General features: G+C 38.6%; 2 protein-coding genes and 1 long non-coding RNA gene across 6 annotated transcripts; 1 reads left to right on the top strand and 2 right to left on the bottom strand.

Annotated features, from left to right (window-relative positions):
- Window positions 1–22530: 22530 nt before the first annotated feature.
- On the bottom strand, window positions 22531–25900 carry LOC121968540. Of its 3 annotated transcripts, XR_006108206.1 has the most exons (7): window positions 25506–25900; window positions 24980–25120; window positions 24784–24891; window positions 24146–24401; window positions 23526–23597; window positions 23364–23439; window positions 22531–22795 (listed from the first exon to the last, which is right to left on the bottom strand). It is a non-coding gene; the product is annotated as an uncharacterized LOC121968540 (long non-coding RNA). The 3 variants fall into 3 exon arrangements; XR_006108205.1 differs by lacking the exon at window positions 23364–23439 and having other exon boundaries at window positions 25506–25894; XR_006108204.1 differs by lacking the exons at window positions 23364–23439; window positions 23526–23597 and having other exon boundaries at window positions 25506–25890.
- Window positions 25901–36820: 10920 nt separating this feature from the next.
- On the bottom strand, window positions 36821–41483 carry LOC121967356 (RNA-directed DNA methylation 4-like). Of its 2 annotated transcripts, none has more exons than XM_042517513.1 (10): window positions 40883–41483; window positions 40715–40798; window positions 39446–39540; window positions 39238–39312; window positions 38664–38705; window positions 37947–38098; window positions 37758–37867; window positions 37504–37579; window positions 37345–37418; window positions 36821–37267 (listed from the first exon to the last, which is right to left on the bottom strand). In XM_042517513.1, the coding sequence occupies exons 1-10, from the start codon at window positions 41292–41294 to the stop codon at window positions 37149–37151; spliced, it is 1239 nt and encodes a 412-aa protein (XP_042373447.1). In that variant the 5' UTR covers window positions 41295–41483; the 3' UTR covers window positions 36821–37148. The 2 variants fall into 2 exon arrangements, with proteins under 2 accessions (XP_042373447.1, XP_042373448.1); XM_042517514.1 differs by having other exon boundaries at window positions 39238–39309.
- Window positions 41484–42040: 557 nt separating this feature from the next.
- LOC121968539 (protein DEHYDRATION-INDUCED 19 homolog 4-like) lies at window positions 42041–44972 on the top strand. The gene is made up of 4 exons (XM_042518865.1): window positions 42041–42298; window positions 42426–42562; window positions 43345–43888; window positions 44715–44972. Exons 1-3 carry the CDS (start codon window positions 42121–42123, stop codon window positions 43456–43458), a joined length of 429 nt encoding a protein of 142 aa, XP_042374799.1. The 5' UTR covers window positions 42041–42120; the 3' UTR covers window positions 43459–43888; window positions 44715–44972.
- The last annotated feature ends 27117 nt before the right edge of the window (window positions 44973–72089 follow it).

Raw genomic sequence — 72089 nt, 5'->3', positions numbered from 1 at the left:
CTCCTCTGTGGAGAGCATCACCGAGTGCGGTCGTCCAGCCTCGTCCATTGCTTCAGATCGGATGCAGGAGCGTTCCCACAGACGGCGCCAAATTGATCCTGTCCGAAAGCTGAATCAACGGACGCTGGGCACGTGGCGCTCTCCAAGCGGCTGACGTAGATCTCCTGACTGTTCGCACGGGCCTCCGGTGAACCTGCACAGAAGTCGGGCCGGGATGGGGTTCCCGGTGACGACCCTCCGACGATCAAGTCAGGTAAGCGAACATGAAAATGGCGTCGAATATGTGATATCGCGTACCTCTGGTGAAGTACGAGGCTCCTTATATAGAGCTGGGAAGGAGCTCATGCACACATGCTGAGGCAAATACGTGTCCTCAGCCCATACCTCAGTAAGGGCTTGTCAGAAGGCTTACCTGACACCATACTGCTACAGTCCAAGCATGTCTTCGATGGGACAGCGGAACCCCTTGTCGTAAGATTTGAAGTATGGCCGGATTATAAAGCATGCCCGCTATTAGAAGATGTCCCTTGTCCTTTTCTCCTTACTCCCTGCCGGTCGTCCGGCCGGCCAGCACTCGCCTTACATCCGGCCGGCCATATATAGTGATCTACTTGGGAGATTCTCGGTAATGTGCTCTGTGGAGACTGTTAGCAGTATGCTACCTTATGTCTTCGGCCGAGCGTGCCATCCGATCGGCCCTATGATCCTGTTCCACGAGCGCCGGAACCCCGACTCCCGCTGGGGCGCCTTTTGCCATCAGTTGGACACCGGTCGGCCGGCCGGGCGGTCGACCAACCCTTCTCCGGTCGGCCTATTGATCCAACCTTTTCTCGGGTGTCCGGTCGGTTCATCCTTCTCCTATCGACCACCTAGCCCTTTGACTTCCATGTGGCGTTGACTTCCCAGAACGGGGGTCTCCTGTTCTTACCGCCGGATCACCTATATATTTAAAATGCTCTCTATGCTAGTAAATCTAGTAGAAATTTACTTAGTTTTAAATAAAAAGAACATTGAATACTTTTGCATTATATCTATTATATTTGACTAGAAGCATATAAAAGAAAGATTGTGTGCACTCCCTTTTGGAATGCATTGTACAACAATGAAAGCAGTTGAGATAAACATAATAACAAACCAGAAGTTTGTTGACAAGTATAGTTTTATATTATGGCATGATCGACTAGGTCATCCTGGAGAAATAATAATGCGAAGAATAATAAATAATTTACTGTTAGGATGTATACTAAAAGCCTAGCTTTTGGTATAAACATTTATCTAGAAATAAGAATCACATTGATCAAATGTCTACATTTATGATAAATGTAGTTGTTCAATTAATTTATATTGTAGATAACATGGTGTGTGGTGTCACACACAGATGATCATGTTATCAGCACCTTATAAATTATAAACAGTTGCTCACGACTAAGATGGAAATGAACGAACCATTGGAATAGTCGTAGTGTAATTATGTATTAGTTTATCTTGACTAATAAATTACACTAGTACACTCTAAGTGTATTGAGTATGACCATTTTAGGTAAGTTCTTTTTATACTGACTTAATAAAAAAACTAGACCTTAGTTATTATGGAAGTGTGTGCTCTTAATCCTAATATAATAACAAGCACATATATTTGATATTTATTTCTTTAATTTATCAATGAGTGAGATTTAGTTCGATAAATCAATAAGCCCGATAAGTTGGGAAATGATATCACTTATAGTGTGTATTATTGATTATAGAAGGAAACTGTGTCCTAGTGATCTAGGTTGAGAATGACCCCAAGAGGAGCTCATAAGGATTGTCATGTTAAACCCTGCAAGTGAACTTAGTCCGACATGACGATGAGGTTGAGTGGTACTACTCTTGGATTAAGATATTAATTAAGTGAGTTGCCAGTAACTCATTTAATTAGTGGACATTCATTATCTTAAACACAAGGAGACTAACATACTCATAATAAGAAGGAGCCCAAAATATAATTTGAGATTGGTGCGGTAGTTCAATAATAGTTCTTTAGTGGAATGAATTGTTATTGACGAAATTAAGTTATGTGTTCGGGGCGAACACGGGATGCTTAATTTCATCGGGAGACCAAAACCATTTCCTCCTCTCGGTCCCTATCGTAGCCTCTTGTATATAGAGATTTATACCCACCACATACCCACCTTCTTACTCATCCTAATGGGGCCGGCCAAGCTAGCTTGGAACCCAAGCTAGGGCCGACCAAGACCAAGTGGATGAGCCAAGTTGGTGGCCGGCCAAAGCTTGGGCCCCAAGCTTAGGTGGCCGGCCACTAGAATATTAAAAAAGATTTTTATTAAAATTATTTCTTATGTGGATATCATGGTTTTAAAAGAGAGTTTAAAATTTAAATCTTTCCTTTTCTAGCTTTCTACAAAAGATTAAGAAAAGATTTAAAATCTTTCCTTATTTGTAGATTGAAAGGAGATTTTAATTTTGCGAAAACTTTTCTTTTTAACCATGATCATAATTTAAAAGAGAGTTTTAAAAATTAAATATTCTCTTTTATTAGTTTCTACAAAATATTAAGAAAGATTTGATATCTTTCCTTATTTGTAGATTGAAAAGAGATTTTAATTTTTAGAGATAACTTTCATTTTTAGAAATTATCCACATGTTTAAAAGAAAGATTTTAATTTATAAAATTTCCTTTTTATAACCCATCATGAAGGGAAAAATTATTGGAGAAATTTTTTATAAATTTCCGGAAACAAATTAGGAAGTTTTAATTTTTGTTTTAATTAAAACTCTCCTTGTTTTGGTGAAATAAGTGGCCGACCATGTAATAATGAAAAGGAAAATTTTAATTAAATAAAATTTTCCTTTTCATGGTAAAAGAATTAAGAAAGTTTTTAATTAAATTTCCTTATTTGCCAAGACCAAGGAATATAAAAGAGGAGGTAGAGGTGCCTTCATGGCTAACGACTCTATTATTTTTCTTCCTCTCTTTTCTTCCTTGGTGGTGGCCGGCCCTATTATTTTTCCCTCTTCCTTTTCTTTCTTCTTCATTGGCCAGACCTTGTAATCTCATGGAGCTTGAAGATGACCGGATTTTAGCATGGAGAAGAAGGAGAGAAAGGAAGTATCCCTTGGAACTTGGTGGTGGTGACCGAACCACATCTATTCATGGAATATTTGTGGTGGCCGAATCATACTTGGAGAAGAAGGTGGCTTAGGTGGATTCTCATCTCGGTAGATCGTTGCCCACACAACGTCCGGGATAAGAAGAGGAATATGGTAGAAGATCAAGAGGTCGTTGCATACAAAGGAAGGTATAATTAGTAATTAATTTCCGCATCATACTAGTTGTATTTCTTTTGTATGAATTCCAAACACAAGAGACATTAGATTCTAGATTTTCAGATTTGTTTTGAAGATGTGTTTCTTTTTGTTTTGTTTTTCGAATTTGTGATTCGATTGTTCTTTTTGGTTAACCTAGAGTTATTTAAGGAAATTAAATATTAGCTTTCCTTAAAAGGCTTTGTTTAGGCGGTGGTGGTTGCTCCCATATCCAAGAAGGCCATGTGCCTCGCCATGCAGTCTTGGAAGCCAATTTTGGAAATTAATATTCAATGGAATTAATAACATATGTGGATTTGAATCAATAGTGTTAAGTTCCGCTTACGATTCAAATCTAAACCATTAAGAATAGATAAGTTAAATTTAGAATCAATGATGTTAAGTTCCGTCTGCGATTTCTAATTTAATTTCTAAAGAACACAATAGGTTATTTAAGGAAATGTTCGACACTTGTACAAAAATTTTTTGTACAGTGGAATCGGTACATTTTCCTAGGACTAACCAATAATTGGTATCAGAGCTAGGGTTTGCCTCTGTGTGTTTGGTTTTCAAATTAGGTTATGCACATGTCATACATAATTTAGGCAGGATAATAGTAGGATGTGCTAACTTTGTGGTTGCCGGCTCCAACTATTATGGCTTAAAGATGTTGTGTGTGATTGGACCCTTGGACATGTCAAGGGTATTATTTTTATGTGTGCATGATTATATGTAACTAATACAATTGGAGCTGTATTAGCCTTAGGATTTTAGAATTTTATTTTCGATCTAGATTACATGCACATTCCCTCGTGGAATATAGGATCGATATATGTAAAATTCTATTTTTGTCGCGGATCGGATTCTTGCGAGGCATGGTACTTTTGGAGCATCAGAGGCGCAGCGGAATAAAAAGCAAGATGGATGCGACAACTCGACCCGATGGCGGTGGCTAAAGATGGCAGCAGCTAGGGTTGGAGCACATGGAAGACAGTAACAGGAAAAGACCATAATAGTTGGAAAATAATTTTTCATATTTATTGCTTTTATTTACTGTGATGTGTATGTATGCATGCGATGTATGCTAGGATAACTTAAAATTCCTCACTTTAAATAACTAAGTGGGAGAGGGATTTATTTTAATAAATTCCACGGTCTCCATTACTGGTTTGTAAGTGATGCAAACAAACTTGCGCGTTGGCTCTGAGTGCCTTCCTCCATATCAGATGAGTTTGTTTGCGGATCACCAGATCAAACTTCCATTTAGGATGACTATAGGAAATTAATTAAGAACGTGTGATCTTCCCCATCGGAAGGGGCATAATCTTATTAATGGACTTAGTGTCAAGTAATGGTATACACTTAGGCATGTCTAATAGTATCCTTCCCATCGGAGTCACTGCTATTATTTGTGTGACCAAAGGAAAACCAACTATTAATTTGTCAAAAAGATAAGTTGGCAAGAAAATAAAATTAAAACCCCCTCTTACAAATGTCGAGTTTTTGTATACGTCCACACTATCGTGACATACAAAAATCACGGTGTATGAGGAAATTTTATTTGTCAGGATTAGGGCTGCAAACGAATCGAGCCGGCTCGCGAGCTTTTCGAGCCGGCTCGAAAAATATTCGATTCGTATTCGAATTTATCGAATTCGAGCCGAACTCGAACATGTTCGAACTTTTTTTCGAGCCGAACTCGAACCCAAATTATATTGTTCGAGCCGCTCGCGAGCCGCTCGCGAGCCTTAATATTTATTAATATAAGTTAAATATATATTAAATAAATAAATTTCGAACCTTTCGAACATATTTTCGAGTAATAATTCGAATAGTTCGCGAACATGTTCGAATATTTCGAGCCGAATTCGAACCCGAACCCTATTTCGAACCGAACTCGAACCAAACATTTTAAAATTTTCGAGCTTCGAATCGAGCTCGAACTCGAATATACCTATTTCGAGCCGAATTCGAGCCTTAAAATTTTCAGCATATTCGGCTCGATTCGATTCGTTTACACCCCTAGTCAGGATGAAAAGAAAATAAAATTAATGGGAAAAACTCCTCTTACAAATATTTGGTTTTGTATACGTCCACACCATCGTGGCATACAAAATTCACGGTGTTTGAGGTAATTTTATTTGTCATAAAGACTTATTGACAAGATAATTAATGGGTAAAACCCTCCTCTTACAAATGTTTGAATTTGTATACGTCCACACTATCGTGGTATATAAAATTCACGGTGTTTGATGTGTTGGTGAATTTAAATGATATTGTTTTGAGGAATCAATATTATTTCAAATTCAAAGTTTTTGACCAAATATTTGATAGATCAAACTATTAATTTTATTTGTCATAAAGTTAGGATGATGAGATAATAAAATTAATGAATAAAATCTCCTCTTTGATTTTGTATACGCCCACACTATCGTGACATACAAAATTCATGTGGTTTTTAAGGTGTTGGTCTTGACCAAATATGTCACGCCCCCAAAGGAGTCTCTGCCAGACAAAAATCCGACAGCATCTCCCCTGTATCGGTGACAATCTGAAGCATCAATACAAACAAAATACATCAGCCACATGCGGCTGGAATATTTATATACACAACCACACAGTTATAATCACAGCCCACTCGGCTGGAATGGAACAATCACAACCACACAGTTATATGTAAAACAGCCCACACGGCTGTACTAAAAACACAGCGGAAAAACAAAGGAAAGCCCACACAAACCAAATAAATACAATGCATGCCGGCACGGCTTAAACACAAATACAACACCAAAACCATAAGATAGCCACATGGCTACACATAAATACAATGCCAAAAATAATAAAAAGATATACAAAAGAAAACAAGCACGGTCTTCAGATGTGACGTAGGACCCGGCAGACAGGATACTCCAAGTGACACCAACCATCTACAAGCTACCTGAAAACATAAATATATACATGCGGTGGTGAGTATAGATAACTCAGCGGGTAATAGAAAAGATAGTGCATGGTCCATAAATAAACATGGAGATCAAAGTATACAGTCTCAGTAAGGAATAAAGAACATGATCATACTATCATAATCAATGCACCTAAACATATCTGACATACAAACCGTACAAACCACATCTAACATAATGACAGATACATACCCAATCTGGAATCAACATATGGTACAATGATCAGTAAACTCACCAGATCTGCAACAGATATACTCGTGACACCTGTGCAATATAAGTACGACTGCATATACATGTAAAATAAATGACATGTATGCAGCATGACAACCAAATGCAACAACCATATTTCAAACAAGTGCAACAACGACAATCACATGCAACTAGTATCTACTAGGCATGTATGCAAATGCAGATGCACCGCGCATCAAATGCAAGAATAATAACTGCGTATGCATGCTCCATGGTCACCCCGACACCTCTCCAGACACCACGACCCCAGTATGGCCGAGAGGCTTGGGTCCGTGACAACCGTACAAGCCTCATACACCAAACTGCTATAAAGCAGCTGAGGCAGACGGAATGATAAGTAGTTATCTAACTACATAGCATCAGGGTCCCTGACTGCTCACAACGCCGGATCTCACTAAACCTCGTGACCGGGTGGCACGACAGGACGAGCGACAACTGCTCTAGATACCACTACCCATGAGCGGCATCAGGGTCTAGGATACCGTCATCGCTCACCAACTCCCGATCGACGACATCAACGTCGGTCGGATGGACAAAGAGAAGAAGAGAGATCGGCGGACGAGCAGCGCCATCGCCAGCCTTAGCAAAGGTGAAATGCAAGTCCTGCCCAACTTCGGCTGAGCAAACCAGATCCTCAGCTCAGGAGGAGGAAAACAGAAGCAACACCGCTCAGGGTGAAATCAGAATAATCGCTATGGGGCCAACCGGCGGTGATTCCAACTGAGCAAGGAAGTCGCATGCTCGGTGATTAGAGATACATGCTGTGGGATGCAGCAAGCAAAATGCTGAGAGACCGGAGATCAGCTTTGTTTCTCAGGACCTAGAGGGAGTGGAGATCTCTCATGATTACACCGTGATAATCTGGGCGGTAATAGCTAACTATACTATTCACTGAACTTTTGTTGATATAGGTGGCTCAGTGAATATAATCTTTAACAAGGCATTCGACTAGCTATAAATCGATCGGAGAGAACTGTAGCCCATGATGACCTCACTTTATGGGTTTACAGGCAATGAAGTTTTGCGGATCGGCCAGGCTCGGCTGACCATATTGCTCAGAGAGGATCCTCTCAAAAGGACCATGACCATAAATTTTATTGTGGTAGACGCGCCGTCCGCCTACAATGTCATATTGGGCCGACCAGCCCTGAACGAGTTTTCAGCTGTCCTATATCGAGATGGTCAAAACAGAGGCAAGGTTCTGCACAGAAGATTCGGCGTTTGGAGGTGAACACCATCATGAAAGAACCTCCCATGCTGGTTTATGAGGAAAAGAAGAAGGTTCAGATCCATCCGAGCCGGTCTGAAGCCACAACATTTGTCATCGTCGACCTGACAGATGAGAAGAAAGTAGAATTGGTCGCCTACCTTAGGAGAAATCATGATGTGTTTGCTTGGTCGACGCACGAGCTCCTGTGCATCTCTCCAAGCGTGGCTCAGCACAAGCTTAATGTCTGACCATACGCTCAGCCAGTGAAATAGAGGAAAAGGGACTTCAGCTTAGAGCAGAATCAGATTATCCGAGCGGAGATAGAAAATGGGTCACATTCGCGAGGTATAATTTCTAAGATGGTTGGCCAATGTCATGCTGGTCTCCAAGCTAGGCAACAAGTGGCGAGTCTGTATTGACTTTAATGAGCTAAACAAAGCCTGCCCAAAGGGCTTCTATCCCCTGCTCTGGATAAATCAAATGGTGGATCCCACGACGGGTTGTGAGCTGATCTGCATGCTCGACGCGTATTAGGGTTACCACCAACTGTCGCTCGCCCATAAAGATCAAGAGAAGGTCAACTTCATTACGGCTGACAGGACATACTGCTATAATGTAATATCATTCGGACTAAAGAATGCAGGCGCCACTTATCAAAGATTGATGAACAAGGTGTTCCGATAGCAGATCGGCTGTAACATAGAGGTATATGTCGATGACATCTTGATAAAATCTCTCTGAGCCGCTAACCTTTGTGCAGATATTGAAGAAACTTGCCAAACTCTAAGGGCATACGGAATCAAGCTAAATCCAAACAAGTACCTATTTGGAGTAAAAAGTGGCCGCTTCCTTGCCTATATCATCACCAAACGGGAGATCGAGGTAAATCTGAGCAAGGTGAAGGTGCTGCAGGACATGCCCCCACCCCACAACTTGAAGCAGACCCAATGGCTGATTAGACGAATCACCGCATTATCAAGATTTAACTCCAAATCCTTCGATCGGAGTCACCCATTCTTAAAGGTGTTGCGCCATGCGACGAAGTTCCTATGGGGCGAAGATTGCGACAGGGCGTTGGAGGAGCTTATGAAGTACCTCATCTCCCTATTTGTATTAGTAAAACCCAATGTCAGCGAGCTACTCTAGATTTATTTATCATCCACAAAGCATGTAGTTGGCTCAACGTTGGTGTGGCAAAACAATTCTGAGTAACAGCGGTGTATTTTTTATGTCATATATTAAAAGATATAGAATCTCGCTACACCAGTCTAAAAAAAATGGTGTATACACTAATACTCACCATTCAGGGCTTCATCCATATTTTCTCTCACATCTGATCATGGTGATGACCAATAGCACACTGGGAAGAGTCTCCTAAACCTGGAAGCGTCCGGATGACTGATCAAATGGACCACCAAGCTGATCAAGTTTGACATACAGTATCAATCGCGGATGGCGATCAAGGCCCAGGCCTTAGCTAATTTTGCCACCGAGGTCCAGAATGCCGAGTCGAATGCGGCTTGGAAGATATATATAGATGGTTCATTCACTCTCAAGGTAGTGGGATCGACATCCTCTTGATATTTCCACAGAAAGATAGGATGCAATTGCCTTTACGGCTGGATTATCGGGCTACAAATAATGAAGTCGAATATGAGGCCTTGATAGCTTGCTTGCAGGTATCTTGGTATGTAGGAGCCACAAGAGTCTTCATTCATTCGGATTCTCAGCTGGCAGCTCAGTAGCTATTGGGCACGTTCGAGATAAGTAACACCCGACTCAAGCTATACACTGAAGCTTTCGAGAAGTTAAAGGCATGTTTCCAAGAAGTGATTGTACAGAAGATCCCCCGGTCGGACAACCAGGCCACGGACGAGTTGGCTAAGTTAGCTAGTTCGTTATCACCGATCGTCATTGATAAGCCGATCGAACAAGTCTTATTGGTGACACACATCGATAGGACGACTGAGATAAACTTCCTGAGTGACTGGAGGATGCCCCTGATAGAATTCCTCTAAGCAGACACTGCACCGGTCGATCAGGAGGAAACTCGTTTGTTAAAAAAGAGGGTCAGGCAATTCACTTTGATTGGTGACTAGTTATATAAAAGAGCTTTCTCAAGGCTACTGCTCAAGTGCATCAGATTGGAGGACATTGAATACATCTTGCAAGAGGTTCATCAAGCCTCTTGCAGTAGTCATTCAGGTGGTAGGTCATTAGCCCGTAAGATCTTATTAGCTGGGTACTTTTGGCCCACATTACAAGACGATGTTGCTTGGACGGTGGCCACTTGCTTGTCATGCCGGAAGCATCATAACATCCCGTACCGATTCACAGAGGAGATGAAAGCATCTGTCATGTCCTGCCCGTTTGACCAGTCGGGCATGGACATTGTTGGATTGTTTCCCATGGCGATCGATCAACGAAGATTTTTACACATCATAGTAGATTATTTCTCAAAATGGGTGGAGGCTGAGCCACTAGCCAAGATAGCCGAGTATATGGTTATCAAATTTATATGGTAAAACATCTTGTGTCGGTTCAGCATCCTTCGTCGGCTCGTTTCAGATAACGGAAGGTAGTTCACCCGCCGGAAGCTCAAGGAATAGTGCGAGGACTATGACATCTTGCAGGCTTTCACGTCAGTGGCCTACCCCCAAAGTAATGGCTAGGCAGAAGTCACCAACAAGGAAATCCTCAAAGGGTTACGGGCTCAGCTCGATCACGCGGAAGGTAGCTAGGTTGATGAACTCCCAAGCGTGTTGTGGGCTTATCGCACGACCTCTAGAGAGGCGACTGGCATAACTCCGTTCTAGCTGATATACGGTAGTAAGGCAGTGGTTCTAGTCGAGGTTGGAGTGGAGTTCGACCGGGTGAAGCTATACGATAAGGAAAACTTCGATCGGAGGCTCATGAAGCTCGACTTGGTAGATGAGGCATGGGATAAGGCCTCCATTTAACTTACAGCATACCGACAGCACATGAAGCAAATCTACAATTGGAGGGTGATTCCAAGGTCATTCTAAATCGGCGACTTGGTATGGAAAAAAAGTGAAGTCGGTCGGCAACATCACCAAACTAGAAGTCCCATGGGGAGGACCCTACAAAATCATTCAGAAACACTTTTCAGGAGCTTACTATATGCAAGATAGAGATGGGAGAAAGCTCGATTAAATTTAGATACACTTGTATAAATGTATATCCTATAAGTGTAGGGGAACGATGAATAAAATCCTAAGTGTCCCAGACTCTTGTGTCATTCGACCAAGTCAAAAGTTGAGCGCGACTATAAACCCTTGATACAAAATTATTCAAGAAAAATACAACAGTCGAGCGACGACTATAATCTCTTGAGTCAACGAAATCAATAGTCGAGCGGCGGCTATAAACCCGAGAGTCTATGCCAACAATAGTCGAGCGGTGACTATAAACCCCTTGAGTCGATGAAAATAATAGCCGAGAGGTGGCTATAAATCCTTGAGTCAATGAATCAATAGTCGAGCAACAACTATAAATCCTGGAGTCTACAAATCAACAGTTGAACGATGATTATAAACCCTTGAGTCTACAGATCAACAGTCGAGCGATGACTTAAACCCTTGAGTCTATGAATCAGCAGTCAAGTGGCGACTATAAACTCTTGAGTCTACGAATCAACAGTCGAACGACGACTATAAACCCACGAGTCGATGAATGCACTAGCCGAGCGGTTGCTAAAACTTGGGAGTTAGCACCATAACAGCCTAGCGGTGGCTATAAAACCTATTGAACATCATAAAAACACAAGTGTTGGATACTCACGATCCGACTAGGCGTAACATAGGAGGGTGAAAGAGGGATCTTCGCATGAAATTGTCTGAATTGGAAGACACTCAACCCGATCAAGCCAAGCTCCAATTCTTATCTTCTATAACGATGTGCCACTCGGTCGCTGCTTGGGAGTTTCAAAATATGGCACGAGTTAACTACGTTAAATAAAGCGCGATAAATCGCTCGAGTAGAGACCCAATGAATCGTACTCAGAAAACCTCGAGGAGGAAATTCTATATGCAGCCGAGCGAGATGAAAATGATTCGGACAGACTTAAGTAATTAGTGCAAGATACCATACTAGCCAAATGAGATAACATTGATTCGTACTCCAAAATTTTTACAAAAACTCAGAAGGAGGGCAAAAAGTTGACAAGAAATTAGGAGAAAAGCTACTCTAGATCTGTAACAGCTTCCTCAAGGAGCGAAGCCACAAGCTCGTCCTTTCAAATAAATTCAATGATAATGTCGGTAGATAAGTGGCCGTCATCCTTCAACTATTGGATGGTGCCCGCTACGCCCAAATCAAATAGCCACAGAATCCGATCGGAGAACAGTTGGTTGAAGCCCTTCGAGCGAAGGTATTTGGCCCAGAAGTCCTCGAGCCGAGCAGGCTTGTCCTCCTTATACTTGGCCAATTGGGCCTTGGATGCCTCCAGCTCAGCCTGCAGAGACTTCAGCTCAGATTCTTGATCGATAATTTTTTGCTGCTCCGCTGATCGTCTCAATTGCTCTTGGTCCAAAGCTGTCTATGTCTCCTTAAGTTTCTTGTCCAAGGTCCAAGCCTCCAATTTTTTCTTCTCCAGGTCCTCTATTGCATGAAGGTTTTGGGTGTTCACTAATCGGATCTTGGAGTCAAAATCCTTGGCTTGCTTGTTGAGTCGCTCTACTGAGCCTGCTCCTGGCTCTTAGCCTTCTCCGCTGATAAAGCCCGCTTGGATCCCACCAATTATTTGGAAGTCTTCTCTAGATCCTCCTTTAGCTGAATGACTTCAGCGGAGAGAGCTTCAGTAGCAGCTCGAGATGCGCTTTCTCCGCCGGGCAAAGCCCGCAGCAACTTGTTGTCATGCTCGAGGAACGCTAGTCTCTGGCATAGTGCCAAGCTCTCCACCTAGTCCTGCACAGGGTATGAGTTAGAGTGGCCTAGTACAAGAGGATAACTATACTCAGAAAGCATCCCATGGTGGATTTCCATATAAAGTCATCAGCTAACTCCCCGGGCGGGATTATCAATGTCCTATGTTGGGCATCCGCCCAAGTTTGAGCCAAGGGACCCTGAATGTGGATCATGTGCTCGAGCACCAGGGGCATGTCGTCCTCGGTGGAACGCCAGGTGTCAGTGGATAGGCAGATCATAGTGGAGATGTGTCGATAGCCAACCGGATCATGGGGCTCTGAAGTTGCCTAGCCTTAGGAATTGGACTTTGAGGAACATATGGTGGAGACTAGGGTCTCCAAACTGGCCAGTAGTGGAAAGAAGGATATCGGCTGTGCCAAAATGGGGTCGATCGGTAGTTCCAAAATTGATGGAGTCCGATCGGATAACGGGGGCATTGGTAAGACAGCGGTCCTCTCCGGAACGGCAGAAGATGATCTCTCGCCCCGCTCAGATGGAGGCCAAGAGGTAGGCACTTCCATCTGTGCGGGTGTCGAGGTTCCCGAGCGGGAGGTCCCCTTTGAGCGGAGCCTTTTCCTCCTCTGTCTCTGAAGCAGCGGTTTGCCTAAACCTACTGAGTCAATCGATCGCGACTCAGAAGGTACGAACATCGGAACCATGGTGGGCCGCTCAGACGGAAGCTCACCAATATTAGCGGCTGTACTACTTCTAGCCGCTCGGCTCGTCTCATCAGTCTGATCCACTAAGCTGCCAACTGTCGCGAGCCCGTGATTTTCTAGCTCAGCAGCACTATGAGCGTTGATCTCAGTGGTAGAGATTTTTCTCTTGCCGCTTAGTAGGGACTTCGGCTGCAAAAAAGAAAGTAAAATTAGTTAGATTTTAAGGTGACAGAGGAAAAAATAGTTTACCTAATGAGCCAAGTGGCCTTGAGTGATGAGGACTCAATCCAAAAACATATAGAACACCTTCATGTAGCAGCTTGTGTATATGATATTTTTGACTGGCTAGATGAGCGGTCACCTTTAGGTAGGTCAGCTCCCAGCAATACTTGTGCAGAGCAGGAGACTTCATCAGCTCCATCTTCCAGCCGGTCAGGAATGATGGTCACTCAGGAATGTGAACAAAAAAGTAATGCTCCTTCTAGTGTTTGTTGGAAGAAGGCATCTTATCAAAGAACGCAGAGCCCACTCGAGCCTATAACAAAAAGGTCCCCTCTTCGGAAAGTTTGGGGTGATAAAAATAATAGAAGATAGGAGGGATGAGCGGGATGTCGTATAGACGGAATAAGATTAGTATCCCATATAGTAGCCTAAAGGAGTTTGGTACTAACTGGGATAAAGGAATATGGAAGTATCTACAGATAGCAGAGAAGAAGGGGTGGATCGAGAAGCACAGACTAGCTAAAAACTGATCCTTAAAAAAAGTAAGGCAGTCATCTAGCGATGTATGTGGTCGGGCATGTGCAGTGGGGATGATTACTTGATGGTCATTAGTGTAAGACCGTTAGATTCGATAGAGGGGGGGGGGGGGGTGAATATCGATTCGAAAATCTTGAGTTAAAACGCAGCGGAAAAGTAAAGAAATAAAGAGATGACACTGTTGATTTTTACTTCGTTCGGAGCCTATGACGACTCCTACTCGAAGGCCCGTACTCCTTGAGTACTTTCGTTGGACAATTCACTAGCAATTCGGATAATTACAATTTACGTACAAATATTGCTAATGAAAAAGAAAGAAAACAAAGCTAACCGACAAACAATGAATTAATAAAGAGCCGGAGTGAGTCGTCGAGCTTTGTGAACGTTGTTGGAGCGCAGAGCAGCAGAGTGATTGGACTCAGAGTTCTCAGCAGACTTGTGTGTTGAAGCTCCTGCCTGGGGCTTCTTTTATATGCTGCTCCGGGCGCCTGGATCCCTTCCGGGCGCCTGGAATGTGACGTAACACTCCCAACCAGCATGCTCCAAGTGTCAACGTCGTCCTGGGGATAAAACTTGCCTCCGGGCGCCTGGATTCCAGAAAGTCCTTCTCCTGCAAGAAAAGGTTAGTCCGAGGCAAATGTACCCTGCAGCAAAGATTGTTAGCACAGTTTTATAGATAAGCAAAGTATGACTTAGATTCCGTCTTTCCGAGACCGGAATCTAGTCACGATCTCGACTTAGACATCCGAAATGGTTCTAAGCCGGATCGACGCCTAATGTCCCCTTCCCGGGAACGCGTCCTCACAGTCACTCCCCTCCAGTGACTTACCTCACTTACCTGCCAGACGTCCGGTCAGCCCGTCGACCCGTCTGGACTTCTCGCCAAGCGTCCGGTCAGCCCGTCGACCCGCTTGGACTTCTCGCCAGCTATCCGGTCAGCCCGTCGACCTAGCTGGACTTCTTGCCAAGCGTCCGGTCAGCCCGTCGACCCGCTTGGACTTCTCGCCAGCTATCCGGTCAGCCCGTCGACCTAGCTGGACTTCTCCTGCACACTCGATCAAAGTGTCAGACAACAACACAACTAACTTAACCTATTTGTCATTCATCAAAACCTGGGTTAGACCGTTAGTGCTACCCGCACCAACAATTAGGAATATCGTAGGATATTTGCATTTGCAATATATCATCGCCATTAAAGTCAGACTCGGTGGATGTATACCATAGTCCGACGATTGGCGGAGGAGGAGGAGAAGTGGCGGCCATGGAAAAAAAAGCAAGAAATAGAAATAGAAGGTCGACGAAAATCAAGGAGCAGACGGAGGGGGGAGAAAGAGCTTACTACGGAATATCGATGGCGAAAAACTACGAAGAAGGATGACGACGAAAAGCTTGCGCGATGGAGAGGAGATACGGTGCAGGAGAAATACAACGGTGAAGAAGGGTTTATAAACCTAGGGGAAGGCCACTCTGGGCCGTTTGATCAAGGGTTACATGAAACAAAGCCGAGATCTGACTGTTGAATTCAAAGTGGTGCTTATCACTTTAACCGCGGATATCCACCTGTCACATAAATGTGCTGTGGCAGAGATCAGGACACATGATAGCTGGCGACAGGTAAGCATTAATGAGGCTTAATTACAAGGCATGGATGGCGTGCTCAGCCATAATGACCTGAGATTTGCATAGTCTTTTAAAAATCGGGAGGGCGTCAGCAACCAATAAAAGGCGCGCGTCCACAGAAGCGAAGGGAAATGGAAAAATTACTAAGTGCCACCGCCAACCATCTTGGCCGACATAGATATCTAACTAATTAATAGCCGAGCAGTGGCTTTAAACTCAGGTGTGCAAAGGATAGACGAGCGACGAATTTAAACTTAGGCGTGTCAAGGATAGTCGAGCGATGTCTTTAAACTCAGGTGTGTAGAGTATAGTCGAGCGTCGACTCTAAACCCAGGTGTGTATAATGATAGCTGAGCGGTGGCTTTAAACCCAGGAATATAAATGATAGCCAAGCGGTGGCTCTAAACTCAGGTGTGAAATTAATTAGCCGAGGAGCGACTTTAAATCGACTTCAATGTTCACCATATCCGAGTTGCGACTCTATGATCAGGTCTGTAAGATAAAGCAGAACGGCGACTATGAAGATGATATGAGCCGATCAGAAGCTTGGAAACAGAGAATGCCCGATCAGGGGAAGGTCACTGAAGACACTACTTGTCCAATCAATTGGACTTACAACCTCCTTCGAACTTGAGGGGAAGGCTTGTGATGTGGCAATAATGGGAACCCACCAAGTGTGGGTCAAAGGTGGAGACAGCAGTCGACGTGGAAGTCAAAGTCAAAGTCAAAGTGGTCAACGGTGGTCAATGGTCCCACCAAAGATGGCCGAATAAAAATCGACACCAACTGTCGATCGGGCATGAAGTGTCTGATCGGCCAGGTGGCTTGTCTGAGTAGAATGCCCGTCCGACTAGGAGCACTATGGCAATAACATTAGATGCTCATTACAGATCGGAAGAACGTTAAGGTGACCAAAGCGCTTGTCCAGTCTAGCAGAAACAATCTGCTGAACCAATTCACTGCGGGGAAAAGCAACAGAGGTCGATCGAGCGAAGGAGTCCATGCTGAGAGGCTACCTAGCTCAGCCGAATAATGGGGCCAATCCCGTATCTTTTAATATCCCTTTGGGAGGTAATGCCGCTGATAACAAGGCATGATCAACAGGTGAATCGTATGATGGAAGCTTCTATTATCTCATCAGGGATTTACATGCCTTGTTAAGGTATGGTGTCAGAGATATTTTTTTGACATGTCCTTTCATAAGATGGTTGGGAAAGTGTACCCATGCCTTGAGGAGCATGCACACCTGTTAGGACCTTCGGATGCGGCTAGAGAGGGGGGTGTGAATAGCTGACCCCAAATTGGCGTTTCTTTCTACAAATCAAGTTAGCGCAGCGGAAAAATAACAACAGAAACGTAAATGGAGAAATCAAACCTCAAGCACAGCGATGTAACGAGGTTCGGAGATGATACTCCTACTCCTCGGCGTGTCGTAAGGTGGACGAAGCCTATAAATCCGTCGGTGGATGAAACCCCGGATAACCGGCTAATATGAACTCCTTCTGGGTGGAGAAACCTCACCACAAAATCTTTGCAACAGCAAAACAGAGGAGTACAACAATAGAGGAAACAAACAAGAACAATAGAAATTGTAAACACACTTGCTTGCCTTCTCGTCGGAGTCCGTTGATGAAGCAGCAGCTTCACGGCTCCAGCAGCTAGAAAACCAGCACGAAGCTCACGCGAAGCTTCAGCAAACCGAGAGCTCAGCAAAGCTCAAGAGGAAGAAGAAGAATTAGCAGAAGCAGTTCTTTCAGTGTTGTCTTTCGTTCTTCACTGTAGAGGCCTTATATCATCTGGTATCTCCCTGCAACCTGCGAATAAGAGCAGATGAAAACAGACGAAGCAGAGATAGCCGTTGTGTCGTAACGGCTAGGCCTGGACTGATCAGGCTCCATCCTGATCGGTCCAGGAGGTCCCTGATCGGTCTGTGGACTGATCAGGCCCTAGTCTGATCGGTCCCCAGACCGATCCCCAACTATCTGTGAGTGTAGGTTCCGAAGCCTGATCAGTCTGTGGACCGATCAGGCTATAGGTGGATCGGTCCACAGACCGATCCCCCTACCTTCACTGCCTCCTGATCGTTTCCTGATCGGTCTGGTGACCGATCAGATTACTTACAGTGAGCCACTGTTTGGTTACTGATCGGTCACCAGACCGATCAGAAAATCCATAGTATCACTGGATCGGTCTGCTGACCGATCCAATGCCCATGTGGATTTAGAGCTTCCCATCCCTAAATCCTAAGGCCTTCCTGGTCTTGAGAACGAGCTACCGAGCCCTCTCTGACCTAGTCTGGAGAGCGAGCTACCGAGCCCTCTCCGACTTCCATGTCCGATCCAGAGAACGAGCTCCCGAGCCCTCTCTGACCTAGTCCGGAGAACGAGCTACCGAGCCCTCTCCGACTTCGTCCGGTCCAGAGAACGAGCTCCCGAGCCCTCTCTGACCTGGTCCGGAGAACGAGCTACCGAGCCCTGTCTGGTCCAGAGAACGAGCTCCCGAGCCCTCTCTGACCTAGTCCGGAGAACGAGCTGTCGAGCCCTCTCCGACTTCCCATGCCAAGCTTCCATACTTGGACTTCTCCCGTGCCAAGCTCCCTGCTTGGGCTTTTCCGTGCCAAGTTTCCATACTTGGACTTTTCCGTGCCAAGTCTCCATACTTGGACTTTTCCCGTGCCAAGCTCCCTGCTTGGACTTTTCCGTGCCAAGTCTCCATACTTGGACTTTTCTTGTGCCAAGTCTCCATACTTGGACTTTTCCCGTACTAAGCTCCCTGCTTGGACTTTTCCGTGCCAAGTCTCCATACTTGGACTTTTCTCGTGCCAAGTCTCCATACTTGGACTTTTCACCAGATGTCTGGTCAACCTTGACCTATCTGGATTTCCCTTGCCTGACTTCACTCACCAGGACTTTCACCTGGCTTCACTCACCAGGATTTCTCAAATCAGGTCGACTCACCTTGGGTCAACTAGGTCAACCTTGACCAAAGATTGCACCCACAATCTCCCAAGTTTGTATTCTGTCAAACATCAGAATACAACTTTTCTACTCTCATCAAACATCAGAATAGAACTTTTCTATTCTTGTCAAACATCAAAATACAACTCGAGTCAGGTCAACTCGAGTCAGGTCAACCAGGTCAACCTTGACCTAAGGTTGCACCAACAACACCGACCACTGGGACACTATATAAAGGGGGGTCCATGCACCGGCGGAGATATGTACTATTCACTATTCACGCTTGTGCTTTCAGTATTACTATGTTGCTCCATTTTCTACTGTTCCAATGACTGACTTGAGTGTCGGAGGACCAATGCCGAGGACCCCTTCCTTGGCTCAGCACTGACGTTTCTTGCATTGAAGAGCGGAGGGAGTCTTCACGCAATCAACCGAGGAGCCACATCCCCAGCCAGCCTTCTTTCACGATTTTCGGACAGGATCATTCCAGAATTCAAGAATTTAAATTTCAAAATCATATTCTAGAATTAATTTCTAAAACTTGTACAATGTAGAAAGTTGATTGTGGTATTTTGCTTGGATGGTGTTGGGTTACTCTAAAGCTGTTGATTTCTAGGATATGCTAAATTTATGCAGAACTAGAATTGTTGATATTTCTACAATGCTGAAATTGAGAGCTGAGAACCAATCATCCAATCTGATTCTTTAAGGTGTTGAATGCAGAGGTTGAACAAGATCAACCTTGTTTACTTCTTCAATCATACAACAGAAGAGTACTTCCTCTGCCAACTGAAGGGTAAGAATAGTTTTTGCTGTAAAGAAATCAGGGAACTGCAGGAATGAATAACTTGATACTTGAATGTATAGAGATAGTGTCAAACAATGTAATTGCTCAGGATGAACAAAAGTTTAAGTGTAGGGGAAGTATTTAGTGTTTGGGAGCCATTGGATTAGTTCTCTACTGGATGGAAACTCATTTAATTCTGATGAATATTTCAAAAAGGGCGTATTAGCTTTTGTGGAAGTTTTTGAGGATTACTTGAGTTAAGTTTTCAAGATTTAAGATGAAATTGCGTAGAAATCTCTAACTTTGAACTTGGATCCAAATTTTGGAGGAGTATTGAAGGCTATTAAATTTCTAGATGATTGTAACTAGCTACATTGTAGCTGCAAGGAAAGAAAACTTAATGAAGTCAAAACTATGAATGTGTCAAAACAGAATGGAAATGAAAGGAATGCTGGAATTTCAGTAATTTGAACAAAACTGTTGAATAGATGATGAATGGTAATCTTTTTATCAGCAATAATTGAAGATTTGAGTTTAAAGGTAATGGGTGTGTTATTTTCACAGAGAAGAGAAAAGAAGGAAAGGAAATTCGAGGGATGGCACTAAAAGGTGATTTCTAAAACTCAAGCTGCTGAAATGCAGAAATAGTGAGCTGTTAGAGCTACTAGGAACTTGATTAAGGATAAAAATTCGAACTACAATTGGGGAGTACCATTTCACTCATGAAGCACTTGAAGATGGTATCATAGAATCTGGAAAAAAAAAAGAAGAAAAGAGTAGTACTTGATACTCAAAATAGTGAGGTGAAAAACTAGAAACAGAATTCAGTTTTAGAGTTGTATTGTAGCTGCTGGTAATCTGTTTTGGGGAGTAGGATTCGAAATTAATTTAGTGAGCATCATTCCACCTATGAAGTACTTCAAATTGAAACATTATTTCTGAAGAAATGAAGACAATCACAGCCAATTGATATTCAAAATAGTGATGAAATTCAGAAATGGAAAGCTACTGTTTGGAGATCAAACCTATTTGATTTCTCAATTAAACAGAATAAAATCATCTTCCAGCTAACCAAAGGAGGAATACTAATTGTAAATGAAGAAAAGTTACTGGAAGTCCAAATGTTAACGCTAAAATTTGTATGAAATAGAAACACAAAGTAAAAGCTGACAGAAGATGGAAATTGCTCACTACAGAATTCGTGCCAAATTGTTATTGATCTTTCTGATATGAAATCAATTGAATTCAAGCTGTTATTGATTAAGTGTTAAATGAGATGTCCTACAAAAATTAAATGTTAAATCTTGATTAGAAATCAGTGAGATCAGATTTCAAAATTTAAATTGATGTTTAGAAATTTAAAATTCCAGCTTCTGTGAGTTTCAAATCTGAGATAGAATCTTTGATCTTTATTTCTAGAAATTCCATCAAAGTAAATGAAGGAGCATATAAGGGTTTGATTCAAAAAATTTTGGAAAGAAATGCCAAGTCATTAAAGTCTGAAACTAAAATAGAATGCAAATTGTTGAAATTGCAAAATGCTGAAAAGGGAGACTGTGATGAACTGTATAGGCTGCTATGATGGAATTTAAGTTGTTTGATCTCTGATCCACGCAAATTGTGATCATTGTCCAGCTAACCAAGGAAAGTGTTACTTGTAGATGAAGAAAAGCTGCTCAAATTTGTACTAAATAGTGAAGAAATAAGAATGAAATAGTGAAAAATGTGCCAACTTGTAAACTGAAATTCTGATATGAAACAATGTGAATTTTAGCTCTTATTGGTTGCATGCTAAATGAGATCTTTTATAAGGACTGAACTTCAAATACTTGATCTGAGATTCAAAGTAGATCAGAATTTAAAATTTTAGCTGAAATTTTAGAAAAAAAATTCAGAATTTGTGGAGTTTTAAGATTGAGTCTAAATTAATCTTTTGAATCTGTGAAATCTAGGAATTAAACTAGAACAAATCAAATGAAGAAGCCTTTATGGTGGATTACTTCCTCAAAATTTTTGGAAAAATAGCAAGTTCACTGATGGCAAATTTGGGGAAAAAAATAGTACATGGAATTCAAGTTCAAATCCATTGAGTGCTAAATGAAACTTTCACGCTTTTGAGTTTCTGTGACTAGTTGCATTGAGATGAACTGAAATGAAGCTAGAATTGGGAAATAGAGTTAAAGACTTTGACATAGGGTGCTAATTGGAATGATCAAAATGGAAATTTTGCTTCAACATTGAATTCAGAAGTGGAAATGACAAGTTTACAAAATAGAAAATTATTCTAGCCATTCTAGATTTCAAAATTAAACTTCTAAGAGATTTACTTTTGTATATTGGGTAGTAAGTTCAAAGAAAAGGAGAGGAAAATATGGTCAGAATTCATCTATATAGCATTCTTTTGTATCCATGTCTTCCACTATAACTTTGAATTTTATCTTCCTCATTTCTTTTCTTACACACAAACTCTCATTTGATTTGATTCATGCTTTCTCTTTTATCATTATAAACCTTCATAATTATGCATTCTAATGCTTGGGATAGTGGTGAAGAGTAGAACATAGGCAACCATATGGTAGTGCATGAAACATGAGTAGCTCGAGTGATCTCCACTATTTATTACATTTGAAATTAGGTTGAGAGCACTACAACAAAAACTGCAAACGACAACGGATAATATCCGTTGTCGTAGGGTCAAAAAACCGTTGTAACTGAGGGTGTTGTAGAATGTATTGCCCTACAACAACGGTTTTGAATCCATTGTCTTTGTAGACATTTGACAACGGTTTTTATCCGTTGTTGTTTACATGCTCAAAATTTGTTTACGAAGGATACGACAACGTTTTAAAACCGTTGTGGTAGATAATTTCGACAACAGAAATAAACCGTTGTGGTAGACTCTTTTTACAACAGATTAATTTTAAAACTGTTGTGATAGATAATTTTAATATATTTTACAACAGATAAAACTATTGTCTTTTATCACTTTTTTATTAAAAAAAAATCCGTTGTGGTTACGTACTTTTTACAATATTTCTAACCGTTGTCTTTAATATTCATGTTGTAACATGATAATAACAAACAACCAATCTTTATTTAATATAAACAAACCACCAATACAAAACTAAATATTTACTACATTCAATCCATGAAAATGTTATCTTCAAATTTCAAAAATTAACTACACACATCAAAATGAGAAAATAATAGTTGTGTAATCGAAATCCATAATATGCCAGCTAAAATCCTCTTCCCAACTGAATCTTTAAAGCCTTTTCCAGCAACTTACTGGCTGCATCTTCACGTGACCGAGTATACAAATTTCCCTTGGCAATCAAATATGCAGAATTAAGCTGTAGGAGCTGATAAAAATAAACAAATTATAAAGACATTAAAAGATAAAATATACATGTAAGCGAATAAGAATTATCTTAACCTACTGAAACACATATGGATTGATGATACAATTAAGCTTTGCACTACTGTTGTCTTATTTGTGCAGCATGTTATTGGAAATTAACAACTGGTATAGAAGGAAATGAAATTGCATAACATCCACAGCTATTTGGCAATTTGCAACGATCTCAATCATATAAATCATATGGTTCTTCATTGAGTTCAATTTAGCCCAGTGGCATATTCAAATCAAAGCATGATACTTTAAGGTTGGCAATGCCATAAAACTTATCCAACAAACACTGAAAGGTCAAATGCAAAGTGCTAACATAACACATTCTAACACTGAGTAGAACTAATAAGATATTTTCACCCAGAACGCTAGTTATGCACTATATGTCAAATAAAAAGATAGAAGAGAACTCTTGTGTAATGGGGAAAAAAACTTCAGTTGCCCAAGTAGAAAACAATTGGATAACATGTAACAATTAATGGAGCAAGCCAATGAAGCATCAAAGAGAATAGAAGAGTTACTCATGAAGTGCTTTGGAAAGTTACAAGGATTCCAACGATTGGAACTTCACCAGACAAGAAATTTGTTGATAAATTCCTATAGTTGTTAAAAAAAATCATAGTCAAACAGTTAACTCTGCAACAACAAACTGCCTAGCCACCAATAATCACATGAAGACTCACAGAAATCATAATGGGTTCAGAGAGCCAATAGATGGAGGAATTGTGCCCCTGCGCAAATTGCTTGACAAGTCCCTACATTTCAAAAGAAAACAAGGGATGTAAAAACTACAAGATGGTAAGGTGCACAAGTTCTCCAATCTCGGATGGAATGTTCCCTTGAAGGTAATTAGCTCTCAGATACCTTGAAAAATAAGTAATGTGACAACTTCATGCAACAATATATAGTAAATTCTCATTGCCAATAACTATAATCGATAAAAAAATATATGAATAGAAGAAAACGCATACAATGCTGTTAGCTCAGTGCGGTTCTTTATGGAATAGGACCGTGCAAGATCAACAATTTATTCAAGTGTACAGCAGAAAAGTATCCATCATTGTGCTTTAAACAAGGTTAAAGACATGCTCAAACTTAGCTCAATCATTATGATCTCTTATCACAATCATGCGAACAATGCACCGTTGTCCATTGTTAGACAGATATGTTCAACAAGTGAAATAACTATTAAAATGTCGTAACGTTCACCAAAGCCTATGTGGTGCCGCAAGATCTACTAGCCTAAAATCCATTATAAGTTGGAAATCATTAGAAATGCTTAATCAAGGAGATGTTGTAATACCTCAGAAGCATCATCATGAAATGCTTCATCCACATTTGCAGGAGACAACAATTTTTTTCTTTAATTCAATATTATTTTCTCGCTTTCCTTGTTAGCGTCCATCAGAGCTACTTCTAGAAGAGCTCTTGCATCTGGATCAAGTTCACTGATGAACTTTAATGGAGAAGGCCAAACAAGAGGTTCTGCTGCTGATGGGTTTAGCAAAGCTGCACAAGCTCCATGATTGTGCTTTATAGCTACAGAATAAGGTATTCGCCTGTGGAATATGGATCAGCATATGTTTAATAACAGTGAAACAAAGACAGAACTTCCATGAACACATAAATTTTAATTAGTTTGTTAGTAGAAAAGTAGAAAATTAAGAGAGAGAGACTCCTTAAATTGACTCTCCTGATGTATGGAAAATTTTGATTCATTATAATTCATCTCAACTAACAAAAGACAGCCAAAATATAAAAAGGCTAAATGCTGCCTAAAAAATTCCTAAAAAGAGATTTCATGGTTGTTGGAAGATAATCACCAAAAGGCCAACTAACAAAGAATCTACATTGTTTGTTTGTTCAAGATTTCAATTGTAAAGCTAGCAGTTCCAATTTCTCCAAGAGTATAGGCAATTTGAAAAGATGAAATATGCCCACCCAGATGAATCCCTCTGGAGCTGATCGGCTCCCCATGCAAGCAATGTGCGAACACAATCCAAACTTCCTCCACGAGCTGCCAAATGTAGAGGAGTGCTCCCAGAATGACTGAAAAATATGGATTTCAATCTCAAAATAGAAAATTGACACATAAACATAATGGCAAATGATCGAGTATATAAATCAGTCAAAATACCCATATTCCCTAGTGGAAGAAGAAACAAGAGCCCCATGGTCTAAGAGTACACGGACACACTCAGTCCATCTTCGCCGTGCTGCAAGATTTAGAGGCGTCTCTCCCCTTTCATCCCCAACATTTACAAACCGGGCAAATCCCCTAATAACAGTATACCAAAAGGAAAATTGCAGAGCTAAGTAATTAAAACAAGGCCAAGGACCATCAATCAAAATGAATCAAGGGACTTGAAAAAAATCGCACCAAGAAACAACAACCGCAGTGGATTGGGAAATCCACTGCGGTTGTTGATTCTTGGTGCGGTTTTTTTCAACTTCCCAGAAACATAATCCCAGTCGAAGTAGGATCGGGCTCCAAAACCACAAAGCTCACATAAGCACTAAGAGCTTGAGGCAACGATATCTTCGCGGGGGTGGGATGGGAGTGAGCACGGGTAGTAAGGTTCGGAAGCCCTTTCCCAAATAAGAGAGCACCTAAATCCAACAAAAAGGGAGCCAAGCAAACACTAAAACCTCACAGGCATCACCTTTATCAGGGGAATCGATCCCGACGCAGCAGCCTGAACCGAAAAGGGTTTAGATTCAGCCAGAATCTCTCCATGGACAGTTCGGCCGAGGAGTTCGCCACCCAAACCTGGACAGAGCTGGGGGAAGAGACACAGCGGCGTCGATCCGAGCCTCGGAAGAGAAAGTCCACCAGAGAAGAGGGGGCGGCGGTTTGTGTAAGCAACGGACGAGGAGCTTCTACGGCGCGGAGAAAGAAGGCGAAGTGGCTACCGGGGCCACGGAGAAGTGGGAAAGTCTCCGTTGAAGTGACCGGTGAAGAATCGTAGAGGAAGAGCAATAGCTTCTTGCCTTCGTCGCGAGCAGGAGAGCAACGAAACGGATCGCTCCATTTGGTGTCATGGCGTGAAGAGATAGTCGAGGAGAGGAAAGAAAAATAGCTTAGGGTTTGGGAACGCTAAGGGAAAAACACGGCGCGAAAATTTTTTTGCAGAGTGGGAAAGCAAAACTGCGAGCGGAAATGACGAAACAAATAAAGCCAAAGACAACGGTTTTTTCAAAACTGTTGTCGTAGACGCTAAAAACGCGGATAAAGACAACGGTTTATAAAACCGTTGTAAAAAGTGTTGTCGTTTTAAAAAAATATTGCTCAATGACAACAGTTTTGCCAAAACCGTTGTCTTTTATATTTAATGGGGAGTTCAAAGACAACGGTTTTGGCAAAAACCGTTGTCTTTGAACAAATACGCAACGCTTTCTCTTAAAATCGTTGTCGTAGGGGTGTTGTCGTTTGCAGTTTTTGTTGTAGTGGAGCCACAAAATTTACCTTGTGAGATTTAGTTTGTGATATCATTCTCAGTTTATTCATTATAGATTGAAATCATTATGTAGTTAAGCAAGCTTAGAATTGAACTCACCCCATGAATGCTTGAATTATTGGAACTTGACAATCCTAGTTAACTTTCTTTCTCTATCTTCTAAGAATGATCGAGAATTGTTAGGGGGTATCATCTTTAGTTTTTTTATTTAGTTTTGTTTACTTGCACGGGACATGCAAGAACAAGTGTGGGGGATTTGATAATTCATTTATTTGGCATATTTCTTTTGGTTGATAATGGATGATTTTGAGCTATTCTATTTGTCTAATTGACATTTTTAAGACTTTTTACAAATTGAGAATCATTTTGGGCGTAAGTGTTTTTTCCTCTTTATTCATGATGTATTCTTCTTAATTTGAATTTGGTCTTGTAGGATATTAAAATTGGTACATGATTAAGTGAAGAAGCCCAAAACCCTACTTGGGTTTAATTTGATTCCAACCTGCTTCAAGGAGCACACCCATCGAGTTCAACGTAATTCCAATCCCCTACCAAATGCCCTAAAGTCTCATTGGACCATACCTAAGCCCACAATTGAACCCAGTTCAAACCGAAGCTATAAAAACCAATTTGTGGCATGATGAACAGTGGCTTACGCTATTATTCATCATGCAAGTCTCCTTCCGCACAATCACAATGCCTTGTCCTACCTTCAGATATGCAATTCTTGTCATCTCCATCGACATAGAAGTTTTCAGCAACCGATGGCCAGCTCCCAAACATTTGGAATCGCCGGCGAGAGGTGTCGCAGTGGTACTTATGGTTATCGTGATTCTCTATTTTCACCACAAATTGACGGTGTTCTTCCGATCCAGTGGTTCATCTCCATCTCAGCAACACGAGCAGTGTTCCTTCAGTGTCACTGAACTCCTTCCAATGACAAATCGTCATCAACAACTTCCCACTTGTCCCAAAGTTTCGAGTCTCCAGGAACCCAGATTTTCGTTAGTTGATAATGTTTGAGTGTTCTTAGTGCAGCTGGAGATGTTTCTTTGACGCATTGATCTCTCTAGCAACTGAGTCTATAGCTGAGGTTTCTTCTCTGACACCTCGTGAAGTGCTCTATGTGGTTCTTTGTGTGATGCAAGGAGGAGAAGATTTGAAGTGTGATTTGGGTTTAGAGACGTTTTAGCTTAAATTCTGTGTTCCAGTTCTTTAATTCCTATTTCTTCACTTTGTTACAGCAAGTTAGATCAGCATTTAGTTTCTTTTATGCAATTTTGTTCACTACAAGGTTGTTCTTCAAATACGTGTCTCGGTAGTTCCATTTCTGCAATACTTTCCCTACACATGTTATTCCTGTGAATTCCTTCTTTTATGTTCTTATTAGTTTTGGAAAAACAATCTTCGTAAGTTGATTAGTTGATTTCATAATCTAGCATTGCTTATTTAGCTTAAGTTTAGTTTAGTTGTAATTTCTTCCTTAAGTGCTTTTAACTTTAATTTGGTTAACGAGTAGTTTAGATTAGTTAGTTCCATGTTCATTTTTAGTTGCCATTAGGATTAATTCCTTGCTTTAGTTCAAAATTCACTTAGTTGTAATTAGCTTCCCCTTATTAGCATTGTCATTTATTTACTAGATTAAGTTTCATTTAATACTTTTCTCTTTCATTCCCTAGTTTAGGGTGCAATCATAACATAGAGTGAAATGCGTTGTGAGATCATTATTAATGGGTAGATAGGATGTTGCTCATTTTATTAGGGTAAATTTCATACTTGTTTTGCTATCTCATTTGCTACATTTTAATCCAAAAATCAAACAACCTCCATTTTTATGATGAAAAACTCCAAAATAGTTCTAAGTCTAAGATAAACATCTGATTGTTAGTTACTCAAGAAATTTGACCATAGGCTCTTTATTATATTATCATTGTGTAGTTAAGGGGTTCATTAAATATAAATTATTAATTTGAAATCCACTCATGACACTCAGTTTGGATGAGTAATCAATTACCTCCTCCTATGTGTTGGAACCCCAAGGTTGTTTTGGTGTGATCAACAAGTTAAGTTAGGTCCTGTGTGTTTCTAACCTTGTGTCTAAGTGTGCAGGAGCTTAGAAACACAGGTAGTCGAGTAGAAGACGTAGCTAGCGAGAAGGATGACAGTCCGAGGGACGAGGTGCTGCAGAAGAGTACACCGACGAACGAGAAGGAAGCGTGCGGTGGTTCCGAGGGACGAAAGCCGGAGCGGAAGATTGCTCGGGGAGCAAGAGATGCAGCTAGCGAGAAGGTCGACACGGGGTGCGACCGAGGGACGAAGACTGCGGATGAGTACGTCGGTGGATGAGAAGGAAGCATGCGGCAATTCCGAGGGACGAGAAGCCGGAGGGAAGCCAGCTCGAGAAGACCGAAAGTTGGGTTCGGGTGAGCCCTTTTCTGGATGACAGAGATCACTCAAGCAAGCGGATCCGGAATAGAAGAACCGGACCGAGGCGGGACTGAACCGAAGAAGAGGTCCCAGACTAAAAAGTCAACATCTGTTGACTTTGGGCTCCGGGGCGCCCGGAATGATTCCGGGCGCCCAGAGCAACGCCCGGAACAGTCCGGGGCGCCCGGAATGCTTCCGGCGCTCCCGGACCTTGAATGTTGACCAGATCGAGATTTATCTCGATCTGAATGTTGGGGGATAAAATTTATCCCCCCAGAGCGCTCGGAACCCTTCGGGGCACCTCGACCAAGGCTATAAATATAGCCTTAGTGCAGAAGCTTTTAAATGAACTCCAAGTTATCATTTTCAACGCTTGTGTGCTTTAGAGTTGTAGTTGAGCTTCTGTTTCTGTGCGTCAACGTTGTAAGAGGCTTCTCCGCCTGAAGGAGTATTCTAGTACTTTTAACTTCCTTAGATTAACAATCACATCAGTTGTAACCAAGTAAATATCTTGTGCCTCGTTCTTTATGTTTTTAATTTACGGCTTTGCTTTATTTATGCAAATGTTAGCTTAAAGAGTTCGATGAAGGGTTGTTTGTTTTGAATTTGCAGGACTATTTAACAACCCCCTCCTAGCCGGCCGCAACGGTCCTACACTATGTTGGATTGTAAAGTCGCTAGAGGGGGAGGGGTGAATAACGTTTGTCGAAAATCACAAGTTAAAATAAGTTGTGCAGCATAAAAGGGAAATAAACAACACAACGCTAACAATGCCAAGTTTTAATTAGTTTGGAGCCTGTGATGACTCCTACTCCAAGGTCCGCAATCGTTGATCACTTTCGTTGGGCAATCCACTAATAATTTAAAAAGATACAATAATGAAGTACAAGAACTATATATGAAAAGTTACTGACAACAAAGAAAACTAAGTAAAGCTTGATGTCCGATTATCGATGGAGCGTTACAGCATCGTAGGAGCCTTTTTGAAACAGTATGTAGGAAGGAAAATCATAGCAGATGATGTCCTGAAGCTATATGCCCATTCCGAGCGCCTGAACCCCTCCGGGCACTTGGACTATGCTGACGTTGTGACCTCTCGTCAAAACTTCATCCGTGAAGTTTTATCCATCTCCAGGCGCCTGGACCGTTGACACGGGCTCGGCCAGCCGACACGCTCTAACTCAGATTCGGGATGAAATTTTTGGTCTGGGTGCCTGGACCAGCTCCAGGCACTTAGTCCGGCTTTGGGCACCTAGGCCGCCTGGGTGCTTGGCGCCCACCAGGGTGAGGCTGGTCTGGGCACTCGGACCGCCCGGGTGCTTGGATCCTTTCTGAGCGCCCGGACTCCCCTTTTTCACACTTCTCCTTCCTGCAAAAAAGAGTTAATCCAGGCAAATAAAAATATGTTTATCTTTTAAAACAAAGTTAGCACAACATAATAAGATATGAGTAGTAATTAGATCCTGTCTCCTCAAGATCAAGATCTAGTCAAGGTCTCAGCTTAGGTTTCCCAAATGGACCTAAGCTGGACTGACGCCTAAGTTTCCTCAACCGAGAATGCATCCTCACTGGATCTCTCCTCTAATTGCTTATCTCTTACTTACCAACTACAGTCGCTTGACTTTCCTTTGACCCACCAGGTCTTCCCACTAGTTGTCAGGTTCGCAAACGCAATTAGACTTCAGCCGGTTATCAGGTCTCGCGGACTCAACCGAACTTCCCGCCATATATCGGATCCCGTGGACCTATCTGAACTTCACACCAACTATCAGGTCCCGCGGACCTAGCTAGATTTCAGCCTAGTGTCAGGTCCTCCAGATCCATCAACTCCTGCACACTTGGTTACAATTAGATCACAAACACTCTAACTTTAATCCATTTGTCATTCAGCAAAACCTGAGTTAGATCATTAGTGCAAATTACACCAACACCCTAGGTTGCCTAGCTTCATTCACTAGGACTTCCATTATCTGGCTTCACTCATTAGGGCTTTCACCATCTAGCTTCACTCATTAGGGCTTCCATTGCCTAGCTTCACTCAGTAGGACTTCCACCACTAGGGTTTGACTTCACTCACCAGGGTTTGACTTCACTCACCAAGACTTCTACCTACCTAACCTCCAGTTAGGGCTTACCCTTACTAGTCAACTAGTCTTAACTAGACTTCTCTCTTCTAAACATCAAGTCCTTAGTCAACCTAACCAGACATTGATATATTGTCAAATATCAAAATCCTAGAGGTCAATTGTACCAACATAAAGAACCAGAAGTTTTTTTTACATAATAATTTTATGTGTGGCTTATTCACAAGGAAAACTAATTATAAGGCATTCCCCCACAAAGGTTGATGTTGAAAATCAAAGCTTCTGGAAGAGGATTCATGTGGATATTTATGGATCTATGTACCCACCATGTAGACCATTTCAATATTTCATGGTGTTAGTTAATGCTTCAACTAGATAGTCACATGTTAGTTTGCTTTCATCTCAAAATATAGTCTTCGCTAAACTACTTGGGCAAATCATTAAACTACTAGCTTAATTCCTTGATTATTCAATCAAGGCAATTGGCCTTGATAATGATACTAAATTTAAGTCACAAACATTTGATGACTATTGTATGCCCATCAGAATTTCAATTGAGCATTCAGTTGCCCATTTTCATACACAGAATAGACTAGTAGAATTATTTATTAAATGGTTTCAATTAATTACTAGACCACTACTCATGAAAACAAAACTTTCATCTTCTATTTTGGTCATGACATAATATATGTTGCATCATTGCTTTGTGTAAGACCAACTAATTATCACCAATACTCATCGTTACAACTTGCCTATGGTCGAGAACCTGATGTTTCTCAGCTCTGAGTATTTGGTTATGTAGTATAGGTCCTTGTCACACCTATACAAAGAACCAAAATGAGTTTACAACGTAGATTTGGGATCTACGTGAGATATGATTCACCATCCATTATTAGATATTTAGAGCTTTTGATAGGTGACTTGTTTACTACAAGATTTGTATATTGACACTTTGATGAAACAAATTTTCCAACATTGGGGGGAGGAAAGTTGTATCCTAAAGAAAAATGGAAAAAAATTATTGGAATGAAAAAATATTATCTCATTTTGATCCCTGCAACAATCAATGTGAGCAAGAAGTGGAAAGAATCATTCACTTGCAAAGAATTGCAAATAAATTGTCTGATGCTTTTGTTAATAAAAAAAATGTGACAAAGTCATACATACAAGTAGAGACTCCAGTAAAAATCGATGTCCCTATAAGACCATCAATTACTCTACCTATAAATGTATCTAGAATACGCTAGAAGCATGGTCAACCAATTGGCTTGAAAGACACTATACCTCAAAAAAGAAAGATACAAGAAAAGAAAGAATCAAAAACTTTAGAAGAAGTAATTCCAGATGATAAAGTAAGAGAAATCAATGAATCAGATGCAGATAATATTGTTTATGAAAAATCATAGTTATATGAAAATAATGAGATTTCAATAAATTATTTGATGTATTGTAAAATATGGGACTGAAACAATACAACCATTGGTGATATTTTCACTCTTAATGTGGCCTTTGACATCATGCAAGGTAATAAAGATTCTGAACCACAATCTATCAAAGATTTTCAAGAAAGAAATGACTGGCCAAAATGGAAGGCCGCTATATAGACTAAACTAGAATCTCTACAAAAATGTAAAGTATTTTGGTCTATAGTTCGAACACCTAAAGATGTAATCCTAGTAGGATATAAATGAGTGTTCGTATGAAAAAAAAAGTGAAATTATGAGATGCAAAGACAGACTTATAGCTTAAGGTTTCTCATGAAGACCTAGAATCCATTATAAGGAAACATATTCACCTGAATGGATGTCACTACTTCTGATTTTTTTTATTAGTTTGGTTGTATCAGAAAAACTATACATGCAATATATATATATATATATATATATATATATATATATATATATATATATATATGAAAATCCCTGAAGGATTCAAATTATAGGATAGGAAAGACGCTGGAAGGGGGGTGAATAGCGATCGTCAAAAATCAAAAGAGAATTAAAAATAAGTACACAACGGAAGGATAAAAGACAATACTAACATAAGTAGTTTTACTTGGTTCAGAGCCTTCGACGACTCCTACTCCAAGGTCCGCACTCGTCAAGTGCTTTCGTTAGGCAATACACTAATAGTTCGAATGATTACATAGGTTAAGTACAAGAACTAAAAGCAATGTTACCGTCAACAAAGAAAATAAGAAAGTCTTGATCGTCGGTTGTTGAAGGAGCTTCATAGAGTCGTAGGAGCTTTTTCGGAGCATCGAGCAAGAGTGAAAGTCATACCAGTTGTTGTCCTGAAGCCCCTAGTCGAAGGCCTTTATATAGGCTAATTCCGGACGCTTGGAACCCCTCCGGGCGCCTGGACCATGTGGCTCAGTCAATCGACGTGTTCCACATCAGCTTTTGGATGAATTTTTAGGTCTGGGTGCCTGGATCGACTCTGAGCACCTGGACGGCCCGAGCGAGCCTGGTCTAAGCGCCCGGACTCTCCTTTTCTTCAGCAAATTCTTCCCTGCAAAAAGGTTAGTCCAGGCAATAGAAAATATATTTATCCTACAAAACAAAGTTAACACAACATAATAAAACAGCAGTAGTAATTATATCTGTCTCCTCGAGACCAAGATCTAGTCAAGGTCTCAACTTAGGTTTCCCAAATGGACCTAAGTTGGATAGACGCCTACAGTTCCCTCAACGGGGAACGTGTCCTCACTGGATCTCTCCTCCAGTTGCTTACCTCCTCACTTACAAACTGCAATCACTTGACTTGCCTTTGACTCACTAGGTCTTCTCGCCAGTTGTTAGGTCCGCAGACCCAACTGGACTTCGACCGGTTGTCAGGTCCCGTGGACCCAACCGGACTCCCGCTAGATATCAAGCACAGCAGATCTATCTAAACTTTCGCACTAGCTATCGGGTCCCACAGACTTAACTGAATTTCAGCCTGGTATCAGGTCCTTCAGACCAGTCAACTCCTGCACACTTGGTATAAAGGTTAGATAAACATCATATCTAACTTTAACCTATTTGTCATACATCAAAATTAAATGATTAGTGCAACCTGCACCAACACAAATTACTAGAAACAAATGATGTAACCCCCTAAGATCATGTTCTCAATAAAGTTGCAAAAATCATTATATGGATTAAAGTAATCAGGGCACATGTGGTATAATCGTCTAAGTGAATAATTATTATAAGAAAGTTATACAAATAATATTATTTGTCCATGCATTTTACAAAAAATATGGAAGAAGGTTTTTCAATTGTAACAGTATATGTAGATGATCTAAATTTACCTTAGATTGCAAATTGAACATTTACTATAAGTAATATTTGTTCATCAATCCTCATACACGCAAAGAAAACTAAAGTACTTTTATAAGGATAATGAACATGCATTGTTTTCACCAATAGTTATTCGATCACTTTAAATTTAAAAAAAAATATTTTTTTTGTCCACTCAAAGATGGAGAAAATGTTATTGGTCCAAAAGTACCATATCTTAATACAATTGGTGTATTATCATATCTACCAATTACACTTGCCTAGATATTGCATTTTCAATTACCCTTCTAGCAAGATGTAACTCTTCTCTAATTGGAAGACATTGGAATGATGTAAAATATATATTTCGTTACCTTCATAGTACAACATACATGGGATTATTTTATTTAATAAGATCATATTTATCTTTAATAGTATATGTAGATGTAGGTTATCTTTCAAATCCATATAAAGCTAGATCCCAAATAAGTTATGTGTTTACACAAGGAGGCATTTCTATATCATGGAAGTCAACAAACAAGCTTTAACAGGGACATCGTCAAATCACTTTGAAATTATTACAATGCATAAAGTAAGTCAAGAATATATATGGTTGAGATCTATGCCTCTATATTCAAGAATCATGCAAACTAACAACAACTAAAGGTGGACTATATTAAAAGGGATAGAATAAAACATATTTTATCAAAGTTCTTCTACACACATCAACTCCAATAGAAAGGTGATATTGATGTCCAGTAAATTCATTCTAGTGACAATGTAGTTGATTTATTCATAAAAGCATTGTTGATGTCGATACTCAAGTAATTTGTGCATAAGATAGGGATGCATCAAATAAAAGATTTTTAGTGATTAAAATTAGGAGTATCAACTGTTGTATTCTTTTTCGTTCATTCAGGTTTTTTCCACTTGAATTTACTGACAAGATTTTAACAAGGCAGTGTCGAATTCTCTATCAATCATCTAACGGAGAGTGTTATAATAGATGATTAATTTGATTTGATTGTTGATTAAAATATCATTGTATTCTTTCATTTATGTGCTACTCCACCTATCTTATAAATATGGGTATTTAGTAGAACTATTGGTTAAATTTATTAAAATATATTTTAAAGCACTCATATTTAATCTTAAGGGTAATTTATTAAAAATACACCCTCAACATTAAAAGAGTCAAAATATGTACCTAACTTTGATAAATGACCGTTCACCTTAATCTATTTTTTTTTAATAATAATTAAAACAACAAGATAAGATTTTTTTTTTATACAAAACACCTTAATATATTTTTTATTTTAAAAATATATTTACTCTAATATTATTATCATAATTATAATCATAATTATTATAATATTTTTAATAATAATTTATACAAATATTTTAATAATAATAATTTTAATTAAATTAAAATTTTTTATTTTATATTATAATAGTTTTTGAAATCGTATTAATTATAATTTTATTGAAATTAGAGTATTTTTAAAATGATAAATATATTGTATTATATTTTATAAAAAAAAGAATTTAAAATGGGTTAATTTTTAATTTTTAAGAAATATTTAATAAAATTAGATGTGCTAGGTCGTAAATGAACCGAACGTTCATGCTTGTTTATGTTCGTTCAATACACATAAAATCAATTAAATAAATAAGTTTGAACAACTTCGTTAAACTAAACAAATAAATTTGAACACATATGTGTTCAACTTGTTAATATTTATGAATAATATTCGTGAATAATGTTCGTAAATAATATTCATAAAAAATTTCCACTTGTAATTAGGATAAATAAAAAGTACTTACAACAAATGATCTATTAGCTCAATATTTTTAGGATGATTCTATCAAAAAAAAAAAAAAAAAAATATCCATTAATTAATAGAAACTAAGACTCGATTTTTAAATGTCTAAAAAAATAAAAAATTGAGATGGGCCCTACTTTCCTCTTGGCCAATGGGAGTAGGGTATCAAATCGTATTGATATACATTCATTTTTAATCCATAGAAAGTTTTGACTTCAGAAATGCAAATAATGTAAATTTTGGCTTCAAAAATAATAATGTTATCACAAGAAAATATTTTATTTTAACGTTCATACATAGTGGCATATTATCTTAGTAACTTTTCAATTTTATTGGAATTAGAGTATTTTTAAAATGATAAATATGTTATATTATATTTTATAAAAAAGAATTCAAAATGGATTAATTTTTATTTTAAAAAAACTATTTAATAAAATTAGATGTGCTAAAGTCGTAAATGAACCAAATAATTATTTATATTCATTTAATATATATAAAATTAATTAAATAAATAAATTTTAACACATATATATTCAACTCATTAATATTTATGAATAATATTCGTGAATAACATTCGTAAAAAATATTCATAAAGCATTTTTAGGATGATTTTTTATTTGATGATTCTATCAAGAAAAATATATCCATTAATTAAGGGGGCGTTTGGTTTAAGGGAATAGAAGTAAGGAATGGGAATAGCAATTTTTAAATATCTAAAAATAAATAAAAAATTAAAATGGTGCCCTAATGGGAGTAGGGGATCAAATCGTATTGATATACATTCATTTTTAATCTACAAAAGTTGACTTCAAATAATGTAAATTTTGGCTTCAAAAATAATAATGTTATCACAAGAAAATATTTTATTTTAACGTTCATAGCATATTATCTTATCAACTTTTAAATTGTGAAATTCATACAAATAAGCATGAAAAAAATTATTTTATAAATTTCTAATTAATTTGCAAAAATATACATATTTACACGATGAAGTTGTTCTATTACAATAACTACCAAACAGACTACATGACAATCACTGCCTCAACTTAATACATGCACAATAAACTAATTGACATGTTCCCATGTCCAATATTCTTGGTCTTCCTTTACTCTTCGCTGATAAATGATATCTTTTATCCTTTATAATCTAAATCAGAAATCTTCTAAATCAATGTCAGAATTTTGATTCAGATCTTCACTCTTCAGCTTAGAAGTGATTGCTTCAGCTTAACGCAAATACAATAGACAAATTTAACGATATCCCCATCTCCAGTCCTCTTGATCTTCCTCTTCACTTTGATCATATTCTGAGTCAGAATCTTCAAAGTCAGACTCTTCATCGCGATAATCATTCCATGGATTGTTCTCAGCTGCAAATAAACAAATATTAATATTTACCAACTTTAATATGAGTCAAATTAAAAGGAAAGAAAAGATATAGTCATACCATTTGAATCATCACTTTCATAATCATATTGTGACGGACCATCATAATAATCGTCCTCTACATAAACTTGCACACTGTAGCAATCATACATAAGCATAATGAATATCAAAATTAAATTCCAATTGCTAGTTCAGATTAATCAAATGTCCAAATTCATACAATGGATATTCATCAATGTTATCCGTGTCTGTGTCCACACCAACGCCCGTGGTATATATGTCGTAAACAAAGTTATCTGTTCAAAAGAAATAAAAAGGGCAATTTAGCGGTGAGCAGATCATAAAGAATCTCACAGAAGATCTTAAACTGCATATAAAGTTAATCATAGTATGCAAATTGGATTTCTTGTTTCCAAGCATAAATATAACATAAGTTGTCATTGGAAGATTTAAAGATGGGGGAGAAGATGGAACCTTCTGTAGTTGCTCTGTCATGTTCAATCTGTTCAGCTACTTGTGGAAGGATTTCCCATAGAAGTGGTAAATACTTATCCAAAATTGCACCATCAGCCTCAGGAGCAACTCTGCAGCATTCAAGAATCTTTTATATAAACCAGAAAAATATACTAAAAAAGCAATAGAAACTCTAAATATTAAACATACTTGGACTTTGGCACCCTTTGGTGAGTTTCATCTTCGGAATCAACTCGAACAACATCATACAAATGACACATTTCATGCAAAGAGCATTCTTCTGCATCCATGCTTCCCCTCTTCTTCCACATTTGTTCAAATCGAGCACTTCTAGCAAGATCCTATAAGATTTAATAGGCCTTAGCAACATTATCTTGGGAAAAAAAACATCCAGATTCAATGTTTCTTAATTTTAGCAATGAATTGATAATAAAGCATCTCATCATAAAACCAATTAAATGCGCAAACAAACAACTAATAGTCAAAATCATTCCAATGGTCTCGTAATGTTCAAGTTATTAATTGAGCAATTGGTTTGGCTGGGAGGAAATTAATCTATCAGCTTTCAGAAATAACAATTAGACATATGATAATAGAATGTGAAGAGTATATAAGAGTAAAACTGTGCTTACATTTACTCACTATAACAATGAAAAACTCTTTCTTATCACAAACACATTATTGATCTTGTCATGTGCATAACTGGTGCATCTACATAAAATTATTTAGGGTTGCATACTTCCAACAGACTGAATCCAAATATGTAAAATGATAAAACCTAAGTCCAAGATATGTAAAATAAATGTTACATTAGAAGACATATAACACAAAAATTTAGATGTGCATGTTTCATGCACCGCAAAAATTGCAATAACAATTCAATGACATGAAAGAGTAATAATTTACCTCATGCTCTTTTATAGCCTTGGCCCGCAATTGATTATGTTTCTGTTGGAACAGGAAGTACAACAAGAATGAATATATTATTTGAGGCAAAAAAAAGCTAAATATTCTAGGATTAAGTAAAGTTATTAAACTAGAAAAAATAATAATGGAATCAAAGTAGGCAAATCAAGAGCTATGCATTTTCCAAAAAAATTTGAAAGGCCAGGGATGATAACAAAAAAGAGTCCAATAATTTGTTTTTGCAAGTGATTTTAGAAAACATGCTCAATATCATTTGATAGAATAATTTACTCAGCTCTTTGTCATGTGAATTTTACAAAAGATTAATAACCAATTCTCTGTGAGAATTATGAGCTGGCAAAAACATCCTTTCGGCAATTTATGGTTTAGGAATCATGATATAATAGATGGCAGAAATTACATAAAATTGTGTCATTTTAGCAGTGTCGATAATAGAGAATATAAATCAAAGGAAAAATGCAGCAGTGAAATGGTAAATAATTCTGCAAGATTAGGTTAAGATAACATCTTTTCATGGATAATGTAACATAAGAAATTGAAGTGATAACATTACCTTATCAGGTTTATACAAACTTCTACGCTCCTTAGATCTCCCCTTAACTTCTTTTATATTTCTGGAAGGTTGCTGCTGGTTGAAAAGAGAGAGAGAGAGAGAGAGAGAGAAAGAAGATTACTAACAGATTCAACAAATGAAATCTAAACCAATGACCATATCAAATGACATAGGAGTATACAGAGAGTAACAGAGATTAGGTGTTAACCAGAAAAGAATGCAACACATCTTTGACAGACTGGGAGTGCCCAACTGTCTCAAGATGCTGAACTAACATCTTCTCACTTGCAAGCTCATTGAGAACTGCATTTTAGAAGCATCGTTGGTGAGAAATTTTCAGTCATATATGTTCACAGAATAGGCAGCCAATCAAAGCTACTTATCAAAAATTACAAAGAAAAACACAGAACATGAGGGGCTATCATTTTTTAAACTTAGTCAATTACAAACTTATAAGAAGGAACTCCTCAGGCCTTTCCAGTAGCTTTATATTTACATCATTGGACATTATACAAGAGTTCATGATTCCCTTTCAACAAAACAGAAAAACTCAACCCATGTGAGTTTTCAATCATATATGTTCACAGAATAGGCAACCAATCAAAACTACTTATCCAAAATTACAAAGCAAAACACAGAACATGAGGGGCTATCATTGAGAACTGCATTTTAGAAGCATCATTGATGAGAAATTTTCAGTCATATATGTTCACATAATAGGCAGCCAATCAAAACTACTTATCCGAAATTACAAAGCAAAACACAGAACATGAGGGGCTATCATTTTTTAAAACTTTGTCAATTACAAACTTATAAGAAGGAACTCCTCAGGCCTTTCCAGTAGCTTTATATTTACATAATTGGGCATTGTACAAGAGCTCATGATTCCCTTTCACCAAAACAGAAAAACTCAACCCATGTGATTCAGAAATTACAATTTACAAGAAGAAAAGTTGAAACACGAAGACAAAAGGAACTTCATAATGCTATACAAAGATCATTTTCTTTTAACAATGACATGATATCTTCGTGGTTAAAACCTAATGAACAAAACATTCACAAAAATCCACCAGTCTAACTGTTCTGTCAGAATCAAGTTTCCGTCATTTATCTAATGTTTAAGTGTATGAACACAGCACCACTGCACCCGATTCAAAGTTCTCAATGAGTCATTTCAGCATCATGATTACAAAATTCATAGTTATATTCAATATCATTTATAAATTAATATAAGCTACAAGCAGACAACTATATCATTTATAAATTAATATAAGCTAATAGCAGACCATTGATGTATGCTACCCCACTTCAGTTTGACTCATTGTTTCCATGTCCCTAGCATATAAAGAACATAGATTATATCTAGAAACCATTTTCGAGTTCCTCCATTTTCAAGTAGCAACAACTCAATAAATGCATGCATTGAAATTATGATAATCCCATTAAAAACAGAAAAAAGAAAAAGTGAAGGTTATACCTTTTCCTGTGCCGCAATCAGATATGGAGAGATTTCCAAGACCCAAGAATGCTTTTTTATGTGGCCTTTCATTAATCTCCAGCCCTGAGCGCATAATAAAAAAAACACCTTTATCTCCCATTCTAATATTATCCAAAGAGGGAAAAAAGAAGAAGAAAAATAACATACAGAAGGAGTCAAGTTTTGATTGGGAGGCCTTCCGTTTAACCCTTACGATCACCGGCTTTCCAGTGATCGAACTCAGTGGAAGAGGCTTTCCTGTGAACAAACTCAGCGGATGTGGGTTTTCTGTGATCAAACTCTGGGGAGGAGGGTTTCCTGTGATCAAACTCAGCGGAGGAGGGTTTCCTGTGATCAAACTGAGCGGAGGAGGGTTTCCTGTGATCAAACTGAGCGGAGGAGGGTTTCCTGTGTTCAAACTGAGCGGAGGAGGGTTTCCTGTGATCAAACTGAGCGGAGGAGGGTTTCCTGTGTTCAAACTCAGCGGAGGAGGGTTTCCTGTGTTCAAACTGAGCGGAGAAGGGTTTCCTGTGATCAAACTCAGCGGAGGAGGGTTTCCGGTGATCGACGGAGGAGACATGGAACTCAGCTGAGGAGACTTTCCAGTGATGGAACACAGCGGAGGAGGCTTTCCGTTGATCGACGGAGGAGACAGCGAAGGTTAACGCCCGGAGAATAAGAATCGCCCAGAAAATCGCCTCCGGAGAACAAGAATCGCCCGGAGAACAAAAATCGCCGGAAGATAAGAATCGAGGTTTCGGTGAATTGGGTTTGTGAGAAAAAAGACTCCCTGATCTACTTATTTATAGGCTAGCCCACACTTATTTAATGTAGTCTCAAGTCTTAACGGTAATTTATTAAAAACACGCACTCAACTTGATAAAAGATTAAAATATGTAACCGTCCGCGGTCCGCCCCGACTAAAGCGTCGAATCTATTTTTTTAATAATAATTAAAACAACAAAATAAAATACTCTTTTTTTTTAAAAAAAATAACACCTTAATATATTTTTAATTTTAAAAGTTTATTACTCTAGTATAATTATAATTATTATAATATTTTAAAAATTATTGATAAAAATTATTTTTAACATCATAGTAATAATAATTTAATAAAATTAAAATATTTTTATTTTATTTTATATTTTAATAGTCGTTGAATCAAACCAGTTGTAATTTTATTAAAATTGAATTCAAAAACGGGTACCGTTTTAATTTTATCCTTTTTAAAACTAATTTTTATATTTATCTAAATTTCGATTCAAACTATAAATCAGCCTCTGTGCTCCTCTCCCCCTCTCTCGCTCTCTCTCTCTATCTCCTTGCTCCATCGATCGGGTCTCCATTCTGGCGATTCCATCAGGAAGTAACAGCAGTGAGAAGGAATTTCTCTGGTTTTCCCCCAAATGGTCCGCCTTGGAGTTCAAAGTGGATCCGAGACCGCGCCTTCGTTTGCAAGAATCACTTCTCCGGTCTTCCCCCAAATGGTCCGCCTTGGAGTTCCCGCGGTCGACAGTTTTGATTGGGAGAACTTGATGGTCAATGAATTTCTAGACTGGTTTGATAGAGATGATCTTAATCCAGGTTCCTTTTCTTTTCCGATCTAATCTCTTCCACCGCCATTCTTTTTCCGAATCTGGTTTTCTCCTTGTTCGATCGGGAACCCGAGCTCTTACCCTAGTTCTTGGCTTCCAAATTGAAATCTTTGCAGAAGATTTGAGCATCTATGAATTCGAAGTGGATGGGATTCCACGGCCCTTAACCTGCCCGTACTGCAACGAGCCCCATGATCTTGGTTCGCTGTGCTCTCACCTTGTCCAGAAGCATTTTCTCGAATCTAGACCTGCTGTGAGCACTGTTCATTCCAATCTATTCTCGACAAGATTTAGGCCATTTGTTCAAATTGCTTCGTTTGCATGATTCGTTGTAAAGGTAGTCTTAAAGTTGATGTTGCTTTCTTGTTGACAGAAGTAGCTCCAGTGTGCTAGGAATAATTCAAATTTGTGTTTACAGACTGAATTTGTTCTCTAGTTGGAAATATGAAATTTTCTCAATTTGCCGCATTCAAACTTTAGGTTTCTATCTAACGAGTTCCCTAAAATTCGATTCTGTTAGAGGCTTCTTCATTTTAGGTTTATATTTCGTTCTGTCTTTTTTTCTTCTCCCAAAGTTACTACAAATATAATTTCCTTGAACTCTATGCCTAAAGACATCAATATCCTCAAACCGTTTCACCTTGTGAGCAAGTGAGTATTTCATCCAAGAATTGGCTATTTGGGGACAGATTACTAGATTGAAAGAAAATGGTATAAATCAATATTGCCATTTCACAAATAGTACTAAACATGGATGTGCCTTAAGCTTAAAATATATATATATATCCTCTTTGCACTTATGTTTTTCTCTTCTACAAATTTAAGATGAATTTATGTTTTCATTAAAAGAACTGTGAGATAAAAACTTGGATTAAATTTGTTTGCATTTTTTTCATGTCCATCTAAAATTTTCTACTTGTAGATTGGATTGTATTTAGTGCAAATGTGCTCGACTTTTTAGAAAATGCAAGTCCTTGAATTTTCATATCTTGCGAGCAGGAGTCTGATTGCTGATCTTTTTGTTCATTTTTGCAGGTTTGTCCTGGCTGCGATTCGAATCAAACACAAATGCTTTATCACATTGTAGCAGCTCACCGATCCATGTTGAGGATATCCTTTTTTCCCTGGCATAAGTTAGCCAACTCTTGAACTATGATGTTTATCCAATTTGGATCAGGAATCATGTCAAAATTTGAAAAGGAGATAAATTCTTGGGCTAGATTATTTCTATGTTTGTGTGTTTTGACTCTTTAACTTTGCATTACATTAGCAGGCCTAATTATCTGCAATTTCCTCCCATTAGCCCCACGTTCATGAATGCATTATCTCAACAAATTAAACAATCATCCGAATTCAAGATGTCAGACTCTCAACAAGCACTCTTAATCAGTAAGGAATCCTCTTTTCAAAAACTCCTAGAGAGCAGTAAAACCCATCTGCAAAGTTCAGTCCCCAGGGAAGATATGTTGAGGAACAACATCTCAGTTGCCTTAGATGATTTTGTGGCTGCATCTAACGCTGAAGATACACTGACACCTTCTGCTTGCGAAGCAGAAAACAGAAAAGAGAAAGAAGAGAGGTACTTGCTTCATTGTCCTTGCCTTTCTCATTGGTATATTTTATTGGTATTCATTTGTATCGTTTGTGATCGACATGAAAATGACATTAGGTTTTTGCGTACATTTATAATTTCATGTCATTCTCTCATTCAAAATGTCAATTAGGATAAGCAAATATGCAGAATTTTCAAAATCTATATCTCGTGTTAATGCTTGTTTGATTCAATTTATCTCGTGTTAATGCTTCTCTGACACAACTTTTGCAACTATGATTAACACCAACCAAAAGAAAAATAGCACTTTAAGATTACAGATGTTGAAAAGTTGAAATGGATATGGCAAAATGATAGTGGAAATTTGATTTCTGGGCTTGTTTGGTAAAATTGTGATGAAAGTATTCATAAGCTATTAGAATCATCAGTTTATCAATACAGCAATCAATGTAGAATAGTTTTCTTTCCTCTCTCATATTATTTGCATAGAAAAATAGTATAATGTAATTGTTAATCCACAAAGGATCAGGTATGTACTAACACCCTCCATAATCATAAACTTATATCATCTCTCTTTTTAAATTATAGTAGTTATTATTTATGTGAACTCTGAAATTTCAAGAGATCAATTTTTCTAGGAGCACCTTGTCAATTTTTTTTCAGAGTGATTATTTGAATATGAACTTAGTGTTCCTGTCATTTTTATAAGATGATACTTTTATCCATGTGAAAGCTCAAAAAGTGTTTCTTATATACTATATGGTTCAAATTTGTTTGATGATATGACGAAGTATGATTGCTATTATTTGTCTGGAACCCTACCTCTAATCCAAGTTATTCTTTTTGGTATCAGTGATGCTTCATTGACTCCTGAGCAGAGGGAACAAAAGCAAAAGCAAGCAGAGTTTGTGCAAGAATTGGTTATGTCCAGTATTTTCGATGATTAACAAAATTTAGCTTACAGAAACTTGACAGTGAATAGATGACTAGGAACAAAATATGAAAATATAGATAAAAAAAGAGAGAATTCTTTTAAAGAGAATCGAGATCTTGAATTTGTTCTTTAATACAAAAAAATCTCTACTAAGGAGTAGAACGTTTGACCTTTAAGAGTGAGAGTTTTTTCTTTGGCAATTATATGTTCTGGAAGTTTGATTGGAGCAAATGTAGGTTACTATCTTATATACATCACTGAGAGTTTGTATTTCTTCTGGATTTATCATATTAATGGTGAAGCATAAAATTAAAAAACAAAAAATAGGTACTAAAATTGAAAATGTGTTATCCACGTTAACTTCATGTAGTTTCATATTGATTCAATTTGCTAAGGGTTGAGCACTACAAAAATATTTTGGTTCACTGACGGATTTTTCCATCGGAAATTCATTGGTATATTTGCTTATTGACGGCATTCCAATGGAAACTCGTTTGTCGAGAGATAATTCGTTGGAAATGGTTTTGTCGATGGAAATTAAATTTCCGTCGTTGTAATTTCCGACTGAATGCATATTCCGTTGGTAAATTCAAAAAAATAATTATCGACAAAATCATTTCTTTCAATATACAACGCCAGAATGACTAACAATTACCGACAGAAAATATATTTTTAGTCAAAAATTACTATGGAAATAGTATTTCTGTCAGTACCCAATAAAGATATATATTGACGGAAACCACTATTTTTGTCAATAATTATCAATGGAAATAGTGTTTCCATCAGAAAATATCGACACACGGTAATGATATGAAACAGTGTTTACCGACGAAAACAGTGTTTTCGTCGGTATTTCGTTGGTAAACAAAATAAATTAAAAATGAATATTTTCTATTTGGATCTATATAAAACCATCACAAGGGATGACATTTCATACATATAAGCATCACATTTTATAATCCACACATACAATCACATTTTAAATATCCTAACGATTCATAAATACAAACAAACTAACATAATTATAACTATTCATACATTCTAATAATTCATATATCACAAACACAAATAAACACAAACAAATAGTCTTTTGGATAGAAACAAACACAATCTAAACAATATACAAACATAATAATAGAAACAAAACACGAACACAATAATAGAAATAAATATTCATATCCAAATTCAAATGTACAGAATCAAATATATAAATACATACCATGATACAAAATACTCCAAATAATACTAGTAATATAAAATTCTATAGAAAGTCAAATATGATATATTATGATCCTATTGATATATAATTAAAAATTTTGCATATATGTATAACTAATTTTACATGTATAACTAATTTTACATGTAATAAAAAAGATACCTGGATAGAAAGATGATGATAATGATGATCGCGGATCAAAGGACAAAGATCACAACCGATGTGGAGGTCAACGCTAGAAAACCAACGAGCTCGCCAAAGGGGGTCGAGCGGAGTCCTGAGGTGGTCGATCGGGCATGAACAGCCCAACCGACAAAGGGCTAGTCTAAACAGAACGTTCGTACAACCAATATTATCAAGCGCTCATCACAGAGTAGAGGAACGTTGGGACGACCGAAATGTTAGTCCGGTTGGATGGAAATAAGCTATCGAGTCACCGCAGGGAAGAGCAGTCGAGCCCGTCCAAGCCGAGGAGTTCCTAGTCGAGCGGTTATCTCGCTCGGCCGAGTAGAGGGATCATTGATGTATCTCTTAATATCCTTCTAGGAGATAGTGTTGCTAACATAAGGCATGGGCAATAGGCAGCTCATACGGCAGAAGCTTCTACTATCTTATCAGGGATATGCACGCTCTGTTAAGGTATGGTGTTTGAGGCACTTTCCTGACAGGTCCTTTCATAGGACAAATTGGAGAGCGTGCCCACGCTTTGAGGCGTGCATGTCGCCCGTTTGGGCGCTATATAAAGGGGGTCCATGCACCGGCGGAGGTACGCGTTATTCATTGTTCACGCCTGTGTTTGCTATTACTTTGTTTTCTTCCCTCTTTCCGGTGACTGACTTGAGCGTCGGAGGGCCAACGTCGGGGACTCCTTCCCTGGCTCAACACTGATATTTCTTGTGTTGTAGAGCGGAACACGGTCTACATCCAGTCAACGCAGCATCCATATCTCCAGCTTGTCATCTTCTTGATTTTTGGACAGGATTAATAATGATCATGATCAATATATAAATAGGTACTCCTAAAATATATAGTAATATAATATTTAGAAATGAGCATATTAGAATATTAAAACAAAATAAATATATTTTGCATGGTTTATGTATGATAAATAAAAAATTAAGTTGTAGTTGAACAAATCTCAAAAAAATTTAATCCTCATAGTCAAATGGATCTTGAGTCTTTTGTGACTCAAAACCATGTGGTGTCTGGGTTTAGGAGAAATTAGTCATGACTGCTCGTATATGAGCAAAGAGAGCTTCATTATTCACGTCATGTTCGGCCCTTCTCTGATCCTCCTCGGCTCTCCTCTGGTCCTCAATGGCCCTCCTCTGCTCCTCAATGGCTCTCCACTGATCCATAATGATCATCCTCTAATCCATTGACTTCAATTGAGTGCACAATTCATCATTTTCCCGTCTTAAAGACTACACCTCGGTAAAAGAAGAGGAACTAGGATGTCCCCTAGGAGTCCTCAAACGATCAAATGCAACTTTGGTCTAGGAGCCAAGGTCGTAGAGGGTAGAGTTTTTTGGTCTTCTACCGACAACAATATAATAAGTCTCATTTAGCGCATTAGTTGACAGAGGTTGTTGTTGGTGCAATATCCCCTCGATCAGGTTGACCACGTTGACCAAGCTTGAGTTAGCTTAAACTTGAGTCTTGATATTTGGATTTCGATATTTGACAATACATGAAGATTGCAGATGCAATCATCTGATTGGGAAGATTGTTGATACAATTCTCCTTTAGTCAAGAACTGACCAGTTTGATGTGAAAAAGAGTCAAATAGGTCAAGGTTAATCGGATACGTGACTAGAAAAGTCCTAACTGGATGTTAGGTAAGGGAAAATCCTGGTGAATGAAGCCAGGTTAAAGACCTAGTGAGTGAAGCTAGGCAGGTGAAAGTCTCGGTGAGTGAAGCTCGGCAGTGTGAAAATCCTAGTGAGTGAAGTCAGGTGAAAGACCTAGTAAGTGAAGATAGGCAGAAGGAAAGACCTGTTGGGATCTTGGATGGCTAGAGGGGGGTGAATAGCCTCTTCAAAAGCTAAAACTTAAAGATAAAACTCACACGAGTGGTTAGCGCAGCGGAAAACAAGTTAAGAACAGAATAAGAATAAGAGAAGAAACAAAGCAAACCACAGTGACTCAAGTGTTTACGAGGTTCGGGGATAACTTGCCCCTACTCCTCGGTGTCCGTAAGGTGGACAAGCCGATCTTCGGTAGATCAACCCCGGTGAACACCCGGCTATGAACTTTCTCCTTCTCGGTGGAGTGACCTCTCAACAAAATCTCAACAGGTATGTAGAATATAGCACAAGACTTACTGAGCTTGGTGACTTAGGAGAATGAAAATTAAGCTTACAGTCACGCGAAGGTCAGTGAAACAGAGAGCAAGTCGAGACAGCCGCTTCTCAGCCCCGAGCGTCAAAGCTTTTGCCCCGATCGACAGAGAGTTTCGTTTTTTTCTTTCTTCCCAAAGAAAAACTTCTACTTAACCCTCTCTTCAACCAGCCTTTTATGTCTCTGCCATCTCTGCCTTTCGCCCGCAACGGATCCCTGCCAAACTGCAGCAAATCTCTGCATCCAGCCATAGCATCGCCAATCACGCTTCTTTCTCATCTGATCATCTGAGCTCACACCAATGGAATTCTGGTCTTCACTGGTGTCTCTGAGCTCCACCCAATCACCATGAGTTGAGCTGATCGATGCCAGATCACCGCCAGATCGCAGCCACGACTTTGCTGCTTTAACAGGTTTACAGTGGAACATAGCAAAAGTCTCTCTGGTATCCTCTATTAATGAAGCTCAATTTGAAATCAACCAATTGCAAATTACCAGTAACCTGCACCTCAAAATCTTGCAGCAGATGGTTAGAAATATTTAGGCAAAAGCGACTTTGAATCAGAAAGAATCAGAGAAAGTGCATGCAAAACAGACTATAATATGGATCGGTCTGCAGACCGATCCATACGTTCAATTCTCTTTTTCGATCGTTACTGATCGGTCTGCGGACCGATCAGAAACTAACCTGATCGGTCCTCAGACCGATCAGGTGTCGCGCGCACAAGCCTGATCGGTCTCCGGACCGATCAGGCATCAATCTGACCGGTCCCGAGACCGGTCAGTATCGATACAGTAGCATACTGAGTATTCGCAGTATGCTACTGAGTTCTCACTGATCGGTCGGCGGACCGATCAGTAACAACACAGTATGCTACTGAGTGTTTACTGATCGGTCCGTAGACCGATCAGGGCACACTTAGTGTCACTGCCACTGGATCGGTCATCAGACCGATCCAAGGCTGTGATTTAAGAGGCAAGCTTCCAAGCTTGCTACCCTTAATCCTGACAGTCCAGAGACCGAGCTACCGAGCTCTTCTCCGACTATACATGCCAAGTTTCCATACTTGGACTTCCCAATACCAGATGTCCGATCACCCTTGATCCATCTGGATTTTCCCTTGCCTGGCTTCACTCACGTGACTTTCCAATTCCCGGCTTCACTCACGGGACTTTCCAATTTAGCTTCACTCTGGATTTTCCAATTGCACGGCTTCACTCACCAGGACTTCCAATTGCCAGCTTCACTCACCAGGACTTTCCAATTGCTCGGCTTCACTCACGGACTTTTCCATCTGCCTGGCTTCACTCACGGGACTTCTCGTGCCAAGCTCCTTGCTCGGACTTTTCCCAATCAGATTAATCAGGTCAACCAAGTCAACCCTGATTTGTCTGAGTCAATTCAATATCGATTGAAACTTAAATCAGTGTCAACATCAAAACAACATCCGTGTATCAACAATCTCCCCCTTTTTGTTGTTTGACAACACGATTTAAGTTTAGATCAGAAATGCTTTCATATCCATAATTTTAGGGAAATCGGGATCCTTCCCCTAAGACGGATATATCTCAAATATCTTCTCCCCCTTTTTCATATTGAGTTTACAATTCGTCTCTAAACTTCAAATACTCTCTCCCCCTTTGTCAAACACCGAAAAGGTATATATATATAAAAAAAATATGAGGACTGACAAACACCTCCCCCTTAAACCCATATCATAATCCACAAAAAGAAGTAAGATATGATAGAACTCAAGCAATGTCATATACATAGCATGAAAAAGATATCATAGGAGTACAAAACGCATGAAAATAAACATAATGTCTAAAGTAGCAACCATCCAGGACAGGCAATCAACATCGTATCTAGAACAAAGTAGCACAATCAACAATCAATCACATAATCAAAATCAACTCGCATCCTCATCATGAGGAGCAGTGTCATCAGCAACAGGATAAGAGAATCCCTGAGGGGGCACGCCGCTGCCTGAAGATGGATCGTCTGTAGAAGGCTGAGGTGGTGGGTGGCTGGCCATCCATCCCATAAACGCCTGATGAGTAGCCAGCTGATGTCTCTGTAGGGTCTCAAAGCGTCGGTCAATGTGGAGACGTAGACCAACGAACTCAGCAGCCACCATCTCCTCGTGGCGATCAAATCGGTCCTCCAACTCCGCGATCTGCCAGCGCAAATCTGGATCCGCCTCGACAAGTGCAGCTGGAGCAGGAGCACGAGCACCCTGTCGTGGGAGTGGTAACTCACCTAGTGCCCTCCCATCCTTCCACCTAACCGTCCCATCCTGACTTAGGATTCCGGACTTGGAAAACGCACGTTTCCCAAGTCGACAATCCTGCCTGACCATCTTCACTATCCTCCCCCTAGAGACGTCAATACCCATGGACTCGAGCCAATCAGTAATTATATGCCCAAAAGGCATATAGATGTTGTCGCCGCTCGGTTCGCTATGGGAAATGATAGACATATAGACACTCGACATAATATCAAAATCTAGACGTCGACGTAACCCATAAAGCATCAGACAGTGATATGGTCGAATTTCCGCCAACGGTTTAGAGGTGATAGGTAGAAGACATTGTGTGACAATTTTGAAAAGAATGTAGTCAGGAGCAGAAAGTCTAAGGGCTGCAAATGTAGGAAAGTCGTCATCTAACTCATCTAAACCATCCAGTCTCGGATGACCAAAGAAGTACTCATAGATTGAGTCAGAAGAGACATTAAGAGGATGAGGTACGGGTTCAGGCAAAACAGGATAGATGGAGAACACCGTCCCCGAACACAAACGACAACCTAAATACCCAAAGAAGGCAATTATGTCGAGATCAATGTTTTGCTTAGCCACTCTTGTTCTATAACTACCATCAGGAGTCTGATGAAGGTTATTATAGAATTCCGAGACTAAGTCAAGGTTGATGTCTCTCTCCAAATATACCAAGGTGTCAAGTTTGTAGTAGGCGATAGTTTCGGTTATGGACGGACAAAATTCGTTCATGTACTTCTTATCAACCGACCTACACGGGAGCAACTTGAAAGTCCTGTCCTTAAAGTTTTTCTCAAACTGTTGGTTCGGGAATCTCCCCGAACTGGATGGTTGAGGTCGGGAAGAGGTAGGAACCTTAGATTTGGACTTATCCGACTTAGAGGTACCCTCCCCTGCAGATTTCTTCCTAAGGATGGGAAATGGGACATGACCGGGGTACACATGGGAGCACAAGACCACAACATATGAGTACCGACCCAGAAACGCAAATGCAGTGAGAACCAAATTAAAAAAATGCTAAGGATGAATGGAATGGGAAGAGGAAGTTACCTTGGAGGCATTACTTCGTTCGTCGGAGAAAGAAACGAGGGTCGGCCGGCGCTGGGAAGAAGAAACGAGAGAAGCGGAGAGGTAGGGTTCGCGTGAGACGCCAAAGAATGGGAGGTTTTAAGAGGGTAGGTGACCAACCCGATCGGACGGCCGTCCGATCAGGAGAAGAATTGAACGATCAGATCCTTGGATCGGAGATAGCGGATCGGTCCCTGGACCGATCAGGCATCCTTCAGATCGGTCCCGGGACCGTTCAAAACGCGAACAGAACTTATCGAAATTTCCTGATCGGTCGGCAAACTCTCTGTTCGATATCTGAACGGTCTGCAGACCGTTCAGATATGATTGTCGCAAGAGAGCCCCTGACCGGACTGTGGACCGATCAGGGAGTCTCCTGACCGGTCCAGCGACCGATCAGTGTCTGATACTTCAGACTTCTGATATCTGAAACTCGTATCAAAAGTCCTAAATTTTGTTCCAACAACTTCCTAGGATCCTAGAAGCCCATAGATTATAGTTAGTGATATCAGATGGATAATTCCTAATGATTTGCTCTCAAGAATTGAACTCATTCAAGGCTTAGAAATTCAAAATTTAAACCTTCTCGATTCTTAGCTTCAAAATCAGTGAATCTCCACAAACTTAGGAAATTGCTGAAACTACAATCTGTAGTGAAGCAAAGTCCCAAAACTGACATAGGCTACCTATAACCTATTCCAAAATTCGTCCTCTCTATGATTAGTTTCAAGTTTGTCAAAATAAGTCTTAGTTCCTAATACTTCTTTATCAACTTGTCCTAACATCAATCAAAGTCATGAAATGTATCAAGCAAAAAGTATCAACCAAACACATTAACTATGTTAGACAATTTCTAGACAAAAGTCCAACCAAGATTCCTTGGTTGGAATGTATGAGTAAGATCTAGGAACCAAATACACATGAATTGTGTAATGGTGTTCCCCAAACTCAATTAATGTCTCTTCAACCTAATTATTCAAGGGATGCATGATACATTTTGAATAATTTGGTTGATCCTAGCATCTCACCCCATTTCTAGCAAACAAAAACATTTTGTTAAACCTTATAGTGTATGTGAGATGTTCCCAAGTTGCCCAAATTTTTGTCCCAATTACTCTTGTCATTTTAATAGTCCTTATTGATCATGGTGAAACTCTAATGACCTAAGGAGCCAAACACATTCCCAACTCCCTCCTTAAATGACTAAATTCATTTTCCGGAAGGGGTTTGGTGAAAATATCAGCTAGGTTTGACTTTGACTCAACATATGTGAGTGCAATGTCTCCCCTAGCTACATGATCTCTAATGAAGTGATGACGCACTTCAATGTGTTTTGTCCTTGAATGATGGACTGGATTTTTAGTTAGGTTAATCGTGCTAATGTTATCACATAGCACTTGTACACCCTTGTAAGAAAATCCATAATCCTCTAAGGTGTGTATCATCCACAACAATTGCGATACACTCTCTCCCATGGCAATATATTCAGCCTCGGTCGTGGAGAGAGCAACACAATGTTGCTTCCGACTTGACCAACTAACTAAAGATGACCCTAAAAATTGGCAACCCCCACTCGTACTTTTCCGATCCAATTTGCACCCAGCATAATCGGAATCGGTATAACCTATCAAGTCAAAAGACTCGGTACGAGGATACCAAAGACCTACTCTTATTGTGCCCTTAAGATATCTCAAAATTCTTTTAACTGCAATTAAATGAGATTCCTTTGCACAGACTTGATACCTAGCGCACATGCCCACAGCAAAAAGTATATCGGGTCTACTGGCTGTGAGATACAGAAGACTACCGATCATGCTTCTATATTGCGTTAGATCAACTGGTTTTCCACTCTCATCATTGTCAAGGCGAGTGTTTGTCGCCATTGGAGTGGACACTTCCTTAGAGTCACTCATATTGAATTTTCTGAGCATCTCTTGAGTGTATTTTGCTTGATGGACATAAATACCATCTCTAGTTTGTTTGATTTCGAGTCCAAGGAAGAAAGTCAATTCTCCCACTAGACTCATCTCAAACTCACTCTCCATGTGAGTGATGAACTCATTTAAATAGCCCTTGTTGTTTGAGCCACAAATTATGTCATCGACATATACTTGGGCTACAAAAATATTTTCACCATCTCTACGTAGAAATAGTGTTGGGTCTATTTGTCCTCTAACAAAGCCCTTCTCTAGTAGGTATGTTGACAACCTTTCGTACCAAGCTCGTGGTGCTTGTTTAAGCCCATAAAGTGCTTTCTTGAGCTTGTACACGTGATTTGGAGATTCGGTATTCACAAATCCCGGTGGTTGTTCAACATAAACTTCTTCCTTAATGAGACCATTTAAGAAGGCCGATTTTACATCCATTTGATAGAGCTTGAAACCTCTATGTGCAGCAAAAGCTAGCATTAAGCGAATGGACTCTAATCGGGCCACTGGAGCATATGTCTCATCATAATCAAGGCCTTCAACTTGACTATAGCCCTTGGCTACAAGTCTTGCCTTGTTTCTAACTACCTCTCCCTTTTGGTTCAATTTGTTCTTGAAGACCCATTTGGTTCCAATAATGGTGGTCTTCTTAGGTCTGGGAACCAAGTCCCATACTTGGCTCCTTTCAAATTGACCTAATTCGTCTTGCATAGCTATGATCCACTCAGGATCATGCAATGCCTCATCAATTAATCTAGGTTCAATTTCTGAGATCAAAGCGACCTCATTGGACTCATTTCTAAAGAATGACCTAGTCCTAACCCCTTGATGGATGTCTCCCACAATCTGGTCTTGGGGGTGACTAGTGTCTAACCTAGACTGCCTTGGTGCTGATGGTGCCTCATGAGTGGTCTCACTTGGCACAGACAAGGACTCAATATCAGGCAATGGATCCACCTGAGTTCTTTGTTGTCCTTGCTCATCATTATCAGAGTCAATTTCGACTCTTTCGATGTTTTGGTCATTCAAACTTAGCCTTCTAAGTTCGAATTGAATTTGTTCTACATCCCTTGATTGATCATTTAAATTAGGGATTTCTTCAAAAGCTACATCAGAGGACTCTTCAATCAATTTAGTCCTACTGTTGTAGACTCGATAGGCTTTGCTGGTGAGTGAATACCCGACCAGTATCCCTTCATCAGCCTTAGCCGTGAACTTCCCAAGATGATCCTTTGTGTTCAAGATAAACACCTTACAACCAAACACCCTAAGATGTTTAATTGTAGGTGGTTTCCCAAACCAAAGTTCATGAGGGGTCTTTCCTAAAAATCTGTGTATTAGGACTCGATTTTGCACATAGCAGGCTGTACTCACAGCTTCGGCCCATAAGTAGCTCGGCAAAGAGTACTCATTGAGCATCGGTTCTTTCTCTCCACAACCCCATTTTGCTGTGGGGTCCTTGGAGTAGAGAACTCATGTCTATAACCCTTCTCTTGACAAAACTCTAAAAACCTATGGTTTTGGAATTCACCACCATGATCACTCCTAATGGTTTTAATTGTGGTTGATTTTTCATTTTCCGTTCTTCTACAAAAAGAAATGAAAATATCTATGGTTTGGTCCTTATGTTTCAAAAAGAAGGTCCAAGTATATCTAGTGAAATCATCAATAATCACAAGACAATATCTACTTCCATTCAAAGATATTACACTACTGCAATCAAATAGGTCCATGTGCAATAAGTCTAACGGAGTAGAAGTACTTACAATGCTTTTACCTTTATGAACCGCTTTTGTTTGCTTACCCTTTTGACATGCATCACATAGTTTGTTCTTTTGATATTTGATGCTTGGTAAGCCTCGCACTAATCCTTTGTTTGCTAGCTTCCGGATGTTCTTCATGTTTACATGTGCCAACCTTCTATGCCATAGCCAAGACTCTTCTTCTTTCGACATGAAACACTTAATCAAAGCATTAGTAGCACTTTTAAATGATACTTGATAAATATTGTCTACCCTTGTGCCTACTAGTATCGTGTCAAGTGTGTCAATGTTTTTAACCAAACATTGACTTGAATGAAATTCAATTGTGTAACCCGTATCACACAATTGACCGACACTTAGGAGATTAAAAGTCATTCCCTTGACTAGAAGGACATTCTTGATATGAAGACATTCGGATATATGAATGTCTCCAACTCCTATTACCTTAAGACTACCATTGTTACCAAAGGACACATTACCTCTACTTTTGTTTTGAAGAGAAGCAAATAGAGATTTGTCCCCGGTCATGTGCTTGGAGCATCCACTATCAACAAACCAAGTTGATAGGTGCTCCCCCTCGATCAATGCCTACAAGATACGAAAGATAGATGTTTTAGGTACCCAAATCTTGGGACCTAATGCATCTACAAGAAGTGACCTAGGAACCCATGCTTTGGTCATACCCTTCCTAGTTCCATGAACCCTAGAATCATTTGATCTATGGTATTGGGTCCTAGACACTAATGAGATAAAACTCGATTCTTTGGGTTGATAACCTATCCCGGCTTTGTTGTAGACTGCCCTTTGGGCATTTAAGATCATGTCTAATGTCTTAGAGCTAGTTGAGAATTTCTCAAGCATTTTCTTGAGCTTCTCAACCTCACTCTTCAAAGCCTTGTTCTCATCTTCAAGAAGCTCTAGATGAAGGTCATCAACCTCATCTTCCCTAAGAGCCTTTAGCATTTCTACTTCTTCTTTTAACAATTTATTTTCTGTTTTCGACTTTTTAAGCAATGTAGATAAATGAGTAATAGTCTTATAACATTTTTCTACATGAGAAGAGGTTACCTCTTCACCATCCGAGGATGATGAGGCCGCGTTTGAAGCATCACTTGAGTTGCCATCGCTTCCGGAGTCCTCCCTTGCCATGAGTGCTAAATGGCGAGTGCTCTTCTCCTTCTTCTCTTCTTCCTCGGATGAGCTTGAAGATGACTCATCCCAAGTGGCCTTAAGGGCCTTCTTCTTTTTGCTTCTTTCTTCTTTCTTCTTGGCTCGTTCTTCCTTCTTCTTGGCTCGTTCTTCCTTCTTGAGCTTAGGACACTCACTTCGGTAGTGCCCTTTCTTACTACATTCATAGCACGTAACGTTAGATTTATCAATGTTCGGATCATTAGGTTTACCTTTGTATCTTCGGCTTCTTCTCATGATCCTCCTCACGAAATTCGCCATTTCGCTTGATGACGATGATTCGCCTTCGTCATCGGACTCGGAGGAAGAGGTGGATGAGGAGATCTCCTTTTCTTTCTTCTTTTCCTTCTTCCTTCTCCCATCCTTGCTCCTTTCTCCTGCAACAAGAGCAATACCTTTCTCCTTTTGGCCTTTGTTAGCAAGTTCATGTAATTCCATTTCACAGAAAAATTCATCTAACTTGACAATTGAAAGATCCTTGGATACCTTGTAGGCATCTACCATAGATGACCACAAGGCATTCCTAGGAAAAGCTTTAAGTGCATACCTTACAAGATCGCGGTTTTCTACAGGTTCATCTATGGAATGGAGACCGTTAATGATCTCTTTAAACCTACCATGAAGTTCACTTACATTCTCATTTTCCTTCATGGTGAGGTTCTGGAGTTGGTTGAGGAACAAGTCTCTCTTGGCAATTCGAGAGTCCCGAGTCCCTTCTTGAAGCTCAATGAGCTTGTTCCATAGATCTCTTGCACTAGTAAAAGGACCTACCTTGACTAGTTGGTCCTTGGCGATTCCACATTGCAAGGTGACCATGGCCTTGGCATCGGCTTGTGCTTTGCGGAGTTGTTCGGTAGACCACCTTGACGATTCGAGCTCCTTACCTTCCTCATCTCTTGGTGGTGTGTAGCCTTCCTTGACTGAGAACCACATGGCAATGTCCGTCTTTAGGTAATACTCCATGCGTCCCTTCCAGTACTGGAAATCTGCCCCTTCAAAGTAAGGTGGTCGATTTGTGCTAAAACCTTCCCTCATGGCCATCTCTTTGCTCTTAGGTTGTTAAGCCGGATGAAGAGCTCCAAGCTCTGATACCACTTGTTGGGATCTTGGATGGCTAGAGGGGGGTGAATAGCCTCTTCAAAAGCTAAAACTTAAAGATAAAACTCACACGAGTGGTTAGCGCAGCGGAAAACAAGTTAAGAACAGAATAAGAATAAGAGAAGAAACAAAGCAAACCACAGTGACTCAAGTGTTTACGAGGTTCGGGGATAACTTGCCCCTACTCCTCGGTGTCCGTAAGGTGGACAAGCCGATCTTCGGTAGATCAACCCCGGTGAACACCCGGCTATGAACTTTCTCCTTCTCGGTGGAGTGACCTCTCAACAAAATCTCAACAGGTATGTAGAATATAGCACAAGACTTACTGAGCTTGGTGACTTAGGAGAATGAAAATTAAGCTTACAGTCACGCGAAGGTCAGTGAAACAGAGAGCAAGTCGAGACAGCCGCTTCTCAGCCCCGAGCGTCAAAGCTTTTGCCCCGATCGACAGAGAGTTTCGTTTTTTTCTTTCTTCCCAAAGAAAAACTTCTACTTAACCCTCTCTTCAACCAGCCTTTTATGTCTCTGCCATCTCTGCCTTTCGCCCGCAACGGATCCCTGCCAAACTGCAGCAAATCTCTGCATCCAGCCATAGCATCGCCAATCACGCTTCTTTCTCATCTGATCATCTGAGCTCACACCAATGGAATTCTGGTCTTCACTGGTGTCTCTGAGCTCCACCCAATCACCATGAGTTGAGCTGATCGATGCCAGATCACCGCCAGATCGCAGCCACGACTTTGCTGCTTTAACAGGTTTACAGTGGAACATAGCAAAAGTCTCTCTGGTATCCTCTATTAATGAAGCTCAATTTGAAATCAACCAATTGCAAATTACCAGTAACCTGCACCTCAAAATCTTGCAGCAGATGGTTAGAAATATTTAGGCAAAAGCAACTTTGAATCAGAAAGAATCAGAGAAAGTGCATGCAAAACAGACTATAATATGGATCGGTCTGCAGACCGATCCATACGTTCAAATCTCTTTTTCGATCGTTACTGATCGGTCTGCGGACCGATCAGAAACTAACCTGATCGGTCCCCAGACCGATCAGGTGTCGCGCGCACAAGCCTGATCGGTCTCCGGACCGATCAGGCATCAATCTGACCGGTCCCGAGACCGGTCAGTATCGATACAGTAGCATACTGAGTTCTCACTGATCGGTCGGCGGACCGATCAGTAACAACACAGTATGCTACTGAGTGTTTACTGATCGGTCCGTAGACCGATCAGGGCACACTTAGTGTCACTGGATCGGTCTGCCGACCGATCACCCGTGCCACTTGTGCCACTGGATCGGTCATCAGACCGATCCAAGGCTGTGATTTAAGAGGCAAGCTTCCAAGCTTGCTACCCTTAATCCTGACAGTCCAGAGACCGAGCTACCGAGCTCTTCTCCGACTATACATGCCAAGTTTCCATACTTGGACTTCCCAATACCAGATGTCCGATCACCCTTGATCCATCTGGATTTTCCCTTGCCTGGCTTCACTCACCAGGACTTTCCAATTGCCTGGCTTCACTCACCAGGACTTTCCAATTGCCTGGCTTCACTCACCAGGACTTTTCCAATTGCCTGGCTTCACTCACCAGGACTTCCAATTGCCTGGCTTCACTCACCAGGACTTTCCAATTGCCTGGCTTCACTCACCAGGACTTTTCCAATTGCCTGGCTTCACTCACCAGGACTTTCCAATTGCCTGGCTTCACTCACCAGGACTTTTCCAATTGCCTGGCTTCACTCACCAGGACTTCTCCCGTGCCAAGCTCCTTGCTCGGACTTTTCCCAATCAGATTAATCAGGTCAACCAAGTCAACCCTGATTTGTCTGAGTCAATTCAATATCTGATTGAAACTTAAATCAGTGTCAACATCAAAACAACATCCAGGTCAGACTGTATCAACAAGACCTAGTGAGTGAAGCTAGATGAAAGTCCTGGTGAGTGAAACTAGGCAGATGGAAAACCCTAATGAGTGAAGCTAGGCAGAAGGAAAGACCTGGTGAGTGAAGCCAGGCACGTGGATATCCAGGTGGATCAAGGTTGACCGGACACCTGGTGTTGGGAAGCCCAAGTAGGTCAAAGGATTAACCGGATACTTGGCATAAGGAAATCCAGATGAGTCAAGGTTGACCGGACATCTGGTGGAAGTCATGGAGGTCCGGACACTTGGCATGAGGAGAAAAGTCCAAGTGGGTTAAAGGGTTGACCGGACACTTGGCGAAGAAGTCCCGGCAGGTCAAGGTTGATCGAATGCTAGGTATGAGGTCCCAACATGTCACGGTTGACCGGATATTGGGTTTAGGGACCTTGGACTTGAGTTTAGCCAAGTCCAAGGATGGTCAATCTGTTGGTGCGGTTAGCACTAACGATTTAACCCAGGTTTTGATGAATGGCAAATCAGGTTAAGTTAGTTTTGTTGTTGTCTGACACTTTGATCCAGTGTGCAGGAGAAGTCCAGACAGGTCGACGGGCTGACCGGATGTCTGGCACGAAGTCCAGCTAGGTCGACGGGCTGACCGGATAGCTGGCAAGAAGTCCAAGCGGGTCGACGGGCTGACCGGACGCTTGGCGAGAAGTCCAGCTAGGTCGACGGGCTGACCGGATAGCTGGCGAGAAGTCCAAGCGGGTCGACGGGCTGACCGGACGCTTGGCGAGAAGTCCAGCTAGGTCGACGGGCTGACCGGATAGCTGGCGAGAAGTCCAGACGGGTCGACCGGACGTCTGGCAGGTAAGTGAGGTAAGTCACTGGAGGGGAGTGACTGCGAGGACGCGTTCCCGGGAAGGGAACATTAGGCGTCGATCCGGCTTAGATCCATTTCGGATATCTAAGTCGAGATCGTGACTAGATTCCGGTCTCGGAAAGACGGAATCTAAGTCATACTAACTTGTGCTAATTCATACTATTATAAATGTGCTAATAATCTATGTTGCAGGGTATATGTTGCCTCGGACTAACTTTGTTTTGCAGGAAAAGGGAGTTTTCTTGAATAAGGTGGTCCGGGCGCCCGGAGGTCCGGGCGCTCGGAAGGGATCCGGGCGCTCGGAGGTCCGGGCGCTCGGAAGGGATCCGGGCGCCCGGAAGGCAAATTATATCCAGCCAAGTTGTCGCCACGTGGAGCATCACGGTTTGAGTAGCTACGTCACATTCCAGGCGCCCGGAAGGGATCCAGGCGCCCGGAACAGCATATAAAAGAAGCCCCAGGCAGGAGCTTCAGAAATCAATTAATCTAAGAACTCAGAATCCAAGATCTGCTGCTCTGTGCTCTTGCGACGCCACGAAAAGCTCTCCGACTAAGTGCTGATTTTGTTTTAATTCTATTGTCGGTATTTTCTTTATCTGTCAATTCTTGTACTTAACTTTGTAATATTCGAATTGATAGTGATTGCCCAACGAAAGTACTCACGGAGTACGGGCCTTCGAGTAGGAGTCGTCACAGGCTCCGAACGAAGTAAAAAACACTGTGTTCATTTACTTTTCCGCTGCGTATTTTATACTCTAAGTTTTCGAATCGATATTCACCCCCCCTCTATCGAATCTAACGGTCCTACAAGTGGTATCAGAGCCAGGTTCCGCTCTGATTTGGTGCAACCACCAGTCAGGCAAAGAGGGGTGTTTTTTAAAGAAAAATTAGATATCGTTCATTTTTAAAACACGCCTTTCGTTTTTTCCCTCCAAAACCGTTTTTGAAAAACACATCATCATTTTTTCACCGTTGCTTAGTATTGATAAAATATTACATTTTCAAAATTTTGGAATAATATTTTTTAATTAATATTTTATTATTTTTCGAAATTAGTGCAATATTATATTCTTTCTCCAGCACTGCTAATCCAAGACCAAGTCTTGGGATTTTTTTTGTTTGTTTCTCTTGTCAGAAATTATGACTCTTCTAGAAGGACGGAACCCCTGCGAACCACCACCATACGATCATGAAGACTTCAACTACTGGAAGCGATTAATGGAATGCTTCTTAGGAAGCGTAGACATCGATTATATGCTAATTTTGAGGAAACCTTCTCAAAACTCGGAACTAAACAAAAAGGTAAGTAACATTATTTGTAATGTTTTACCTAACAATATTTTATGCAGATTAGAAAAGTACAAGAATGCATATGAGCTGTGGACCCAGTTGATCAAGCTTCACGAGACGCCGATGGAGCTAGAAGATCAAGTTAAAGTCAAATATGGACTCGAGTCAAATCCAACGGAGAAGCCTACTGAATTAGGGGTTGCGCTCAAGGTTAGTAATATTTACCAAAATACCCCTGCTAATAGTAGTTTAAATAATCAGCATGATGATAAGTATGAAATTAGTCCAAGTATGGTGCATGATAATCTAGATTTAAATGATTTAAATTCAAAATCACAAAATAATCTAGACTCTGATCAAGTCAATCAAGACTCTGATCAATTTGGCATCAACATTGTCTTGGTCAAACAGAACAATGACCAAATCAATTCAAATAATTTAATTAATTCAGAAAATTTGAAATTAGGTGAGCATTTAGACATAAATAAGTCAAACATTAAAATAAATTTGAATTTAAATGCTAAGAATGAGAAAATGGATAAAATCAATAAATACCTTGATAAAATATTTAATAATCAAGATAAAATCAATCTAGAAAATGCTATCCAAAACCAAGATAATTTAATTAATAAAAAATTAAACTTTAAAGATAAAACTAATCTAACTAATTCAATTAACCATATCAATTTAAAAGGCAAAGAAAATATAAGGATAAAATCAAACACTTTGATAAAATCAAAACGGAATTTAACAAACTTAAAATTAAATGTTAAAGATAACAAATTAAACAAAAATAATCTAGAAATTTTAAAATTAACAATTAATAAAAAGCTAAAAGATAAACCGTTAAGAAAATATAATTCAAACAGTTTAGTTAATTCAAATTTAAAAATAAATAAAAACATAAACTTTAAAAATAAGCTATTAAAGAAAGATAATTTAATTAACCCAATAAAATTGAAATTGAAATAAAATTCAAATATTAAATACACTCTCTTAAAGAAAGGTAATTTGACTAATTTAATTAATTCAAAATTAAAAACTTAAATTTAAATTACAAACTAAACATTAAAACTTAACTAAAACCAACTCTAATTATACAAAAATCTTAAATTAATGGCCAATAATTCAGGGGGAGGCTCCAGACTAGCTGGCACCTCCAAAACTAACCTACCCGACAGGGTAACCCTAACCAACCTACCCGACAGAGTAATTAGGACTAGTTAAAGAGGGTTCAAGTTTAACTTGAATCATGGTACTAGTGAAGTTTTTTGATGATAGTACGTTGGGGAAGCTTGGGCATCGCATGTCTAGAAAGATATGACTTCAATCTGGTGCATTTGGCCAAGTGGAACCGACCGAAGCTACCTTTAAATGGATCTTAACTAGTTAGACCAAAGTTTAGTACTAAGCTTCGTGGATAGGACTATTCGAAAAACCTCGAAAGGTTGGTTACTTCTAATGACGTCCAAGTGACTCACCAAGCTTAGAAGTTTATTCGAAGAATGCCTATTTGTTGAGACCAAAGCTAAACCTGAATCTAATACAAGTTAAACCAAACTCTGTAATAAAATCTAATTCATCTCACAAAATCATAGGATTCCCAGATTGATAATCTAGATCGGGTGAGATGAATAAGGATTAAATTAATTTTCAAACTAAATTAAAATTAATTAAAATTAAAATTCGAATTTCAAATTACTTAAAATTAAATTTCAAATTTCAAATTAAATTAAAATTAAATTTCAAATTTCAACTTAAATTTCGAATTTAAAATTAAATTAAAATAAATTAAAATAAATTAAATTAAAATTAATTTTTTTTAACTTAAAAATTTATTTTAAAAATTAAACTTAATTTTTTTTAACTTAAAAATTTATTTATTTTTTTTAACTTAAAAATTTATTTATTTTTTTTAACTTAAAAATTTATTTTAACCTAAAAATTATTTTAACTTAAAAATTTATAATTTTAAATTAAAAATTTATTTTAACCTAAGTTTTTTTTAAAAAAATTATTTAAAAAAAAAAAACCTTTTACAAAAACAATTTTAAAAATTCTTTGAAAACTACTTTAAAAATTCTTTAAAAACTATTTTAAAAATTCTTTAAAAATTATTTTAAAAAACTTCTTTAAAAATTATTTTAATAATTCTTTAAAAATTATTTTAAAAATTCTTTAAAATTTATTTTAAAAACTCTTTAAAAATTATTTTAAAAACTTCTTTAAAAACTTCTTTAAAAACTATTTTAAAAATTCTTTAAAAATTATTTTAAAAATTCTTTAAAAATTATTTTAAAAAACTCTTTAAAAATTATTTTAAAAATTCTTTAAAAACTATTTTAAAAATTCTTTAAAAATTATTTTAAAAATTATTTAAAAACTATTTTAAAAATTCTTTAAAAATTATTTTAAAAACTTCTTTAAAAATTATTTTAAAAATTCTTTAAAAACTATTTTAAAAACTTCTTTAAAAATTATTTTAAAAATTCTTTAAAAATTATTTTAAAAATTCTTTAAAAACTCTTTAAAAACTATTTTAAAAATTATTTTAAAAATTCTTTAAAAACCCTTTAAAAACTATTTTAAAAATTCTTTAAAAACTTTAAAAAATTCTTTTAAAAACTCTTTTAAAAATCATTTTAAAAACTTTAAAAAATTATTTTAAAAATTATTTTAAAAACACTTTTAAAAATCATTTTAAAAACATTAAAAAATTATTTTAAAAATTATTTTACATTTTAAAAATTATTTTAAAAACTCTTTTAAAAATCATTTTAAAAACTTTAAAAAATTCTTTTAAAAATTATTTTAAAAACTCTTTTAAAAATCATTTTAAAAACTTTAATTCTTTTAAAAATTATTTTAAAACATTTTAAAAACTCTTTTTTTAAAAAAAAATCATTTTAAAAACTTCAAGAAATTCTTTTAAAAATTATTTTTAAAACATTTTAAAAATTATTTTTTTTTAAAAAAAAAACTCTTTTAAAAATCATTTTAAAAACTTTAAAAATTCATTTAAAACCTTTTAAAAATTATTGTTATTTTAAAAATTATTATTTTAACTTAAAAATCATTTTAACTTAAAAATTATTTTAACTTAAAAATTATTTTAACTTAAAATTATTTTAATATAAAAATTATATTTTTAAAATTATTTTAACTTAAAAATTATTTCAAAAATTATTTTAAAAAAATTTTAAAAATCATTTAAAAACTATTTTAAAAATCATTTTAAAACTATTTTAAAAATTATGTATCATTTTGAAAAATTCTTCTTATTTTTTTCACTATAATAAAATTCTTTTAACTTACAAAAACTAGTAATAATAATAATTTATTTCTATAGACTATTTTCACTTTAAAAATTATTATTTTGACTTTAAACTCATTTTCAATCTTAAACATCATTTTAACCTTAAAATTAAAACTTAAATTAAAACTTAAAAATTTAACTTAAACCTAAAACTTAAATCTAAATTAATCACTGATATTAATTTTAATCTAAAATCAAAACTGAATTGAACGTATATTAATTGTCATTAAATAATTATAAATATCATTTTGAAATCCAGTTAGAAATCCCTTAAAAAGAATAATAATTATAATTCTTTTAAATTCATTTAAAACTTAGACACCTAACTTAAAAACTTAAATTCCGTTAACTTTAACTTTAAACTTAATTATGTAATTAATAAGTAGAACTTAACTATTTAAGTTTTACTTTATTTGAGAACTAAGCTTGATTTGATTAGAACCTAGGTTTAACCTTAGTAAAAATATTAAAATTACTCTAAGTCATTTTTTTTATCAACCTTTAAAATATTAATTATTTTTATTAAAACATAATTAAAGTTTGACTTAAATTGAACCTTACTTAACCTTGTTTAATAACGAGTTTAACTTCAAATTACTACCAACTTTAAACTGAGTTAATCCAACTTAAAAGGAAGTAAATGAAAAGTTAAATTATAACTAACACCTTCATCAATTAATACAAAATTTAGATTATATTAAATTATTGAATCAAGCAAAATTTAATCAATAAATTATTAATATTGATTAATTATTGAATTAATAACAACTTATTTTACTTAACATTACACTAAAGGTTAACTCATTTCAACTGAATCTAACGTTAATTACGTTTAGTCAAATTTAAATAAACAATTTTATAAAGATAATTATACAATCGCCTAAAACACTTAGGTACGAAAATATGTTACGGTTGTAAAATTTTATATTAAGGGGGAGTAATAAATAAGGTGGATTAATAAATTAAAGGAGTATCAAATTCAGGGGAGGTTTTTAATTATCTCCTTAAGTGTTATTTTTTAATCTTCTCTTTAAAATCTCTCTAGAAAATACTACCTCAATTTTTTTTCTCTACTTTGAATATATTTAGCAAATATTTTCAAAATTTTATGTCAGGATCAGGGGGAGAAATAAAACTAATTCAGTTTTTCAAATCGAATTTTAAACTTAATTTTGAAAATCAAAGTTTAAAAATCAATTTTCAAAATCAACCTGTTTAAAATTGTGAAAAATTTCTTAAATCAACTCACAATTGTTTGTTTTAAATCACAAACTTTTTATCCTTTTTACTTAGTCCTTGAAAACTGAACTTTTCTAGTATTTTAAACCATGGTTTTGAAACTAGTACTTTTCTAGTATTCTAGAAAACTGAATTTTTTTATTTTTCAATCAGTTTTGAAAAATAAATTTTTCAAACTCAGTCTTGGAATTTTTGAAAACTTATTTGAAAAGCATTTCAAAATTGAAACTTGTTTTGAAAATTTAAAATTTGATCTTGAAATTTAGAACTTATACACTTGTGTTTGAGATTTTGTTTATCTAAACTTAGCTATTTTTCTAAAATCTAAAAGCTAATGCTTTAAACAAGTTTTCAAAAGTTTAAACTCCCCTAGATTATCTTAACACTTTTTCTTTGTCTAAAGTCTATGCTTACTTAATCATGCTTATTTTTGATGAATGCCAAAAGGGGAGGGTTAGGTGGTTAAGTTAGCTAAACCAGAATTGAAAATACAAATTAACTTAAAAACCCTTTAAATGCTTGTTTTTTCTTGCATATGTTTTCACTAACTTAACCAGGTTGTCATTCCATCAAAAAGGGGGAGGTTGTTGGTGCGGTTAGCACTAACGATTTAACCCAGGTTTTGATGAATGACAAATCAGGTTAAGTTAGTTTTGTTGTTGTCTGACACTTTGATCCAGTGTGCAGGAGAAGTCCAGACAGGTCGACGGGCTGACCGGATGTCTGGCACGAAGTCCAGCTAGGTCGACGGGCTGACCGGATAGCTGGCAAGAAGTCCAAGCGGGTCGACGGGCTGACCGGACGCTTGGCGAGAAGTCCAGCTAGGTCGACGGGCTGACCGGATAGCTGGCAAGAAGTCCAAGCGGGTCGGCGGGCTGACCGGACGCTTGGCGAGAAGTCCAGCTAGGTCGACGGGCTGACCGGATAGCTGGCGAGAAGTCCAGACGGGTCGAAGGGCTGACCGAACGTCTGGCAGGTAAGTAAGGTAAGTCACTGGAGGGGAGTGACTGCGAGGACGCGTTCTCGGGAAGGGAACATTAGGCGTCGATCCGGCTTAGATCCATTTCGGATATCTAAGTCGAGATCGTGACTAGATTCCGGTCTCGGAAAGACGGAATCTAAGTCATACTAACTTGTGCTAATTCATACTATTATAAATGTGCTAATAATCTATGTTGCAGGGTATATATTGCCTCGGACTAACTTTGTTTTGCAAGAAAAGGGAGTTTTCTGGAACAAGGTGGTCCGGGCGCCCGGAGGGGATCCGGGCGCCCCGAGGTCCGGGCGCCCGGAAGGCAAATTATATCCAGCCGAGTTGTCGCCACCTGGAGCATCACGGTTTGTGCAGCTACGTCGCATTCCAGGCACCCGGAACAACATATAAAAGAAGCCCCAGGCAGGAGCTTCAGAAATCAATTAATCTAAGAACTCATAATCCAAGATCTGCTGCTCTGTGCTCTTGCGACGCCACGAAAAGCTCTCCGACTAAGTGCTGATTTTGTTTTAATTCTATTGTCGGTATTTTCTTTATCTGTCAATTCTTGTACTTAACTTTGTAATATTCGAATTGATAGTGATTGCCCAACGAAAGTACTCACGGAGTACGGGCCTTCGAGTAGGAGTCGTCACAGGCTCCGAACGAAGTAAAAAACACTGTGTTCATTTACTTTTCCGCTGCGTATTTTATACTCTAAGTTTTCGAATCGATATTCACCCCCCCTCTATCGAATCTAACGGTCCTACACAATCAATCGACTGATCGATTGAACCAGAGCCCAATCGATCAGCCGATCGATTGGGAGTGTGGCGCGAGTGAAGGTTGGCCCAATCGATCACTTGATCGATTGGGAAGCAATATCATGAGCACAGAGGAGTCCCCAATCGATCGGTCAATCGATTGGGCACCGCCAATCGATCGGCCGATCAATTGGAGGCTGAATTTCTCACACGATAGCGAGAAAGGCTGAATCGATTAGTCGATCGATTTAGGCTTTTTCAGCGAGAGCACAGAGGCGCTTTGAATCAATTGACCGATCGATTCAAGTCTCCCCAATCAATCAGTCGATCGATTGGGATTCGATCGTTACGTAGGATATAGGCGATGGACGGCTGCGATAGCTGGATGTGACATGACAATCGATTGGGACGAAACCCAATCAATTGGGAGCCGCAGGAGTGCACAGTATATAACCGTTGCGAGCATTTTTCTCAGCAGCTTTCACGGACAATTCTTCTCGATTCTTCACGCGATTTCTCCATTACTCACAGCCAGTTCTTGGAGGCTCTTGGGGACAAGTGCTGGTGCACTTCTAAGGTTTAAGAGGCAACAACAAGCGACAAGTAAGCAAGAAGAGAGGGTTTTTCATTTATATTCATGGTATTTTTCTTCTTGTGTTGAGTTGTTATATGTATGAGTGTTGTACGAGGTTTCTCCACCTCTAGTAGTTACCGAGAAGGAGCTTTTTCATAGTGGAGTGAGCGTCGTGTGTGTGGATCATTGGATTAGTTACCTCATCTTGAGGTGGATACTAAGTAAATCTACGTGTTAGTGTTGTATTGTTGTTTCGTGTTCTTTCCGCTGCACATCATCATCACGGAGCAAGCAACCAAAACACGATAAGCTATTCACCCCTCCCTCTAGCACAAATCGACCCTAACAGCTGTGACGCCCCTCTAATGATGGCTGAGATGCCTGAGTCATTTTATCTATCATTTGCTCTTGTGTGTAAAAATATAATATGATTAATATCCAATTTGATCACAATTATTAAAGTTAATCAAAATAGAAACGAACAAATGTAATAAAGTTAATAATCTTATGTGTAGGGTCTGGGATCGAGAATTGACAAATGTCTCATCCTTCTTCTTGTGAGTGTCAGGGTTGCAAGGTTGCAAATATAGTCTCACATTGAAAACACATGGGAAAGATCATGGGTTTATAAAAGAAAAATATCTTCATGTTGGTTAGTCCTAGAAAAATCGTACCAGTTCCACTATACAAAAATTTTGTACAAGTGTCGAATCTTTCCTTAAATAACCTATGTGTTCTTTAGAAGTTAAATTAGGAATCACAGACGGAACTTAACATCATTGATTCCAAATTTAACTTATCAGTTCTTAATGGTTTAGATTTGAATCGCAAGCGGAACTTAACACTATTGATTCAAATCCACCTATGTTATTAATTCCATTAAATATTAATTTTCAAAATTGACTTCCAGGACTTCATGGCGAGGCACATGACCTTCTTGGATATGGGAGCAACCACCACCGCCTAGACAAAGTCTTTTAAGGAAAGCTAATATTTAATTTCCTTAAATAACTTTAGGTTAACCAAAAAGAACAATCGAATCACAAATTCAAAAAATAAAGAAAACACAAACTCGAAAAAATAAATTCGAAAAACTAGATCTAATGCCTCTTGTGTTTGGAATTCTTACAAAAAGAAATAACTAGCATGATGCGAAAAACAACTGTTAATTATACCTTCTCTTTGTATGCTAATGACCTCGAGATCTTCTACCGTATTCCTCGCCTCGCCTTGGACGTCGTGTGGGCGACGATCCTCCAAGATAAACACCACCCAAAGAGCTTTCTTCTTCCTCCTCTAATATCCGGCCACCACTACCACCAAGGAAAAGAGAGCAAGGGAAAAGAAAGGGAGAGAGGGGTCGGCCACACCTAGAGAGACTCCACCAAGAGAATAAGAATTGTTCTAATCCCTACTTCTCCTCTTCTTCTCCTTCTCTTTGTATCCGGCCACACAAAAGCAACCACAATGAGGTGGTCGGCCCTAGCATAAAGAGAAGCAAGGGTCAGCCCTTTGGAGAAGACTAGAGAGAAGAGAGAAAAGAATAGCTACTTCATGAGGCCTCCCCTCCCCTTCTTTTATATTATTTGCCCAAGGCAAATAAGGAAAGACTTTTACAAAAGTTAAAATCTTCCTCATGGTTTTCCTTTTCCCTTTTATTTTTCCTTTTCTTTCCTCTTGATTGAATCAATCACCAAACATTAATTGGATAATGATTTTTATTTTAATTCTATTTGGTCGGCCACCTTGCTTGGGCACCAAGCAAGGGTGGCCGACCCCCTTAAAGAGGAAGGAAATATATTTTTTATAAAATTTTACAAGAAGAAAAACTCTTATAAAATTTTACAAGATCTCTTTCCTAAAGTAGGAGTTAAAAAAAGAAAGTTTTTAAAAATTAAAAACATGTTTTAAAATTTAAAACTTCTCTTATAAAATTTCCTTTTTTAACATGGTGATAGAAAATTTAAATTTTAAAACTTCTTTTCCTTTTTTCCTTAAACCATGAGGATGGTTAAAAAAAGAAAGTTTTAAAACTTTTAAATTTTCTTTTAAAACATGTGGTCTAATTCAAATAAGGAAAGTTTTTAAATAATGAGTGGCATCTATCAAGACATCATTGCTACCCAAGTGACAAGAAAGTCGTGATCCAACCTAACCTTTCCGTGGCTATCATATTGTATGACTTGGTCCCTCTATCCTTGATATCTAGATTGATCAATGAGGCATAGACCATGTCATCCTCTTATCAATCTTTGTGTTTCTTGATCTCCAAGTAGACACACTTATTAAATAAGCTCAATATCTCATGTTGACTTATTTACGCATGACCACGCTTTCTTGTGTCCTACTAATCAAGGGGCCCACAGATATCTCTTCTGTCATATGGAAGGGAAAGATCCCATCTACATCACTCACATCCCTCTGCATAATTCATTGCATACACAGTAATCGACTTTATAGTCCACCCTGTTACGGGTGATGTTTGACGATACCAAAGCATACAACTCCTTATGTAGGGAACCGTAGTGACTTCAGGTCTAAGGACTATTCATACCAATAGTCACATAAGAATGTTTATGACACTCATACGACGATCCATGAAACATTCTCATGACGGGTCATTCAGTATATATTCTCTAATATATACCCATATATCAACCTGATATCTCATATCCATGACTTGTGAGATCAAGTCATCCGCTGACCTACATGCTAGTCTCAATGCATTAATATTGTCCTTGTATATTAATGCTCGACTAGGAATAGTTAAGAATAGTGTTCTCTACAATAGCTCACTATCAATTCAACCAATTGATTATTGTAGATAAGAACCTACTACCCAAGGATATTATTATATTTATTCAATTGGCACTAAACTGTAATAAATATAATAATCATAACCTTTGTCTTTTTATTAATAGTGATATATGATACAAAATGAGCCCTTTACAATCATCTCATAATTGGTACTAGGGCTAATACTAACAAAGTAACTCCTAAACTCTCCTAAGAGGTACTCTCCACCACGATCAGACCGTAGTGTCTTGATACTTTTACCATGACGTTTCTCTACATCAGTCTTGTACTTTTTGAACTTATCAAAGCACTCAGACTTGTGGCGCATCAAGTAAATGTACCCATATCTCAAATAGTCATTTATAAAAGAGACAAAATATTCAAAACCACCTCTTGCCTAGATAGAGGCCCACACAAATCAGAATGAACCAATTCCAACACTTCTTTGGCTCTATACCCCTTTGCCTTAAAAGGTCTCTTGGTCATTTTTTCTTCCATGCAAGACTCACAGGTCGGAAAGTTTTCCATTACCAATGAACCCAAAGGTCCATAAGCTATTAACCTTTGAATCCTACTCAAGTTAATATGGCCCAACCTTATATGCCAAAGATATGATTGGTTCATTTCCGAAGGTTGCTTTCTCTTATTAGAATTAGAAGATGTGTTATTAATTTCTATTTGTTGCATCATGGGAGTTATTGGATTAAAAGTATACAAATTGC

The sequence above is a fragment of the Zingiber officinale genome, chromosome 3B (genome assembly GCF_018446385.1).
Source record: "Zingiber officinale cultivar Zhangliang chromosome 3B, Zo_v1.1, whole genome shotgun sequence".
Lineage (NCBI taxonomy): Eukaryota > Viridiplantae > Streptophyta > Magnoliopsida > Zingiberales > Zingiberaceae > Zingiber > Zingiber officinale.
The sequence above is the reverse complement of the archived record's forward strand: the minus strand, read 5'-3'. Positions and strand labels throughout refer to the sequence as shown.

Excerpts from the sequence above, each read along its gene's own strand:
- LOC121968539 (XM_042518865.1), top strand. The coding sequence starts at position 42,121 with ATGGTCCGCCTTGGAGTTCAAAGTGGATCCGAGACCGCGCCTTCGTTT. Across the intron at positions 42,299-42,425 it reads TAGAGATGATCTTAATCCAG|AAGATTTGAGCATCTATGAA; the intron begins GTTCCTTTTCTT and ends AAATCTTTGCAG. Across the intron at positions 42,563-43,344 it reads TTCTCGAATCTAGACCTGCT|GTTTGTCCTGGCTGCGATTC; the intron begins GTGAGCACTGTT and ends TCATTTTTGCAG.
- LOC121967356 (XM_042517513.1), bottom strand. The coding sequence starts at position 41,294 with ATGTCTCCTCCGTCGATCACCGGAAACCCTCCTCCGCTGAGTTTGATC. Across the intron at positions 39,541-40,714 it reads TGATTGCGGCACAGGAAAAG|TTCTCAATGAGCTTGCAAGT; the intron begins GTATAACCTTCA and ends TCTAAAATGCAG. Across the intron at positions 37,268-37,344 it reads TGAAAGTGATGATTCAAATG|CTGAGAACAATCCATGGAAT; the intron begins GTATGACTATAT and ends GTTTATTTGCAG.